Here is a 62583-nt window from a genome sequence, read left to right as displayed (position 1 = left end):
ACCCGGCCACTGTTCGCCAAGAAATAGTCACAGCACATATTCAAACAATGTGTTAATTATAGCTAGATGCTGGTAGGCATACTGTATAATTAAATTTGGGCAGAGCAAGGCTAGCCGTTTCCCCCCGCTTCCAGCCTTTAATCTAAGCACCTCCTGGCTCCAGGGCTGCACTTAATGCACACACATGACAGCGGTAACTATCTTCTCATCTCACTTTTAGTAAAAAATGGAAGAATCAGATTTTTTTTCTATATTTCCTAACATGTCAAACTATTTACTATCTTTAAAGTGCCCCCTTTTACTCATGCTTATGTCCCCTTTATTTTGCTTGGTGTGGAGATGTATTAAAAATGTTGAGCTTTAATATAAATTTGTTATCTCTTAGTTGAAATCTGAGGAGTTGTCGTCAGAATTGTGCGGCCGCAGATGTGGGCCTGCAAATAATATAAATTATAAATGACAGCTCCAAAACATTTAGATGCCCAAGTAAACCTCAACAGCAGCATGGCAATTACTTGTGACCTTACAGCCATCATTAATGATATTAGTTACACCTGTGCTTTCCTGTGATGACACGTCAAGGCCCATTATGAGCTGTTGATGTGCAGCTGACTTTATAGCCTGGGATGATTAAAAGAGCTATTCTTTCCTGTCCTTCTAACTCCCTATGTATACCTCCTCAGCCCATGTATGTAAACCAATTTGTTTGTGCTGAAGAATAAAAATAAGACATTGTAGACTGATAAGTGCAGCTGTTCCAGAGGGAAACCAATCACTGAAGCCAAATGAGAAAGCAGCTTTAGATCCATCTTCCTACGCAGAGAATTCAAGCATGACCAAACTCCTGTAACTTTGATTGGTGTGCAAAAAGGTTTGGCCTGTTGGGAAATTTGAAACAACTGTTCTCTGTCCTCTGGGAAAAGAGAAGCAAGCAAAACGCTAGCATTATACATACAATCACACCAGACCTACCAAGAGAGAAGAAGGTCAATCAGCAAACACAGTGACTCAGAAAACACTGATGAGCAACTCAATTATTGTGACCAGTGTCTGAAGAGCTTAAATGAGCCATTTATTCAAAAGTAGCACACGCAAAAAAACAAAAGTAGTTTAAGTCAAGACTGCAATTATTTCAATACTCAAACCTCAAACTACTGTTATACAATGATTTCTGGCGGAAAGCAAAGTATGTTGAGGCCCTGCATACAAAATATTTATGCTGCAGGTACTTTTTTTACTTTGCATACACAAGCCTTTGCAAATTATAGGCAGCAAAGCAGATATACTACTGTGTATTTGTTTGGAAGGAAAACTTTCAGTTTCACCCCTGAGACCAGTGATCAAAATGTATTTAACAACTGATAACCAATTGGCAAAAGGCTATACTACCAGTGCGAAGTAAATAGTTTAGAAGGATATAAAATCTGACATCACAGTAAAGTCACACTATTACAGGCCCATTACAACAGGTGGGAAAAGAATAAAGAATATTTGCCAATTCTTTAAGCCACATCAGCACAAACACTCAGGAGAGAGACGTGATAAGAAAAACAGAGAGAGAACTCTCTAAGGTAATCTCACACATGAATTGACACAAGATGAGCGTTCTAACTGTAAACTGGAACAGGTTTTACACAGTTAAACACAGAAGGGAAGTGAGCAGCGGGGAAGAGCATCCACAGACAGCATTACATCAAAATGTATCTTTCAACTGCTATTTTTACCTCCGCCAAGGAGGTTATGTTTCTGTTTGGTTTGTTTGTTTGTCTGTTTGTCAGCAGGATAACGAAAAAGCTATTGGCCTGGATTTTTGGAGTTGATCCGAATCACAGGGCAGATACACAAATTTTTCACTTTCGTTAACATTGCGAGATAGGACATTTGGCCTTGGCGGAATAAATCTTAAAATCCAGTAGATGGTAGTAAAGTTCAACAGCGACAAAACATAGCCAATTGTAGAAATAAGATGACTTTATATCACAATCCAAATTCCAAAGGCAGTAATCATGGGGCATAATTCTGGACATAATTCTAATAGTTTTGGAAATATATCCAGACATATATAGTGGTTGCGCTTGCAGATTTGCATATCATAGAAGACTGTACTGGACTGTTGGCCTATGTCTGCACTCTTAGAGTGCCCTTCTAGTATTATTTTACTACCTTTCCTGAACATGCCCACTTACTGGATGAAAAAACTTGGGAGTGCTCTCTCACATTAAAGCTGCATTGATGTTTTTATATTAACAATGATCAATTTACTCTGTGATGTGAAAGATGTTGCAAGTGTTTTAGCATCTTTTAGCTAACATGTTTGTTTTGGATCAATCTCATCAACTTAGTTTTTAGCCGCATCAGGCAACTTTTATCAGCGACAAAGCTCTGATTAACTGGCTAGCACAAAATAGCAGAAAGATAAAGTTAGGGACTAGCTGGTGAACATAGTTCAACTCCCACAGACTTGCACTCAATCATCTGTGTGAAGAGGAAAATTATATTTTGCTATGCTTGAGTCCTATAGAATGTGAATGCAGATTCAGACTGGTGATTGAAGAGGTTACATAGGCACATTTATATGAGATGCTTAGCACAAACAAGTTGTGTACTCTACGGCTCATTGCATATCACAAACAATGTAATGATACATTAAAATGCATGTTTGGGCACATGAGCATAACAAAACATGTCAGTTTGTGATGATGCAGAGCTGGAAATTGAGAAGGAAATGCTCAGCTTAAAGACAAAATTCTGCATAAGAGCAAAAAGAGACATTTGAAAAGATTGTAGAAAGATGAATGGTGTTGGTGTAAGATGTGTTGTGAAGACTTGACCGACCAGAAACGATGGCCAGTACTGTAGTCTTTCTCACAACGCTGAGCAAATGACAGAAATTGTGGGAAATAAAATCACTGCAGCTCAGCAGCCTAGCTAATCGTTTATAAGGACGGACAGACGCCCACTCAGACCTCTCGAACATTAGAGGCAGCCCCAGGCAGAGAGCAAACAGCTGAGCTTAAGTGCAACCAATAATTAATCAACACATTAAACAACAGAAAACACTGAGTCTAATTAACTCCAGACTGTTCAGCAGAGAAACCTCAACCAGAAAGAACATCTACAGTATAGTGACAAAACAAATAGGAAGAAAAGTCAAGGAAGCCCATCTGTGATCCAAATTATGGTGGTCTAAACAAAACCTCAGGCTGTAGAAAGTCAATCCTTTCACGCTGGGTTTAGCAGAAACGTCCCACACAGAGAGTAAGAAAGCCAGGAGCAAACACCATCAAACCTTTGATTGAATTGTTGTTCTGTGAGTGAAAATGTTTTATTTTGACCCAACACATTCACTGTTAGGTTGGTTCAAATGACCAAGAGGCTTTTACACTGATTATATATAACAATAGATACAAGCCAAAGGTAATAGCAGCTAACATGATATATATATATGATACAACCATAGACTGTAAAAAATGATAGACAAAGCTTCCAGGCCTGAAAAGTGAAGCTAATGCGGAAGTGCCTTGAACCTGCATTCTATTTAATTTCCAGCAGAGGGCGACTCCACTTGCTCCAAATGGAAGTCAGCTTGTATAGACGTTTATGAGAAAATTCACCTACTTCTTACTTTAATACCTCAGTAAACATTTTCATAACACGCATACATTTGCATTTTATTTAGCAGATTTTCAGAAAATTTGTGCTACCTTTGGATGGAAACCTTGCTAATGATGTTGGGGATCTTCAAATGACCTTGAGCGTTTGCACAGCATGCTTTGCCCATTTGGTAATTTATCCATGGATTAATGCACTATCCCTACTTCAAATTTTAGTTTCATTGGTCGAAATTTACTTAAAATCACATTATTTTCATTGTGACGCCCGTCTACCCTGTTTGGTTGCACCTTGTCTGCTCTACTATTGCAGGTACATGTAATTGGTAGGCAGGGCTGTCTTCTTGGGCTGACAGCACTACATAAGCTACCACCTAAATCGTGTTTGTGTTCAGCAAGGCAGATACCAAAGCCAGGTGATAGTCTATCCAAGCCTGATATATCTTGTTCTTCTGTGCCGTAGAGCTCCATTGTTGTATGATGCATGTTGGTTGATGTTTCATTATAAAGAACCTAGGCACTTTATTTTGAGTTAATCCCACACACAACATCCTGGTGCTGCAAAAAGCACCAAATGTGTACTCATCCGTGGCTGAAAATAGTCCTCAACAAATACACAATTTACTGCTTGAGTAACCATTGCTAAAAACTACAGTGCCCAGCTGTTAGGAAATTACTTTGCCAGTGTCACATACAGAGAAGGGAAGTCAGAGATTGAGAAAGGGATTAACAATTTGTTTGTTTGTTTCTTTGGTGTTTTCACAGGATTTGTTAACCGCAAGAAACCTGTGGAATAGATGTACACAAGCTTTATCCTTTAATCCTGTTTCCTCTGGTTTCATTCATGTCACAGGCACTACAGGTATAACAAGGTTGTCCACAAACAAATGTTGCTACATGAAGGGGGAGCAGGAAACCACCGTTCACTACTGTGGAGAGATCATTTTGTACTACACTGTACATCCTCTGAGCCATTGCTGTCAATGCGTGAACCACTAGACGTCAAGATTTTTTCTATTTTTCTGTAGGAGGGAAACATCTGGTAGTGTAGCTTTCCCCTTTGGAAGATATGATTGCTTTCATGTCAGTTTTCTTTTTCTGGTGTGGAAAAATAGTCTCAGTAGGACATTTACAGGCACTAACAGGAAGGAAAAAAGGATTCCTTCCTCCTGATTTAAATCCTGCTGCCATTAAAGACAGGTGTACCCCTCCGGAGTCAAACAAACAGATGCAACCAACTAGATTAAACCTGTAAACGCTGCACTATGTTCCACATAGTTTCCCTCTCTAATAATATCTTTATAAGCACTGTATTTCCCCTTTTGTATTGTTCACTCATCCATTGCTTATGCAATTTTCCCAAAACAGCAAAATAAATGTGCAACGTTTCACACTTGGGATTTTATTGTAATACAATGATGGGGAAATATATGAAACAAACACTGCTAACTCAAATAAGAGCACTTGTATTTAGTAAACTTGAGTAACGTAGAAATGCTTCTATGATCTTTTGAAGATCCAATCAAGGTGCATGAAAATAATCCACAAAATAATCCACAAAAAGGGTCAGATTATCCAAAAACATAGGAGAAACTCCTCAAGAAAGTGACAGTTAACAATAAAAAATTAACAACTTTAACAATAGTAAAGCATTTACAAGCTTTGCTAAAAGCCGTTAAGCATGTGTCATCACTAAAACTAACACAGATCCAAAAGAACAATAAACTATGGAGTACAATACAGATATGACATCAGTATCAATTTTATTGTTGGCTTGGTAAAAGCTGGCTGATTGTACAGATTGTACAAAAGCACTCAAAGCGATTTCTTTTTTTCTCAGCTAGCAAGCACATGGACAGGTGTTTTATTCTAATCAGTGAAGAGTGTCATATGCATGATGTTATTCACACTACTTCATCAGGCACCAAATCTCCCTGCACAGAATTTGGAAACAGAATGTCCTGTGCTGTCTCAACACCTCCTCATACGTCTGACTCTTTGCCACCTAGATGGTTTTCTCTCTATGGCAACCGAGAAGCTTCAATAAATACTTTGGAAGAGGTGATTCCCTGCTGTTCCACACTAATTTAATAATCCAATTAGTAGGAAATGGGTTATGTTTATTTCAATATGAAGCTCATACTACCATCATGTTTTATTTTAAACTGAGGTTATCCTGAACACACTGAACATATCAGAAGTCACGGTCCCAACCAGAGAACTCCTCCTCTGCTTTAGTCTGATCCAGAGGGAAACGATCAAAGTTGATGTAGCAGGGGCCCTGAAAGAGGAAAAGATTCTAGTTCATTGAAAATTGAGGATGTTTTAGATGCACACAGTCCTGTTTAACCGTGACTTATTAGTCTGTCCCTGACAGCCTGTTTCTTCTGATGTAAATTAAAGTCAAAGGCCCTGAAAATATCAGCACACAATTTATTTGAAATTTCTGCCAAAGTCTTAACATTTGTCTTATTTGACATGAGACATTTCTGTTAACAGTATTGCTCCTGATAAATAATATCTAAAGATTTTTTTTTCAAAATGTAACTTTGATTGTTGCACATTTAGTAATGCATAGCCAATGTTATAAATAAATAGGGAATGATTTGAAACCACGTTTTAAAGGGCTTTAAAAATCCTAAAAGTGACTGTACAAAATCATCTCTGGAAGTAAACCAGCTGTTCTTTGGCTATGTTTTCCTTAACCAAAACAAATGGTCTAAGTCACTTTTGACACAATAGTAAAAGAAACTCCGCTAGGTTTGACTTGCCTTGCGTATGAGCCGGACTGTGGGGGCGTCGAGCTGACCTACTCGCAGCTTGTGCCAGTTCATACTACTGAACCACCTGAAGGGAAAGATGAGGGGCATTACAGGTCAAATATACTGAGAGTGAGAAATAACTCAAATCAAAAAGCTCAGTCAACAATGGAGCAAAAACAAACATAGTGTAAAGGTCCCATGACATGGTGCTCTATGGATGCTTTTATATAGACCTTAGTGGTCCGCTAATACTGTATTTGAAGTCTCTTCCCCAAAATTCAGCCTTGGTGCAGAATTACAGCCACTAGAGCCAGTCCCACAATGATCTTTCCTTAGTATGTGCCATTTCTGTGTCTGTAGCTCATGGGCAGGCCAAATTCTCTGGGCGGGCAAAGCAGAGAAAGGGGAGGTAACCTTACTCCTTATGACCTCATAAGGAGAAGATTCCAGATCGGCCCATCTGAGCTTTCATTTTCTCAAAGGCAGAGCAGGATACCCAGGGCTCGGTTTACACCTATCGCCATTTCTAGCCACTGGGGGACCATAGGCAGGCTGGGGGAACGCATATTAATGTTAAAAAACCTCATAAAGTGAAATTGTCATGCCATGGAACCTTTAATTAAAAAAATAAAAAAGGCCAACTGGTCAATGCTTTATGTGCCTTTTCACCCCAAGGGTTATGAGGAATCACTAACATGTGACATGTTGCCATGGTTACCTGTGATGCCGGACATCTTTGATTCCATTCTTGGTGTTTCCTAACCTCTGACCTGGCCGAGGTCTGCATACAAAAACACAATACATTTATTTAATTATTTCCACTTTTCAAGGGATTTGCATCTAAAAACCATTAAAATACAAGTGCATATTGTGATACAGTGAAAGATATGTTCCATAATTCATAATTCACACTGGGTGTAACTATGATATACTCAAACATCCATAATCTTCACATACATATTATATGATCGCTCTATTTTATTAGAAAGTTATCAGGCAACACATTGAGTTCATATTCATTCATAAGGGATTACAAGTAAATTACATCTCAATCAACATGCAGTCAATATAATCTTCTCACCTGCATAATTTGCTGATAATGGACTTGGCTGCCTCGCTCATGTAAGGTGGATACTTAAGCACCCCGTCCAAAATCTTGGCATAAATCTTCTGAGGCTCTGAACTTGAAAATGGAGGGCTGTTAAGTTAAAAATAGAGAAGAGTGATGTTTTATTGTTTTGACAGTCTGAACCTGTGACTGCAGATACTGGATTGTGCATATTTCCCTGCTGCCATCTACTGGTTAACATTTGTGTTGTGACCCTCTTGTGACATAAAATCATTCTTTTACTTAAAAATGAAAAATCTTAGGTCATGTAATAAAACAAGCTTGTCAGATATGAACCATAGGAGACGAAATGCTTGCTTCCAAATAAGGGCAGGTGAATAAGTAATACCTTCCCACCAATAGCTCATAGATCAGGATGCCAAGGGACCAAAAGTCAACTGCAAAGTCATGTCCCTGGTTCTTGATGATCTCTGGGGGCATGTACTCAGGAGTACCCACAAATGAGTAGGTTTTCTCACCACGCACCAACTCCTTTGCAAAACCAAAGTCCACCTGCAGAAACACACACATGCACACAGGCACATTATCATACCAGCAGCTAGGTAAGCACCTGCATGTGAAAACACTAGCGAGCTTGAAGGAACGGACACACATACTGTACACAGATTGGTACTCACCAGTTTAACGTAGCCCTTTATGTTCAGCATCAGGTTCTCAGGCTTCAGGTCTCTGTACATGATGTTCTTCTTATGGAGGTAGGCGTAGGCCTCCACCACACAGGCAGTGCAGAACACAGCCATGGGCTCGTCAAAACGCCCTCTGAAATCACAGAGACATGGAAAGTTCAAACACCCTTCTCCAAGAACTTCCTCCTCTGCTCGCTTAATTTGTTTTCAAACTAATTTATTACCTTCCATCACTTTTCTATCTATCTATCTATCTATCTATCTATCTATCTATCTATCTATCTTCATTGTCTGGGCACGAACAGCTCTGAAAAACTCAAGTTCATTTCATTGTTAGCACTGCAGATTGCTCTTTGGGTAACAGCTTCAACTGTATTTCTCTGTACTGGCAGCTACTGTAGGTGCAAATTCACTGTACTTTGAACGTTGATCTCCCTGAGTAACAGCGCACCCAATATTCTGCTTGAACAAACATCTAAATGAGGAAATTAGTCGTTGTCTGTGTTTTCTCACACTTCTTTGAGTTTGGTCCAGATCTCTCCTCCAGCACAGAACTCCATGACCATGTAGATGTATTGTTTGTCCTTAAAAGCTGCATGAAGCCTGCAGGGAGAGAATGGAAAAGCAGGATTAAAGTGTGTGTGTGTGTGTGTGTGTGTGTGTGTGTGTGTGTGTGTGTGTGTGTGTGTGTGTGTGTGTGCGTGCGCGTGCGTGTGTGCGTGCGTGCGTGCATGCGTGCGTGATCGTAGATACCTGACGATGAAGTCACACTGGGTGGCTTTGAGGATCTTTTTCTCAAACAACATGTGCTCCTCCTGTCTCTTGGCAACAATGAGCTTCTTGCTGACTCGTTTCATGGCGTAATATGTCCCATGATTCACTGTGGTCATCTTAGAATGACATCAAAACGATGATCATCACTTAGCTATTTGTGCTAAATATCCTGGGTTTATATAAAATGTAAATTTACAAAAATACAAGGTTTTGTTATATAAGCACAACACGACAAGCAAAACTTAGATGAACTCAACTGGTACGGAGAAAATGTTAGTAAAACTTTAAAAGTAAAATAGAAATGTCAATGTTCTTTTCTGAATGTGGTATTAATATCTTGAAAGGTCGACAGGCTACCTGATATTTTCCTATTCATACTGTAGACTATAGTTTGAACTTTCTTTCTGTGACTTTCTGCATACTTTGGATTTGTTAGGGACTGTATGAAAATTATTATGGAGAGAGGGCTCAGAATAGGGGGAGGGTTATCTGTTTTGTTAAAGTGGAGGGGGAGTTGTACACCATGGTAGCTCGCCTAGTTGAACGTGCGCCTCATGTACTAAGACTCAGCCCTTACCGCAGCGGCCCGGGCTCAATTCCGACCTGCAGCCCATTGCTGCATGTCTTCCCCCTCTCTCTCCCCCCTTTCCTGTCTTCAGCTGTCCTATCAAATAAAGGCCAAAAATGCCTTTTTTTTTAAAAAGGGGCAGGGGTAGTTGAAAACTTTGGGGGAAACAGGAGTGGGTCTCTTTCTCATCTCTGATTTAATTGTTTTATTTCATTCTTCCCTTGTAAAAAGCTATTTCCTTAAAAGTAAGACACTATTTTCTTCACTTGTTAAGGGGAGGGTCCAAGGTAAATATAATTGTCACATGGAAGGGCCTTGCTTTTCAATAAAATAAAATATTAGATCCAGCCCCTCTCCACATCCCAATAATTTTCGTACAGTCCCTTAGGATTCTAGCTCCAGTCCTTCTATTTGTTACTGGGCTTCAGTCTAATGTGTTTTAACCAGAAAAAAATGATGAAAAGATTTTGTACTCACTCAATGAAATGACTAATACTAATATGATTTGTATAAGAGAAGTGATGCATTTTACATTCCAGCGAATATTGGAACTCACCAGCGCAACACGACCAAACCCTCCAACTCCAAGCGTGACGGGATCTCCTTGATAGCGACCCTCCTGGTATGGCACAGGGACCAGGTCCTTAAACCTCAGAGTGGAGCTGGGACTGACCGAGACACACAGAGAACTTTTCACTAATGCTATTTCATTTCAAGGAACCCATTTCTGTGATTTACATGTTTGTGTTACAGCTTTCAGCCTGCAAGTCTTATCAGCTTCCACAACTACTCACCTCGGCCTTTCTGGAACTTGTACCTCCTGCAGCACTTTGGAGCTGGGAGTAATAAACAAATGAATCAGGACAGTATTAGTCATTTACACATCCCACTATTCTCCCCAAGATGGGGAAATAGATTCATGGTCATAAAACAAAAAACGTTCTGCAGTACGTACTCGTCAAACACCTCCAGGTGTTCTATAGGAATTGTCTCTTCAAATACCCTAAAAGAAAGGCATCGTTAGACAAACTGCATTCTATTAGAAAAGCACACAGTGCAAACAAGGCGACAGCGACAGAGAACTAATGCACTGGTGGAATTCGCTGAAGGATCTCTCTTTCTCTCAGGCAGCATCAGCCTGACTGAACAGGAACATCACATCCATTTACACTCAGAGTTTCGTGGTGAGCCAGACTCACTCCTTGTCAATGGAGAAGCAGGTAACAGGCCCGTCAGCACTGCAGGTGGCAGTTCTCAACACTTCCCTGCAGGAGGAAAAAAAAAGTCAACTCAGAAAAATGTCATTACCATAAATATACATTTGTCAACACCTCAAACTGATTTTTGTGTCAAAAATTTGATAAAACTGAAAGGGTGAGGCAAAGGACACAAACTAATTTTATTGTGAGGAATGGTTGCCATACTCAATCTTAGTGAGTGATCATATTTTTACTATATTTTAGTCTCATGTTCCTTTCTTTATGTCTAATTGCTTTTTTTAGTCATTAAAGATGCAGTAGGTAAGACTTGAAGTACATAAAGCAGGTAATTTAAAAAAGAATCTGGCTCCTCTGACACCACCTACAGCCTGTAGTGTGATTTGCAAAAACCCACCGCTCCCTGTTCAGATGCTCCAATCATGGCCAGGGGGGGTGTCTAACTGCATGTCAATCACTGCTCATGCACACGCATTCATTCTCCCTTGTGGGGGGAGGGGCTTAGGAGACCGTTTTGGGCTTTAGCAGAAAGGGGGGAGGGACTGAGAAGTTGTTGATGTTCAAATTCAATTCTTTTCTTTTCTTTTCTCCTACCTACAGCACCTTTAATACCACATTCAGAAATAACATTGACATTTCTATATTACTTTTAAAGTTTTACCAAAATGTACAAAAAATGTACCAGTTGAGTTCATCTACGTTTTGCTTGTTGCGTTGTGCTTGTATCACAAAACCTTGTATTTTTGATTTTTGTGTGATATTGTAAATTTACATTGTATATAAACCCAGGACATTTAGCACAAAAAGCTAAGTGATGATCATCGTTTTGATGTCATTCTAAGATGACCACAGTGAATCATGGGACATGGGACGCCATGAAACAAGTTTTTATCTATGTGGATTTTGTTTTTAGTACTAGCATTATTATTATCATTATTATTATCATTATTATATATAACTTGTTAAATATATAAAATCAATAAACATATGTTTACAAAAAGCTCTCATATTATCAAATCAATGAGTATGTGACTGTACCGTAGATTATACACAACATGTTTGTATATGAATATGATTTTATGCAGTTATATAGACACTCACAACATCCAGCTACAGGTTTGCTACAGAATAAATTGAAAAACTAAGAAACTAAATTAATGTTATACTCTTTACTACTGGCTGATTTACACATCACCAGCACTGATTAATGTAGGTAAAGGTTCTTCTAAATTTGGTGAAGCAGTTTTTACATCACTCAACGATTTTCACATTTAGAAGATAATCGTCAGGTGCTACAACCATAATGTCAGAGATCAGCCAAACCAGACAAAATTAGGTGTACAGAGCAGTGGATAGTGCACAAGGCTCCAACAAATGCCCTTAGGCATGTGCTGTGTTGCCATGGTTACCGTATGAGGGCCTGTTCCCCGAAATGCTCTCCTTTTCCCATTCTACGGATCTGCTTCTGATGCCCATTCACGTTCTTAGTCACCAGGACCTGAGGGAGGGGAACACACATGAGAGGGAGGAAGAGACAAACAACATTTAAATATGAGTTTGTGCACACCATATGACACCACGGGAGGCCTACCTCTCCTTTGAGGATGATGTAGAACGTGTTTGCTTCCGTTCCTTCTCGAACTATAACATCTTTATCCTGGTACTTCACCTGGGGAAAACAAAACAAGCATGATCAGAACAATATGGGTCATATCCATATACCGACAAAACTGTATCAAATATGTTTGTTTTAAAAATACCTTAAAATGGGATTTACAGAAGCCACACATATTACACAGAGTGCCTTGAAAATTCCTTCTTTCCAGGCTACTGAGATTTCAAATATGTCAGCATTTCAGGAACTAAAAAAACATCTTTGATTTTAGCTTAATATTATTTTTGAGTTTATCTTAAAAAAAACAGATGCTTAAAAATGTGTTTAATTAGCACACCAAAACTGGATTTCTACTGTGTTTTCACACGAGTAAAAGCCACTTGTAAAACTCAAAGTTTACAGTGGGACATCTAAGTACACACCTCCTCCATAGAGTCGAGGATTTTGGACAACTGGACATCATTCAGGTCCTTTAGAGTATGAGACCTGTGACAGCATATAGAAAATATAGCAGCAGAGTTAGAAATAGTTGTATGGTTCATTAAGCCGTGAAAAAGCACTGTTATGGCAGTGTGATGCAAGAGGAAACCAAATCAAACAGGATATTAAATTCCTACTCGCTGCTGAGTTTATAAACTCACGTCTTCAAGAAGCCCATGAGCTGCTCCCGTTTCTTCTTGGACTTGTTGGTTATGATCGTCCTGTAGGTCTGTCGCTCCATGCTCCACAGACGCACTGCTGTCTTTGCTGCAACAAGTGACAGTGATGAAAAGTTAAGACTGTATAGTCTGGCTTTCCTGTCATTAGAAAAGAGTAAAAGGAGCCGTTATAGACTTAAATTAAAGAAAACTGAAACACACAGGTGCAGATCCTTAAACAGCTGCTAGAAACACAACTAACCCCAAGGTACCACACAAAACACATACGCTATTTATACATATAGTAAGCTAAACAATCCCACGGTAATATTTACTTCCAAGACTCATGATTACATGGGCTGACCTTTGACTGTTGCTGTCCGTTTGCAGTTGTACAAGATAGCCAGCTCCCCAAACACATCACCAGTGGTTAGGCTGCGGAGGTTCCGGCCCGCCTGGGTGACGAGGAGCTCACCAGCTGAAAAGGTGGAAGAAAAACAAAGTTGCTCTATAGAGAAATATGTTTTCTAAATATATGTTCAACTTATAGTATTGTATTGATGATTTTTTTTTTTTTTTAAATAAGGGGTTTTCAAATCAAAACAGAGTCTTAGAACATCATTTACATGCAGCCACAGGGGCGTGTCCCCACCTGCTACTATGTACATGCTGTCTCCTTCAGAGCCCTCTTTAATGATGTCATCTCCCGGTTTGAAGTTAAATACCGCTAAGAGGTCCACCATCATGGCTGTTTGCTCATCGTCGAGGCGGCTCAGGAAGTCATTCTTCTGGATGGCTTTGATGATCAGGTTTGTCTCGCTGATGATGGGAGGTGAGAGAAGTCATCTTGATCTAAGGTCATTCAAATCTCGGGGGAGCTCCTACTCAGCATGTAAGCCCATCATACATTACTTGGGTGTTTGATGTGTGCAGCAATTAGGCCTACATCAGATTTGTCACAATGGCAAATAAAAAAAAACCCAAGGCAGTCATTCTGTCGTAATCAGTACTGATTACCAACCTGACAGTCTTCTTGACCCTCATGCGTGTAATCTCCAGGTTCTCAGGGAGCGGTTCTGAGGCAATGACAGCCGCACGGCTCATCCTGACCTCCGGTTCAATCTCATTACCGCTCTGAGAGGGAAACTCTGAGACAGACAAACAGAGGAACGCAAAGAGAGGGTTAACTACTGTAAAACGGCTGCAGCTGAAAGTTGAATCAAAGTTCACCTAGTTTGTGTGTGTGTGTGTGTGAGTGTGTGTGTGTGTGTGTGTGTGTGTGTGTGTGTGTGTGTGTGTGTGTGTGTGTGTGTGTGTGTGTGTGTGTGTGTGTGTGTGTGTGTGTGTGTGTGTGTGTGTGTGTGTGTGTGTGTGTGTGTGTGTGTGTGTCCGCCCCTGGTGCCCATGTTGTCCTCTTACCCAGATTATGATATTGACTGTCCAGATTCTGCAAAAGTTTTTCTTTCTCCTGCAGTCTTTGTTCTATAAGAATAAAAGCAGAGAAGCATATTCAATGTACAAAACATCACAAGGAACAGGTTTCTACAGCGCATGTGCATTCATTTTCTTAACATAAAAAGTTTTTATGACGAACCCTAAAAGTTATTTATTAAAGTGACTAAGATATGTACTGGACAGGGCATGGTAAAAAAAATAAATGTGTCAGTGCTCTCTGGTGCCAATGTACATAGATACAATATATGTAGGATGAGCTAACCCATATGTGTGTGTTTGGCAAGATGTTTTTTTTAAAAGTCTGTTACTGCGATCAATTCCTTATTGGGTGTGGTTCAATGTGAAGTTCCTCTTTGATGTGATATAGTTATGAGTGTACTCACCCAGGTCTTTGTTTTGCCTCTGCAGCTCCTGGTTAATCATACATTGTTTTTCTAGCTGCTGCTTCAGCTCTTCTAGTTGCTTCTCCATGACTACAGGGGGAGGATATACAAAGAAATAAAGATATATGGGAGGCAAGATGAACTGCAGCACAATCAGAGGTAAATTCCAATTATGCATCTGAACACAGACAGAAAATCAGAACCAAACATGCTGATATGTGTGGGGAGACTGTGTGTTTGTATACTGATGGCTTTTTCACAAGGCACTGAACTCTACTGCGCTGCCTGCACACAGCGAGAGCTCCGCTGAATAATGCAGACTAATGATGGACAGTCAACAGGGTGCTTTCTGAATGCTGTCACACCCTGACAGCTTGTGCTACTGATCTGATACTGCACCTGATCGAGGTGCAGAAGCTGTCAAAATAGTACAAAAACCTTCCTTATTAGCTCACTTATTACAGGTTGTATGTGAATGTATTTATTTATTCTCTCTGCTTGTGTGACATTAACAAGCTCTGCGATATAATTTAGTGTTTAAGTTTGAGAGTGCAACAAAGCCTAGCAACAAATATATGCGCATGATTGCAAACAAATTAATTGACACAGCATGAGATAGGTTAACCACATACCAGATCCACTATCTTTTTGTCATGCAGATGATCTGTACACAAAAGCCTTGATAAGAGGCTCCACCAACATTTTCATTTAGCTTTTAATAGAAAAATGTTTACACTTCTATTGACAGGCCAAACACCGCAATCATTACAAGCACAAGGTTACCGGGCCAATATCCTAAACACACTTGCCTTAAAGCCAGAGGTGGGTGAGCTGTTTGCCTCACTGTGCTCACATGACCCCCGCCCCAGTTACAACTGCCGCACCCTGAACATTGGACAGCTATGAGATTAGACATGATGTTCAAGGGAATCATAAAGTCCCAACAAACTGTGACGAAAAAATATGAAATGGCTCCTGTTCCACCATTAAAGATGATTGTTTATTTGATGCCAGTCTGGACAGAAGGTGATACTGACAAAGAGTTAAATGAGAACATTAGACCCTTGAAATACATCTTGACAGCAGTCACCTAAATTGGATGTGATATTTTTCCATTAAACCAATGATTCACGATCAACAACAATGTGACCATCTAGTCCAATGCATAACACAATGCAGCTGTAGTGGCAGGAGTTAACAGGCCTGTGCTGCAGGAATGACAAGGCCTAATGGCCATTAAAATGGTACAGGGAACAGAAACGGCAATAAAAAACACGTCGCTACATACCACAAAGTCAAATTTGCCTCAGGGATTTTCATTAACTTTTCACACATCAAACATGCACAGACAGAGCTGTGGACAAACAACATTTGTAAGCTTTCTAGCAACTTGCAGCTATAAAGAAAGACAACTGGGGCAGATTGGGATGATAACCTTTATTTACCTGCTGGTCAACATTTATTGAAGAAAAAAACACTCACAGTTAACTTGCCTAGCCCTGGGCGACAATAAGTAGCTGCACGCTGCTGGTTGTGTATTGGCTGTTTTATTCTTTTATTTAGATGATGCAATGGCTACAAAATACTGAGATATTTTAGGTATTTTTTCTCTTAAAGACGATAAAGTTTGATACATATTTTTTAACAATGATCAATGAAACAACATTCATGTAAGTAGTGATTAAATGATTCCGGGGGAAATGAGCTAAAAAACAATTCTGTCTGCTTTTCAGCTGCACAGGAGGAACATGATACTGGACTGATCACCATTATACTAATACAAACTGTACACTCCATACTGTCTCATTACTTATTCATGCAAAGTGTAACTACAGCTGAATTCTCATAAGGTGCTCTGTAATAGAAACCTGGAGACAGCATTTGTCTAGTCTGCCGGTGTGTTTAAGATGGACTCTTTTTTTTTTTTTTTTACATGCAGATCATTATATTTTTATTTAATGAAATTGCGATGGCAACAACTTTAGTGCCTCAGTGAGGGAAGGCACAAAAAAATGTGTATTTTGTTGTTTACAAGCCTGAATAAGTCTGAATTTGACACATCGTGACATCCAAGTCTCAAAGTCACAATGACGTGATATGTAGACAGAGTCACACTCACCTGCAGGCTGTGTGTGGATCAGGAGAGTAGATGAATGTCTGTCCAGCCTATAGAGGCTTCATGGATCATAGGAGCTAAATAATCACCCTGAAGTGCTCACAAGATCCACTTTCAGCTGTAGAGACCCTGTGTGTTCAATATCTGAGACCTGCCTGACCCCCAGACACACCTGAGCAGATACAAGCATGCAGTCTGCAACCCTTACTAGCATTACTTCTTCTACCGCTGCACACTTTCTCAGCTTACATTGCCATTTCTGCTCTTCAGCTTTCACTATTTTTACTTCTCTCTGGCTCTCTCTCTCTCTCTCTTTCTCACTCTAAATCTTTCCTCCTCTTTTTCTCTATCTGTCAATCTCAGCCGCTCTGGTGTTGAATTATTAACGATAACCTGAGGCTCCTCCCAGGAGGAGTAGGATGGAATGGGGAGATAGCTGAAGTTGGGGTGTAAAAATCATGCAAAATGCACATTTAAACAAGATTTTCTTTTGTTATTTCAATGCATTTTTATCTCAAAATGAATCTGTGTACCACGTTGTTTTTTTTTTTACTTTAAAACATTAAGTAGTGATATGTTATTTCATGCTGACGTAAAAGACAAACAATCAGAAAGTCATTGTAAAATATGGCGGAAAGTGAATTGAAACCCTTTCTTCCACCTTCTTCTACCTTGATGTTTTTGTAAACCAATGAAAAAGGTCCACAGTTGTTCAAAGACTCTCTTTACCATCACTCTTACCATATGTCTTTACAATATGATCACATGTAGTACTTTTTCTCTAAGAGACACATTCACATAACTGGGGCAGCTGTGGTGTATCGAAGTGTTGAATGATGAGATTATTAGATCTTGATGAGCAGATTGGACCTTGCATCAGTGTATGACTGTGTGCGAATGGGGTGAATGTGGCATTTTAAATCACTTTGAGTGGTTTGAAGACTAGAAAGGTGCTTTATAAATCCAATTCCATTCACCAACTGACAGCTGGAGTTCTCAAAAGTTGAGGGCAACCAGGACAACGCTGATTACATCTGCCAGAGTTAGAAAAGTGCCTACTTCATTAGGTTCCTATTTTTCCACAGAGTAGATGCCACTGGATGTTTTTCCAGGCTGCAGCGTCATTAAATGATTCTAAATGACGCTGAAGGGTTAGCGTTGTGACAGAGGGTGTGGGCCTTTATTGGTCGCAGTTAATTATTTATACTCTGTCTGGTTAATCAACGACATAAACGACCCCACCGATCAGAGATAAAAAAGGATCTTGGATTTCTGTGGAACCGGAGCGAACTCGTTGGCAGGCAGTGCATGTGTTATAACATTTTTCCATTAAGACCAACATGGTGATACGTGTCGATCAAAACAAACCCAGGCTGGAGTCCTGTTGATACCACAGCCACTGATGAGAATGAGTTCACTTTACAGACATCTTCTGCTTACAATCATTTCCAGATGTAAAATCACAAACTGAGATTACAATTTGTAATATTGTCACTCTTTAATTCAAGTGTAATTCAATACACAAGAAAACAAATAGTTCATAATGCACAAAGTTCTTTCAGGTGAAGGGTAAGAATCTTATTTGACAGTGCAAACACACCGTGATTGTGGTTATAGCTCATGTAGTACAGAAGTGAAACTTAAACAGAAAATAAACATTTGTCCATTAAAAAAAAAAAATCACAGCAGTCAAAGGCAAGTGAAAGTGGTGAACATCTGCAAGCAGCTGAGCAGCAAATAAAATGCAATAAGCCAACAATTAGCAACATATGCAACAGCTTCTGGGGGAAAATATCTTAGTATTGGCATCATAAAATGGTGTTTGTATCATCAGTGCACTACTGGTGATACACTACCTACAGATTCTTGACTAATTCACACAACCTTCTATAAATACACAATTACCTTCTATAAGTACATATCAAAAATAATCATGTGGACTGAAGGTGGCCACAATACATATGTGACAGACATTCTTTTATCTATCGCTCATTACCTTAACAAAAAAGTGCGTCAGTGACAAACAAAAGGCAGATTACAATACATAGAAATTCAGAATCACTCAGAATCAGTCAATAATTAAATTATTGACTGTAGGTGTAAATACCCCAAGTACTTTTTACATTGTTTTTTGCTCAGTCGCATTTGATGTACTGCATAATTTACATTTGACCTGTACACTTCAAAAGCATATACAAGCATACAATACTTTTACATTTGAGATTTTGTTTTAAAATCAAAAACTCAGATGAGAATTCTATATTACAATTCCATAAGTCTTTTCTTCATAGCAGATATGTTCATTCCTGGTGTGTGGCTGTTTTCAGGTTGAGACCGACAGTTCTGACAACTGAACTGTTGGCAGGATTACCTCACTGTATGGTACAAACTGAGAAATTGTATGCAAAGTATGCATGCAAGGCTAAAACATGGGGAAGTATAGTCCTTAAAGGAATGTTACACCAAACCAAAGTAGCTTATGAGGCAAAACAAACAGTATATCTGTATAACTGTTCTAATTTAAATAAAAATTTCAAATACTTCCTAAAATCCAAGCACTCATTTTCTAACAGGGAGTAATTGTGCTCCAAGTACAATTGGGACGGCGTGTGGGAAAAACATGATTAAAAGCTATTTAGTCTATTGACTTTTTTATTTTAAATTAACATTCATTAATTCATACACTAATATTAGTACTACTAGTATATATTGTTTTTTGTGTTGATACAATATTATTAGACATTCACTTATTAGTTGGCTGCAAGATTTCTTGACTACTTAAAAAATGAGTTCTAGACTTCTTTAAACCTTTGTTGATTGCCCAATAAAAGGAGAACCTGAGACGATGAGGAGGTAGATAAGCATATTTGCAGTGAGGTAATATGATGGTAAAATACAGTCGTGCAAACATGGAGGGGACCAATTTTCTGTGGTAAGATCACAGCATGCAAAGCGGGACAATCATTTTTGTAAATTGCTGTTCTACTGCTATGACGCCAGTGACTTTTATATTCTTCATTATTGTATTCAGTCAGGTTCAGAGTACAAAGTGACGGGGTGAAAGATGATCAGCTCTTATGCTCCTCCCTAATGCCGCAGGCTTTCTTGATGTCCTTAGGGTGTTCAAAGGCAGCTTGGACAAACTGACCAAAAAGGCGCTCCATGTAGCTCTCACCCCGGGGGAAAAACCCCTCCATGAAGGCGATGTGTCCACCGTGGGCCGTCAACAACAGAGCAACGTTAGGCAGGCTCTGGATTGTGGTCAACGGGAAGGCTGTGCGGACAGAAATACATTGAAAAAGATTAATGAGTTAGCCATGCTAAAACATAAGATATAAATCATCTTTTTAGTAGCATGGAGACAGAAATATTAACCACAGCACAAAAGAAAACCTTAAAGAGCAACTTCACACTCTGTTTTAGGTGGAAACCCCTTCACACATTTCTAAAATGCATTCAAATACATTCACACACCACTGCACCCACCTTTTCAGCCATTTTATTGCCTAAATATAACTAACTATAATTCATAGAACTGTAGTTACATTGTAACTCTTGTTTTGATGTCAATACTGGCTGGCAACAGCTCAACAAGTGACCACACACACACACACACACACACACACACACACACACACACACACACACACACACACACACACACACACACACACACACACACACACACACACACACACACACACACACACACACACACACACACACACACACACACACACACACACACACACACACACACACACACACACACAATAAGGAATAAAACAATATCCAAAGACTAAGGTTGTGGTTTATTTGCCATCGCAACACTGGTGCGATGGAAAATAAGATGGCAGTGGCAGATTACTATGCGTTGTTTTGTTGCAGTCAAACTCAACAACAATATGCTGCTACAGCAGCTCCTGACTCAGAAGAAGCCACTGACTGGACACAACACTGGCATGACGTAAGACGTCAAAGATGCGCATGTGTGGTTTGCTTAAAGTAAAAGAAAATGTCAGCCATGAGGGAGTATCACAGAGAAAGATCAGTGACATAAACCGCCACCAGCAATACTCAGTCCTTGATGACCACAGCTTTTGAGAAAGTGAAAATATTCCCCACGGACCGCGCCAAAGCTAAAGGGATTACTAACAAAGTGATGAAGTTCATTGTATGAAGTGACCAGCTGTTTAATGCCTACACACAGCCCCATTGTCATTTTGCTGACGTCCGTCTCCCCAAAATCTACAACATTGTGGCCACACACATTCTTGAGCTACTGGCTTTATGGGAGTATGCTTAGCTTCACAGCAAAGTGGATTGACAAAGATGTTTACTTGATAAAAGCTGTGTTACAGTGTTACAAAATGCACAAAAACAGTTCAATTATTTTTTATAATGAAGATCATTGTTTCCCTGTCACAAAAGGGTAAACAACTACAACAAAATATTGGTATTGGCTAAAGGCCAAATTTTTATTATAAACATTGGTATCAGCCCAGAATTTAACAATCGGTGCATCCCTAATACACGTATAGAAATATCTGGTGGATCTGGTGCATCTGATTATTACTGAAACGTCACCACAAGCGAAAAAAATAAATAAATACTGTAAGCCGAACACAAAATCTTCTCCTGTTGTCTACTCACCATGTTGGGGGGAGAAGGGGTCATCAGCAGCATTGAGACACAAGATGGGTACTGCTGTATTGGGGAGTTTATTGTCTGGGCTGGCATCAAGGTAATAGTCTGTACAAGTTTTATAACCAAACAGCAAAGAGGTGAAGCGTTCGTCAAACTCACGGATAGTCTGGGCCTAGAAGAGAGGGATGAAATAAAATGAAAATGAACAGGAAAAGTCATCACACGTAAATGGGTATGAGAAACTACAAAAAAGTCAATGTAAAAAAACAAGCCATACCTTCAAGACATAGTCAATGTCCGCTACTTCCTCCAGAACCTTCCTGTGCCTGCAAGAAACAGATGTTTAAAGTGCCCATATTATGAAAAAAATAAAAATAAAAATCACTTTTTCTGGGATTTGGGGTGTTATTTTGAGTCTCTGGTGCCTCCACACGCGTACAAACTTTAAAAAAAAAAATCCATCCATGCTGTTTTGAGTGAGATACGGGTTTCTGAACGTGTCCTGCCTTCAGTCTCCGGGTGAGCTGGTCAAAATCTGCACAGCTTTCTACGTCACTAGCGGAAACGAGCTGGTTAACCGCAACCGTTAGCATGCTACCTCGTTCTCAACAGCAAAGCACTGCTACAACACACACAAGTTCACCATAATCTACAAAAGAACTACTTACATGTGCGCCCTCGTTTAGAAGTCTCCCAGCTAATCCTGACTTGTAACTGACCGAAGTTGGAGAAACAGCCTTTTTACTGTCTATGGAGCTAGCTGACATGAGCCACGATCTGAGCTACTGTGCATGTGCGAGTGCAATCAAAGATAGTACAGAAGAAAAGAGGTCTCACTCTGTAGCTATTACAGAGACCTGAACACAAGGTGAAAAGAGGAGCTGGAGCGGTCAGAGAGAGCTGTGCAGTACAACAAAAATATGGTGTTTTTTGAAAATTAAACCATGTAAACCTATTCTGGTACAACCTTAAAATACAATTATGAACCTGAAAATGAACATAATATGGGTGCTTTAAAAAATAAATTAAAAAAAATGACAAAAGGGTCAACAACCCGGAATAGTTAAACTAAACTCAGGAAGTTATGAAACGGCAACTTATCTGACCTAGTAACAGCATGACACAGGCCGCTCGTGAGGTATTTGTTGAAGAGCAGCCAGTTGAGTGGTTCTTCCATTGAGGCAGCGGACTCCAGTGCATTCCAGGGGACAGAGATGGTGAAACCTGCCACCATCCCTGACTCTGTACGCTTACGGGCCAGGTAGTTCAATAATAACATGCTGTAAAAGGGAGAAAGAAGACAAAAAATACAGGGAAGGACAACAGCAATTTCCCAAAAAAAAGGTAACTAAAGGGAAGGTAGAGAAAGAAAACAAAGATAGGATACAATTCACCATAAAAGAACTTTTTGATAACAGAGAAATGCAAGCAGTTGAAAACCATTACACCATGCACCAACTCACCCTCCCATAGACACACCAGCACCAAGCACAGGGGCATGTGGGTAAAGTCCTTTGACATGGTGCACCACACACTCTAGATCTGAGGTATTGGCTGCACAGTAGGTGACAGGCGTCTGAAGCGAGCATAGGGACAATGGAGGAGTGTTACATGCTGTGTTCAAGTGATTTTCTTGAAGAGCTAGGCACTGTAGTTTTTAGAAAAGGTTACTAAAACAGGAGTAAAAATTGCCTTTGTTGGGGGACTATTTTCAGTTACGGAATAATACACATTTGGTGCGCCAATGAGTATTTGACTAAAATAAACTACAGTGCCCAGGTTCATCCTTATGAAGGAACATGTCACCACCCAGTACAACAGTGCGGCGCATTTATGTGTTTTTCATAGTTTATGGACAACAATGGATCTATGGCACAGATGTAAAATATAAGCTATATCAGGCTTTGGATACACTTTTTCAATTAATTATTGTTTTTGGTCTTTTCAGTCTTATTCTTAAATATGTTTTGGAAATAGCAGCAGAATTAAATGTTAATATAAAATAAAATATATATAAATAAAATAATATATGACCATAGTTCATTAGCGATTCATTGTACTTACCAACAACTCTTCCCCTCCAAGCCCTCTGTTGTTGAAGACCACACATCTAAGAAAGAAAATGAAATGTTCATGTAAACAACTGCAGCTGCTACTGGACACTAAAATTCAGTGCAAATAAAACACATTCCACTAAGTCATGTCACATAAGGTCCCTGCTTGCTTTAATTCAAACTTCACTGTTACTCCTTCGGAGATAAATTCAGTTCTGATTAAATGACTGAATAGAAATGATAAGGGTGTTAATATTTCACTTGTGATTTTGGCACTCATTTAAGAAAGATGGCAAACAGATGAGGAGCACAACTGACCTGTAGCCGCGGCGGGTGGCCTGGCTAATGGTATGGAGCACATATGACTGCTTGCTGTTGCCTGTCAGGCCTGGGAGGATCAGTACTGTGGGGCGGGTAGAGGATTCTGGGTAGCTTGCACTCTCCCAATTGTCCACCCAGTCCAGAGAAATCTGACCCCCATCAACCGTACGGATCAGCTCACTGAGGGATTAAGGGAGGATTACTAGTACATTAACAACACAAAAATTACTTTTCACCATTCTATAGGTTAAGATCCGCTAGTTTGGAAACAAATAAACTTAATACTATACAAATATATAGATACTGTAGAAAGATAACAGGATGACTGTGTTGGTCAGCAAACGGAGCATAACAGAACAAAGGTAACTTGTGCAGGTGGTTCATCCTACTTGCGATAAGTGACGGGGGGTCTGGACTTGAGGAGGGCACAGACCAGGGTTTGAAGCCGGCCTCCCCAGCACCACGGAGTGGGACTGAAGCGCTCAGCCACAACAGGACAGTGCTTGTGGAGGAATGCACTAAAAGCCTTGCTAGAAACCAGGGCTGGTGCCTGGGAGGAGAAGAGACAAAATTAAAATGAAAAACACAGGTTAGAAACTGTATTTAATTTATTCGTCACATATAATTATACAGTACATTGTAGTGAAATTGAATCTCTGCATTTAACCCATCCTAATTAGGAGCAGTGGACAGCCACATAGCAGCGTCTGGGAAGACAGTTCAGTGTCTTCAGTGTCTTTCTCAAGGACACTTTGACATGCCACCGGGTTGAACTGCCACAGCCACCACGAGAGATATGGAACTGTAAAAGCAGGTTGTGTTTAAGTGGTGTGGTAAAAGGTTTTGCCACCACGAGAGATATGAAGCTTTAAAAGCAGGGTGTGTTTAAGTGGTGTGGTAAAAAGTTTTGCCACCACGAGAGATATGGAGCTTTAAAAGCAGGGTGTGTTTAAGTGGTGTGGTAAAAAGTACATGACAAACACCCCCGATATCAAATATAAAAGTGCCCTCAATTTTGTAATACAAAGTACAGTAACATTTGATGGCCTGAAGATTGATATACAAACCATACAAGTTATTTAACATTATTATTTTCATAAGAGCTCATAGTAGGATTTTGCTGGTGTGTAAAATAACAGTAACTTGTGCAAACTTAAGTCACCTTAAAGACACTCACCTTTGTGCTGCCTGATCACCAAAAACGTTTAAAAAAGACGGGAAAAAAATAGAAAAGTTTGAAAGTAACATACAACAAATATATTTAAGTAACGTTAGCCGAATTACGACAAAGACATAAAAAACAAGAAACATAATATATAAAAAAATAAATCAAGTAAAAGAAAAAATTCTCGAATAGAGTAAAAGCTACAAAAAAGTAGAAACCTACAATAAAATAAAATCGAGTAGAATACGATGAAATAAATAAATGAGAACAATACAATAAAATAAGAAAAATATAACATAAAATACAAAAGAAAGCGTGACGTAACTGCGGTCATTATTTAGCTAGCTAACGTTATGTTAACCCAGTAACTGACCTGAGACTTGCGGCCCCACAGATAGTACAGTGCGGCCGTGACGGAGCAGATGTACACCGTGTAAGGTCTGGAACACTCCCAATATGTTCTCCACAGTTCCAAATGTGATACAAACATGGCTTTTTGCCACACAAGTAAACGTTAGCTACAGAATAGAGCTAACCTGCTAGCTCAAGGTATGTAACGGTAAATGACTCCTTAACCGACACAACGGAACAGACAACTGACAGCAAGACATGTAACGTTAGGTACAGTAATGCCCGACAACCTTTATCATCATCATCTAACGTTAAAGATGTGTTACAGTCACACCGTCTCTGGCTGTAATGGGAGCCGGCCCGGTATCGGTAACGTTATCCACCACCTGCAGGCTTTTATTCAGCGGTGTTTTTCCATTAGCTGCTGCTTCCTGGTTCTCCGATATGTTTAAAGCGACAGCACCAATGTCAATGTCCGCCCTATTGCATATTATGGTCCGTTAGCTTCAACATGGAGAAAGCATAGGGCAAGTTAGGGGGCATAGACTGACTACAAATATGGAAGTGGAACTGAAACGCATGCGCCGTTCTTCTTTTCTATTTAATATAACCGTATCAGGTGCATTACCGCCACCTTCTGCAGCATGAACCACTTGACAAGGAAATTACGTGCTATTAACACATTCAGGGTATAACTGCCTCTGGGCCCCTGACCCGAATATTTAAGGTGATGTGTGTCCATAAGTTTGTAGTAATTTGATTAATATCAAAATCATTTGGTAATATAGGCCTACATTAGTAGCTTACAACATTATTTGAAAATAATATGGTAAATGCCCTGTGCTCTTGCACGTCACACATATTAATAATCAAATGTGTGTTTAATTAAATTATTGCAAATTAAAGCACACCTGACCTGCAGGGTAGTATTCCAGTTCAAGAATAGGCCTACTGTTTGGTTGCTGAGGCTCAGGGGAATGTTGGGACTCCAATTGGATGTAATTTATTACTATAACAAATAAATTAAATTGGTGGTATAAAGTAATTCTAAATTCCAATTGCAGGAGTTTAAGAAAAAACTGAATTTGTGCAAAATTGTGCTGAATTTGCACCTAACAATCTTCAATGGATATTTTTATGGAAAATATTGTCACCATTGTGTTTCCTAGAGATGGAAGCAGAGCGAGAGCCCTTATATGAGCACCATGCAGTACCTTGCAAGAGGTGCCGCCTCAGGCTCTGTACTGTACATCCGTGCTATGTAAGAATAAAAAATCCTTTATGATGAAGTTCACATCTGCCATGTTGAAACCATATAACACACAGGCAACAATAACACCTTCATATGATATGCAAAAGTATCTAAATTGAAGTTTTAGATGCAGTCTCCATTAAAAAAAATCCCACTAGTTCCTTTTTTTTGATAACTTGCTTTTATTACTGGGGGGGGGGACTAGAGATACACATAATGATTTATTTAGAACAATAACAACGCAAGCACAAAAGTTCTTGTTTCACCATGTTGTGCAATTTATTCCTTGATGATGAACTGAAATCTCTCTATATTTGAATGCCTTTAAATGCAATACTCAAGTCTTTTACAAAATGAGGTCTTTATTTTTATCTTTCCTTATCGCCTTGATTTGACGATTGTTTGCAGCCAGGACTCATTTAATCTAGTTGAGTGGAATTCCTGCAACCACCTCCGACTCAATACCACACTCATCATTTCCACGTTTGATCTTGAAGAAACCTGAAAGGAGAAGACACAAAAACATGACTTACACTTCTTCACCATATAACTCACCATATTACCAAATTATGTGACAGTGAAAAAATAGATGACCAAGAAACATGACCCTGGTTTTGTCATACCTTTATCTCCCCAATCACTGTTCCAGGAGTTTGCAGCATGCCAGTAGGGCGTCCCATTCTCCTCTCCCCAGCCGAGGATCTTGATAGCATGACCTCCCAGCATCTCCCCTGTCATGTGCTGGTACACACCTACAATATAGAGTAACAATGAGTTCAATAACACAGGGCTTAAAGGACAGCAACTGGTAATATTTCTGTAGAATAAACTACGCTTTTAGATTGGTGATGTGTTTAAGTAACTCCAGCATCTAAAATGTGAGAGTCAACCCACCAAAATCACTACATTTATATGTTTTATTAAAGTTACATACATATATGTTTACCCTTTCTTACTTTTTGGGCTTGTAAAATACTGAATACGTTTATCTCATCAGACGTGTGCAAATCCCTCAAATGAAACAATGTGAGAAGGAAAAATCTCTCTTTGGTTGAACTGCTCACCACTCATGTCCACACTAATGCCTTAATATGTGACAAGGGGTCACATATTGCTTACGAGACAAAAAGGTTGGGAACCACTATAGTAGGATTAACATTTGGAAGATGAATAAGCAAACATGGCATGATGATATTGTGTCTTTGATCAAATTTAAAATAGACAAAATAAAGAAGGTTAAAGCAGGTTAAAGCCATTGACATATATAAAAGGGTTAAAGCAGGTTTCAAGTTGATTTTTATTCTGAGGTGAAGTGAAACTGCTTCAAATGTAGTAAATGACTTTGGTTACTTTTCCTGTGTGTGCGCATGCTGCTGTGTGTAGAGGAGAGGTTTGTGTGCACACAGTATACAGTTTCAGAGTTATAGCTAATGTGGCAACAAAGTAAAACCAGCCTTACCAGCCTTGTACAGCAGAAAATCTGCATATACAGAGAAAGCTGCCTCCACAGGCCCGTTCTTGTACAGCTCGGTCATGATCTGCTCCTGTTTGGACGGGACACTGTATGTGCGTCTACCTGAAGAGGGAGACAAAGGAAACAAAACGATGTACAACAGAGAAGCTACTGCCGGGGAAGAAAATACATTATTTTAGACTCTGTACCAAAGTGTTTGTCCTTCTGATAGGACGGTGAGTATCCATCAATGCACTGCTCCACACACTTAGGAGTCTCTCCTTCACCCTGACACGGAGGACGAGTCCCATTCACGTGATGCTCACAGGGAGCGATGCTGTAGGGTCGGCAGCCTGTCAAACACACCATTCATTTCAGCTCAGACTTTTAATGCTTCCTGAAAAGCTGTCAAAAATCCATCTCAGTTCACACTTAGGATATGCTTACCAACTTTGGAGCCATACAGGCCTCCTGTCACAAGTCCTTTCTTTGCCCAGAACTCCCAAGCAGCAGAGGGAAAACCACCAAAGCAGCTGCATCCACAGGAAAATAAAACCACAAACGTTGTTGTTCAATGTCCTCTTGAAAGACCTAGAATACATTCATTTTGTTACATAAATACTCACCCCATGCCACATTCATCACAGCAGGACAGTAGGTCTTCAGCAGAGATCTCCAAAGAGATCTGACCGCTGCTGTGGATACATAACCTGTCGGATATCGCCTCAGCTGCCCCAAAGGCCTGTGGGGAAAAAAAAGAAAAGCAACACTGGTTTAAGATAAGCTCTAAAATGCCCTTAAGTAATGTTTCAGTTGAACCACAGCTTGTCCTTTTGTTGGTATATCTTACCCAGCAGGACCCACAGGATCCCTGGTCCCTGATCTGTTGGATTGTGGGACATTTGGGCCACTGCTGGCGTGCGTCAAAGCTGTCCGGAAGCTTTATGCCTTCAGTACTGTGAACCCTTTAACGAGAGAGGATGGTCACTGAGCACTGCAGATAAGATGAACCTGCTGACTGTCACCTGTTTGGACATGTGAGAGACTGCAACTGCACGCACACACACACACACACACACACACACAAATACACAAATCCATGCCCACACACCCTCATTAAACTTACACCTCTGGCAGCTTGGGTCCATTCAGTATAGTCCCACACAGTCCCTTCACATAGCTGATATCAATGTTATGGAAGTTCTGCCCGGCCTGGAGAAAATATAGTGGAGTTAAAATGAGAGATTACAGAAACAATCTGTGACAGCAGGTTTCCTCAGGTGGCCAGAAATGCAGGAAATACCCTGAGTTTACTCACCGTCCAGGTGGCGTTGGCCTTGTTAATACGGTCGACCATCTCTGAGGATGAGGCATGAGGGAGGTGAGGCCACGCCCAGGTGACAGAGACAGTCACAAGTACACAAAAGAGAGCCAGTGGATGCATCCTGCAAAACAGATGACAGTCAGACTACAACCAAATCACCTCAGCTGCAGTATGTCCATCACTACTCAGAAGGGGAATGTTGCTGTTTTATTAAACATTACAGCACAAGCATCACAAGGCAAAGACTGTATAATTTAGGTCACATCTGGTTGTTTCTTCTCAAAATATGAAAATTATCTTACATTTCTGATACAGTGAATATAAATAAGAGTAAGAGAATTTGAAGTTGGACAGAGCTGGACCTGCATAAGCACAACACAACTAGAGAATGCAAAGTAGTTGCAGGTAATGGTTTTATTTATTTATTAGAATCTACCTCTGTTCTTATAAAAAAATGTAACAAAACTAATTTTGAAGAATTTATATTGAGTTTTATTGAAACCATATTTTCCCAGGCAGTAAGTGATTATTAGTGGTAAAATCTGTTCGAGATCGAGTCAGAGAATCAAGTGACTAATAACTTTTATTCATAAAAATATCTGAAAAAAGATCAGAATTTCAGCTGAATTCGAAGTATATTTGTTGCTAACCTGAATCAAGGCATGTATACACATTAAACGCTTTTTAACAATCAACTATGAACCTCAAGTATCATTAAAGATATTTATGCAAGTCATAATGACACAATAAAAGAAAAACAATCACCCAAATCTTAAGTCTTAACTTTTACCTGCAGTTGTGACAAACGACGTTCTGGACAATTCCTTTCTCTCACTGAACTAAACACCAGTCCTCTCACTTCTTACTGCGTTTTTTACAAGCAGCAATTCATGAAATCACGTCTATGTAATGAATGCATCGTCAGTAAACATCTCATGTGACGAACAAAGGTTGACAGGTGATCTTAAAATGATGACCTGGCAACATATTCAAACTTACCATTATTTTTAACTTCATGAAAATCATTATTTTTGCTTCATGATGATTTGAATGTGAACTATGATTTTTTTGAATGTACACATATATACAGTCTAACAAATATAACAAACACAAAGTGCAGCACAATATATGAACCTTGAAACTGTGCTGTAATATAAAAATAGAATTTTACTGGAATCTATAAAATCTTTCACTGACTTTAACCCCGCTGATCAACAGGCTGTAAACCAAAGCATGACTTGTGTTGCACACACAATCATTCAGACAGTCTAGATTTTTACTCCTCTTTATTTGTTCATATGTACAAATCAAAATGTCACATTACATAGCAATGTTTGTAGCTCTCCTTTGGTTCTGTACAAGGTTACTCTGTGCTATAGCCTCTACTCACCAAAGCTGTGTTAAGGGCACTTAAGCTAGCATATGCATTTCATTTTCAGATATCAAATGTACCGGAAATTACATTTGTTCTCCCTTATTCATTCAAACAGTCCATGTCCAAACTACCTTGGAAATGCTGTTCTTTTCATTTTCTCCTATAGCGTTGAAACAGAAAGAACATAGACATAAAAGTGTTGAAATAAAGCTCTATGGTGAGTGGATGCTGTCCACATCACCTATGCTAACATACAGCACATTTACTATAAAGTGCACTGTAACAGTGCTTTCATTTGTGTGAAAAGGAGTGTTTCCAGTGTAGAAACAAACCAAGTGGAATATGAAGATAGCTTTAAATTTGACATGGAAAATATGAAGACTAAGATTTGACTCTGCATTTCATCACTTTTGGGGAATACATTTTCTATCTTGAAATGTTCAAAATACGCTGAATAAGTTCACGCAATTCAAAAGGGCCAACATGTTACAAAAAAAAAAAAAAAAAAAAAAAGAACACACAACCAAAATTAACATCAGACAAAACGCCCTTAATGGTTTTAATGTGCCATTTATGCTGGTGAGTATAACCACACAACACTTTGTGTAAATTATTTATCCAGATGCAGGATGGACTACTAGAAATCACAATCAAACACAGACCAGCCTGCTATACCCCTCCATGGTCTAAATATATCCATGGTCCTGTGACGGCCATAATAAACAAGGCAAAGTGGGAGGAAGTGTTTTAGATTCCAGCAGACCTCCAGAGTGGGCATAGGGGCTTTCTGAGTCTGTGGGACCCGGGTAAGATGGAGGTGATATGGGTTCACTGTCTCTGCATGTCACCGGTGCCCTGTGCCTGTGCTGCAGTGGTGCTGAGGTACTGCCAGCTGAGAGCGGCGAGCAGCATGGCAGCAGACAGGTACATGGGCGACAGGTGGTGGGTCCTGGAGGCGAGGCTAGACTGTGACAGGGTGGACTTCTCTCGGATTAAAGCCAGGATGTGCAGGGTCTTGTCCCGCGACGGGTCCGTGTGGGAGACCTTCTGTAAAATCTGCAGAGAGGGAGAGCAATAATGTTTGTGTTAAAGTGCAGCAATACGGTGGAAGTAGGAGAGCAAAACACGACAACACACCCACCTCCTGGCTGTACTGGGCGATGATGGTCTGCACAGCACTCATGTTGGTGGCGTCCATCATGAGTGTGACTGCCTGTCCCTTTCTGATCTTCACCACTCTCTGGAACACCATGGGGTTGTTGTAGCATGTCGACAGTGTAGCTATTGCCATCACCTGGACGGGGAAGAATTTAGCACATAGTCAAGTGGAAGAACTGAAAGAAATGAATGAAAATAAATGTCTTGACAAAAATTGTATGAAAAGTCTCTGTCAGGCCTTTCTGAACATTTAACTGAAAATCTGTGCTGTTCAAATATCATGTCACACAGCAGACTGATCTCATGAAATGGCGTATGTATGAGACGCCAATTCGTATGCCATTATTGGCGTGTTATAAAGACGCATACTCGCTTTTTGGCGTAGGAAGGTTGGTCGGGGTGGAGGATGGGTAAAACACAGGACTTTCACCCAGGAGAGCAAGGATTGTGTCCTGCGTGTCACGTTTCCTAAACTCAACCGTTGCAATAACACGCCAAGTGGCGATAACACGCCAAATGGCGTGTATGTTTACGTCCGCTGCATGCGGCGTAGACATACACGCGGAAAGCTCAAAATGCGTACAGATAACACGCTACTTGGCTTAAGAAAGTGGGCGTATGTTTACGCAAAGTCATGATGTCATGTTGCACACTAATCCAATTAAATCACTACTGGAAGGCAGATAAGTAATGAATCTGTGTGTACCTGTGGAATGGCACAGAAATTGAAGACGCTCTGGTTGCGCAGGCGGGACAGGTAGGCAATAACATCCGGGACGTGTCGCAGAGCATCAGTGACCAGCAGGTTGAGACAGTAGAGAGCCGACTCCAGCTTCTCCGGCTGGGCCAAGTCCTCCAGACGACCTGCAAACTGACTCCAAGCCTGCACAGGGACACAAAATATTAACACATTCCATATGGTACGGTTTATTTTTTATTCAATAGTCAGCAGGAGTCCTGTTGGTTTTTCTTTTACTCTCCCTCTGCTTTTTCGTTTTCTTAAGAGACACAATCAACGCATGACATATGTGGCACAACTCTCCATGCTGCAATCTTTTAATATCAGTCTCAAAAAGGGTGTGACAAAATCTATACATTTCAATTTGAGTGAGTTTACCCCTACTGCATCTCACACACACACACACACACACACACACACACACACACACACACACACACACACACACACACACACACACACACACACACACACACACACACACACACACACACACACACACACACACACACACACACACACACACACACACACACACACACACACACACACACACACACACACACACACAGCAAATAAAAACACAGAAAAGTATTCTAGAGCATACTTGTTTCCTACCATACTGCACACAGTGGGGCTCAGGTCGACACACAAGTAAGACAAACACACTCATACCACGGCAAACGGACGCGTTCTTACCTCTTGTGGCCAGAAGGCACGTCCCTCTTGTGTGTCCTCTAGATAGTCTCGGATGATGTTAGTCTTCTGGAGGAACAGGCCCATGGAGTTGGCCAGCTCAGTGTCGCGCCCCACCTCGGGGTCCTCCAGCTGGGACGCAGAGAACAGCTGAGACAGACCGATACCGACCAGACCGGCCACGTAGTGACAATACTGCGGGATAAAACAAGACAACATGGCATCAACTGTTAGTGTCACAGCATGACATGTTCTGTATGGCAAAAATACTGGCTTATGATTGAACACACACACAGTGACTGTACTATCCAATTAAACATGTATACAATGTTGAAAGAGTCATAAATAGGCTTTGTAGGAAGTTATACGTAGTGTGTGGTAAAGTAAGACTGGATCAAAATGAAGCTACCAGCGTGACTAAATATACATTAAGACAGAATGAGGCTGCAGAGATACACTTCAATAATAACATATTCCTCCAAGCCAAAAACATCTAAGACAAAACAAAAAGTGTCTGCTCTAATCTGCCAGTTTACTCATCTCTAATGTTATGGCCAGTTCAGGGTGCCTGAAACTGTGTTGTTAAGTCATGTTTTTCTCATTGCGATTTAAACGCATGCTCCTGTTACACTCCTGTTATATGTCTAACATTTTCACTGTTATCTTGACATAATAGTAACACAAAGTTGACATTTACCAGGTCCCACTCCTTCATGGATCCCACTTTCTTTTCCAAGAAGTCAGCCATTCCTGCTCCCATACGGTGGCAGATGTCTGAGATGACATCTCTGTATTGCTGAGCAAGGTTTCTGAATTCCAGTGATATCTGGATTGCAAGTACACATGAAGATTATAGTTAATGATTGTATTTATAACAGTCTTTAATCTGACTGACAAAGACTTTTATATCACATACCATCATAGATATTAGACAACCAATTTACAAACTAAACCCTGTCATCACCTGTTATTGTGTAAAAACTAGAAAAAGAATCGGACTGCTGCCATTCTGTCTGTAATTGCATCTTTAAAAAGAACCTACATCAGTGAAGCCTGGAGAGCCCTTCTATGTACCACCATGCAGTGCTACTGACCGTGGGGAAATCCGACAGAACCTGTCGGTCTTTCTCCTGGCTCTCTGTGAAGCACCACCCATCCTGGTACAGGTAGGTGTGGAAATCATTCAGCATGGGAACCTTCTTGTCCAGAGGGATAGTCATGTCGTCCTCGACGGTGTCCAGCGCTCGCAGCACCAGGTAGAAAATACAAACTGCATGCCTGGATCAGAAAGACATGCAAAATCTTTTTTTTAAAAAGCTGGAAAATCTTCCATTGGAGTGCGTTTTATACACGCTGACTGAAAAACTGCCTTGTCATTGATTCAAAAATATATGTAGAGGATTCCCTTTGACCAAGGATATATAAAGTGCACACACACACACACACTCTAAAGATGTGAATATACAAACTGCCATCTCTTTACTGACTATTATGAACTGAGGTGATTGTAACTTAGACACCCAGCAGCAGCAGACACCCCTGTCTGTAATATTAGCAGTTTCCTTCTGAATTCCTGCTGCAGGTCATCGCAGGTTACCAGGAGAATGGGGCCACATACACTCACCTGTTACTGGTGGTTTAATGTTACTTTTACTTATAGACACAAACACTTGTTGGTTTCAGTATCTCCAGTGCGAGGATTGGGTGCTTTAGTCTGTTTCACATCAGTATAAAATTAATTTGGGGGCTTTTAACCATTGGTTGGATAAAAAATGCTATTTCAGAACCAGAATCAGCTTTATTGGCCAGGTTTGCATAGACAAACAGGGAATTTGACTCTGGCTAATCTTTGCTCTCAAGTACAACGCTCACTTAACCTATAAAGAATAAACAACAGAAATGACAGTAAGAACTATAAAAATAAAAAAAAATACTGTTAAGTATACGGTGTAACGCACTAGAATTTACAAATTTACAAAAAATATACAGTAGCAATTGATGAGAGCGAAGGAATGGGAAGGAATGGTGCAATATCAAGAAGATATCACCTTCAGGTTATAGGAAATAATGGACATTTAACACTATTTTCAGACATTTGATAGACAAAACAATTAACCAAGTGATCATAAAAAAAAAAAAAAAAGTCTATAGATTAAACGTTAATGAGTTAGTTGCAGCCCTAAGTGACATGTTTGACTGTATAATGTGCTTGATCATACTGTATCTTAATAATCTTCAGATATGTACTTTCCTTGGTACAGTAATCAACAAACACCTGATATGCATAAAAGCTGTGTCTTCTGTCAGACATAATTGCAACTCCACAGGTCATACTAGCATTTGTGGACCGTTTTCTGGAGTAATAAGACAAATGCACCAGAGAACATACTGGATCCAAATCCAAGTAGGCCTCAACTGCTAGTTTCAACGTTGTACATATTTTTCGATATATCTTTTGTTTTGCACATTATGCACATGTTTCACAGAGAAGTAGCCTAGTACTGGTGATGCAGAAAAGGGAAGTACCCAGCCAACGCCCCTGGTTCTGCACTTTAGGAAAGAAAACGCAGACACGCCTCCTCACCTGGAGCCTGCTTTTATTTACTCACCTTAACTCCCCGTCCAGCGCTTGTATCACAGCCGCAAAACTCCGGCTGGTTTGGTTCAGGTACAGATAGCAGGTCCGCAGACTCAAACTCATGGACTCCTGGCAAAAGAGACAGAAGAACGTCGTGTGTCGGTAAAAGCCTGAGGGTCTAAGGACGCTGGAGGGACGGGCAGCCTCCTGCAGGCCCCGCTCCCCAAGCCTCCAGCTCGGTAGGAGGGACCGAGGAGCGGTCCCGCAGCCTCGCGGCGTTACCGAGAGAGAGCGCTTGAACACGGACAGAGAGACTGGACACTTGCAGCATACTCCGGCCATACAAATAACCGCACAGTACGACCGAGATTCTACAAAACGACTCTGTCCATGTCGACGCCACGGCTGGTGGGGACAATTTGAAACATGTAGAGGACAGGCGAGTTGAGGGGTCGAATAAGGTGAAAAACGTTTAGGTGGACGCCTGGAAGAGCTAAATCAAGCCCTCCACTGGACTGGATTTAGAACAGTCTAACCCTTCACTGTGTATGGGAGCGGGGTCTGTGCACAGCGTTTGTAGATCTGTTATTATGATTACTCCGCTCCTCCCACTCTAAAAGCTGTAGGCCACGTTTTATAATCTGAAAATAAATGTGTCTAGTGCTAAACCCAATATACATTTCTGTATCAGAACAGAAACAGAACTGTATAGGCTATAATGTTTTGAATGTAAAACACATAGGCCTAAAATAGTAGCCTTATAGCCTAGTGGTTGTATCTGCGTAGGCTATGTAATGACCTAATGTTGCCTCTTGGTGATCATCATCATGAGCAGGCATAACAATGTTTTGATTTCAGTCACCTGCGACTGCGTGCAAAAAAACTTTTTTTACGACTGATATAGAACAACAAAATCACATCAACACTGTCAAAAGCAGTACCATGCTTGGATAACTGAGGTATCTTCTTTTTTAATACATGTATATTTAATGAGCACTGTTGGAGGGAGCCGGTGAGTCAAGATTTTTATTGCCAACAGCTGCTTCTTGTAATTGCTGTGGACATGACAATAGCCTACATATCTTGAAACTCCTAGTTAGCTAGATCATGGCCAAAATGTTTTACAGTGAACCCCATAGGCCTACATAATTTAAGATGAGAGCATGCAGGTTATTGTAAAATCACTATGATCTATTTTAGCTGGATAAGAATTAACATGATTATTTTAGCCTGATAACAGTATTTAACCCCAAATTAGTTAGTTAGTCAGTTAGTCAGTTAGTTAGTTAGTTAGTTAGTTATTTGAAGAACAGGGCCCAGATGTGAATCAATGGTATGGACCAAAGTACAGAGTGTGGATTGGTAGCTGGAGAGAGCCAGTTTACCTCCTTGAGCAAGGCACCGTACCCCTCCAACTGCTCAGGGTGCTGGTTGAACATTGGCAGCCCACTTGCTCTAACATTTCTCCATTTGTGCATGAATAGGTAATGAGCATGTGTGTATATTTCAGGCCTGTGTATAGTGATTTAAAAAAAAAAAACAGTGTAAATTGTATTTTCCCAACTGGGGATCAATAAACAGTATAAATTATTTGTTGTGGGAAGGACAGTAGAATGTATGTGTAGATAGTAAAATCTGTGACCTGTCAGATTCTGTGATGTGATGCTAGAGGGTAGAGACACATATTGATGCTTTGACCAAATATTAACAGGTTTAGTGTTCTATCACTATAATCAAAATGTGTCACTCACTATATTCAAATAGGCTATTATGCAATAGCTGAGAGTCCAACTGAATTACTAGTGGTCAGAGGAGAGCTCCCATACTCTCAAAGAAAAATGAGGAAGATCTGGTATCCTTCACTATCCTGCAAAACTATTGATTAACTACGTATGATTAGATTCACTTCACAATGCATGGATGCATGTGTTAACATTTTGTTTGGGTCATTTCATAATGCTGCCAACCAAAATTAAGGCATTATAAAGACTCACTGGTCAAAGCACCCCTCTCTCTTTCTCTCCGGTTCCCAATGGTGTTAAAACATTGGGATTAACCGTCAAATCATGCGCACAGCATCTCTCCCTGCTGTTTAACTCTCCAAGCTTATTATGTAACGTAAATCCCAAGTCAATGGGCATATCTCCCTGCCTGCCCAACATAGGAGTGAGAGATCTCATTAGTCCAACTAACTGACTGTGTTTCCATCGGCTCATGAAGGAGTAGCTAAACCACAGCACCCTAGGCTGTAGCCAGGTCAATCCATTACAATGCAGATGGCTACTTGTTGGCCTATGGGTTGCCGTACAGAATAGCCGGTTCGTGCTAATGCTATTAAAAGAGGAACATTATGTGCTGCTTGATCCGAAAGGCAAATGTGTAAAGGCAACCATGCATCCAACTCGCATGTTTCTGCTGTCTTTATATTCAAATCACAAGTTTATTCTTAGTGTATTTTCAAAAAGAGAGTTTACTCACATAATCCAATTTTGGCATGACGGTTTTGCATCCCCCCATTTTAAACTTAAATAGGTTGAATATCTCTTCTGGGTGGCCCAGTGACTTAAGAATGTCCATGTTGCTTTAGATGTTCAGCTGTAACTCGACGAATTGATGTGTAAACCTGGAGAGATGTTCCCCATCAAAGCGAGATACAGCTGCAGCAGCACCGGGAAGAGAATGCGGCTTTCAGTCACAAGTGTCGTCAGATCAACTGACACCTCCGATTGGTTGGCGAGTCATGGGCATAGGGTTCAGTGTCCAATGAGCGACCAGAGTGTCTGGTGTGATGCCCCGCCTCAGCGAACTGTCAGTGGAGCGCGGCTTCTGATTGGTCCTTTATTTATCCTGAAGGGAAACATTGAAATCGTATAATCCTGGGACTGATACCAGTTGGTTGTGCTCGTAGTGTGTTCACACACTGCGTGTTATTTATCATCTCGAAAAATAGGGAATTTAATTCATCTTTCTAGGCTTTATCTGTTTTTAAATAATTTGTCCATTAATACTATGAATAGAAAACCTTTTTATATGTAGGATGTTTAGCTTTTTATACATTTTTGTTTGACTGTGAGGCAATGTGTACTTTTGTTTTTTAAAAGCTATACACAAACAAAAAAAGGTAGCTACTAAATACAATATACTATGTAAAAATGGCAAATATGTATTTTTAAACAAAATAGTCACAAATAAAGTGAGGGGCCTAGGAAGTTGTACTAAAAAGTTAAATTCAACATGATGTATGAATTGCCTGTAAAAAATATTTTATTAAAAATGAGTTAAAATAAGGCCTCACTAAGTGTCTTAGCTCCTGCTATAAAGTAAAGCCTGGTGAGTCAAGCTTAGCAGCCTCATTGCCAAGTAGCATCAACAAGTCAGTAGAGGACATCCAAGCATGGCAAGCATTTACCAAGACCTAATATCTCTTTATCTCTCACTCTTACTTGCAGTTTCACACACAAATGCACACATTTGCAGACGTCAATAAAACTTTTTATTTAAAATATTGACAAATGGAATTTTACAGTAATACAGTTTGTAGCAATGGGTGCACATTTAACACCCGCATAGAAAGAAAGAAGAAGAGTGATTGAGTGTATATTATACCATCAAAAACATAATAAAACTCAATGATTAAAGCCTGGCTGAAAATAGCCTGTGTATGGGCTCAGGTTAACAAACAATTTGATGACACACACATCCTGGTGAGAACCTGGATGCTTTTCTAGACCCACAAAGACTTTCACAAGTAAGACGACACATATGAAACAGTTCAGGGAAAAGAGCCCTGAGAAACAGGCCTCTTCACAGCAGACTTTTAACTTGCCATGGTAGGAAAAGCACAAGTTGAACTAATTACATTAACGATGGCTCTTTTCTATTTAAGCGTCCCAGTGTGACAGTGAGCCAGCATGCACAATACTACAACCCTGCCCTACTGCTAATTGGCATACACTAGTTAGATGCACCTGTGCTCTACCTGCTATGACACGTCAAAAGTTTGCAGTGAAAAAGACCTATTACCAAACTGTGTCCACAACAATCAACAGAGAGCATGAAATGTAATCAGTGTAAAATAAATGTGCCTGGGACACAACTGTGTTTTATTACTAATTGTGAGGAATATACTTTAAAGTGAGAAAATAACATTTTTTGTAAGCATCCTGAATTGGACCTTAAAGAGATACACCTTTTATGAGAGGGCAGAGAAAGCTGCAGTCAGCTCTGTCTGTGTGCAGACAGCAACAATCCTATTAGTAGGTTTATTGGCCAAGACCGGATCAGGAAAGACGCTTTCACCCTTAGTCAATCTCTCCCCCCCTCTCTCTTAATTTAAAGAGCTTTATTGGCATGACAAGACATTGCTTATTGCCAAAGCAGATAACATATAAATAAAAGGAAATTGACAATAACTGCTACACGGGTGGCAGTGAAGGTCAGGGGCCTCGACGGACCAGACCCGGGCAGCAGACGCTGGCTCTGGGGAAGAGAGGGGCGGAGCTGTCAACTGATCACCATCTGGTGGTGAGTTGGGTCAGGGGGTGGGGGAAGACTCTGGACAGACCTGGTAAGCCCAAACGGGTAGTGCGGGTAAATTGGGAACGTCTGGAGGATGCCCCTGTCCGACAGACTTTCAACTCACACCTCCGGCGGAGCTTTTTGTGCATCCCTGTGGAGGCTGGGGGCATTGAACCCGAGTGGACAATGTTCAAAGTTTCCATTGCTGAAGCTGTGGCGAGGAGCTGTTGTCTTAGGGTCTTATGTGCCTCAAGGGGTGGTAACCCACGAACACCATGGTGGACACCGGTGGTCAGGGAAGCCGTCCGACTGAAGAAGGAGTCTTTCCGGGATATGTTATCCCAGAGGACTCCGGAGGCAGTTGCAAGGTACCGAGGGGCCCGAAGGGCTGCAGCCTCTGCCGTGAAAGAGGCAAAGCAGCGGGTGTGGGAGAAGTTTGGAGAAGACATGGAGAAGGACTTTCGGTCAGCACCAAGGTGCTTCTGGAAAACTGTTCGCCACCTCAGGAGGGGGAAGCGGGGAACCATCCAAGCTGTGTACAGTAAGGATGGAACACTGTTGACCTCAACTGAGGAAGTAATAGGGCGGTGGAAGGAACACTTTGAGGAACTCCTGAATCCGACTAATGTTAGAGGCAGAGCTGGAGGATGATGGGGGATCATTGTCAATTTCCCAGGTGGAAGTCACTGATGTAGTCAAACAACTCCACAGTGGCAAAGCCCCTGGGATTGATGAGATCCGTCCAGAAATGCTCAAGGCTCTGGGTGTGGAGGGGCTGTCCTGTTTGACACGCCTCTTCAATATTGCGTGGAAGTCTGGGACAGTGCCAAAGGAGTGGCAAACCGGGGTGGTGGTTCCCCTTTTTAAAAAGGGGGACCAGAGGGTGTGTGCCAATTACACGGGTATCACACTTCTCTGGTAAAGTCTACTCCAAGGTGCTGGAAAGGAGGGTTCGGCCGATAGTTGAACCTCAGATTGAAGAGGAACAATGTGGATTCCGTCCTGGTTGTGGAACAACGGACCAGCTCTTCACTCTCGCAAGGATCCTGGAGGGAGCCTGGGAGTATGCCCAACCGGTCTACATGTGTTTTGTGGATCTGGAAAAGGCGTATGACCGGGTCCCCCGGGAGATACTGTGGGAGGTGCTGCGGGAGTATGGGGTGAGGGGGTCTCTTCTCAGGGCCATCCAATCTCTGTACGACCAAAGCGAGAGCCGTGTCCGGGTTCTCGGCAGTAAGTCGGACTCGTTTCAGGTGAGGGTTGGCCTCCGCCAGGGCTGCGCTTTGTCACCAATCCTGTTTGTAACATTTATGGACAGGATATCGAGGCGTAGTCGGGGTGGGGAGGGTTTGCGGTTTGGTGGGCTGGGGATCTCATCGCTGCTCGTTGCAGATGATGTGGTCCTGATGGCATCATCAGGACCTGCGACCTTCAGCACTCACTGGATCGGTTCGCAGCCGAGAGTGAAGCGGTTGGGATGAGGATCAGCACCTCTAAATCTGAGGCCATGGTTCTCAGCAGGAAACCGATGCAGTGCCTTCTCCAGGTAGGGAATGAGTCCTTACCCCAAGTGAAGGAGTTCAAGTACCTTGGGGTTTTGTTCGTGAGTGAGGGGACAATGGAGCGGGAGATTGGTCGGAGAATCGGCGCAGCGGGTGCGGTATTACATTCAATCTATCGCACCGTTGTGACGAAAAGAGAGCTGAGCCAGAAGGCAAAGCTCTCGATCTACCGGTCAGTTTTCGTTCCTACCCTCACCTATGGTCATGAAGGCTGGGTCATGACCGAAAGAGCGAGATCCAGGGTACAAGCGGCCGAAATGGGTTTCCTCAGGAAAAATTAAATCAAATTAATAGACAAAAAATTATATCCTGAGAAAAGTGGATTTTGAGGGGTATATTTCCATAGAGTCCCATTCATTCTGCACTCGCCTGCGATCACCCCCAGTGGAACTCTGGTGGAACTGCAACCAGTTCGGAAGCCGGAAGTATCAGGAGAGTGGAACTTCTCTTATTAGAAATTCTCTGGTGGTGTTTCTGTGGTCATCTCTTAATCTGTGGCAGGAGGCAACATAAGTAGCTTCTAGATGCAGCAGTTTGAATTTCTCTCTCTCTCTCTCTCTCTCTCTCTCTCTCTCTCTATCTTTTTGTGTTGTCTTACATTTGTATTTAAATTGCATTTTTATTTCTGACTGCTTTTTTGGCGTTAACAAGACTACAGCTCTGTGAGACTGAACGCACAGCGGCACTTTAAGCTAAATACTAATGGCAGCATTCTATCATATGCTACTTAACAAAGTGCAGCTGACGCTGATAGCAATGTTGTTAGTTTTGTAGGTATTTGCTCATAAACTAGAGTTTTCAAGAAATTATAATGTTGATGATGAGCTTAAAATGACAAGTCATTCATTCACCCTGAAGGGGACTGAATGGCAATCCCTCAAATAGTTGTTGAGAAATTTTACTTGAAACCACAAATGTAAACTAATGGTGTTGCAAGAGAAAAACAAATCAGGGGATCACCAAAATCAGTAGGGTTCATCCTCAGGGCACCATGAATGCCATTAAACAAAAACTTCATGGCGAACCATCCAATAGTTATTCAGACATTTTATTTCAAAACCTTGAATAAAAGTTAATATCCTGTGTTGGACACACTCTGACCTGAATGCGCAGAAATGCTCTGTCAGAATCCAGACAGATCCTGTCTAACCTGTCACTCTGCATGGCGCAACAGTCTCCTCCTAATATGTGCTGACATGCCTTTGTTTTAACACTGACACTGTCTCAAAACTTTTAAACACAAAGAATGTAGGGTCCTTGCCAAAAAGTTAACACCATTTTCTAAATAATGTTTCAAATTCCTATACTTAATAACACACTAATGAATGAGATCTAATAATGATGCCATACAACAACAAAATTGCTTTACGATAAATTCTCCTTCACAGTGTCTGTTTCGCCATAATATTCGGAAACATACACATACTTGGAATCATGGGCTGACTTTTGGTGAACCAAGGACTAATTGTGCAATTATATTTCAATAGGTATCGCTCTTGTTTACATAGGGTTAGGGTAGGGTTATGGACTGCAGCCAACCTCCAGCACAGTATGTGTGTCACTGAACCAGAAACATCTCATACATTGTCATTAGTCTTCTACTCTTATCACTCAATGAGGCAAAACTAACATGTCTTGCACTTCCAAAGAAAAGTGGGCCTTGATCTTTTTCCTTTTAAACTTCTTTGAACTTGCCAAACTGGAAAAAGGGTTGCTGACGATATAACACAAGTTGATGACACACACTTGGCTTGGCTGAAAGAGGCAAAACGTCAACAGTGTTTAGGGAAGGTAATATCATATATGGCCGTGGCCCGTGAGCATTACCAAGAGGAGGAGCTCACTGTTGAGAGTCACAAACTCTCAAGCTGTCTCAATAAGTAAACTTGTTAGGAGTACATCCATTGCAGCCGTTGCTTGTGTAGCTTTGTTTGTCAGAGCTGTTTCTCTTGTCATCAGGAGACTCCTTTTCAGGAGAAAAGAGGAGCCACATTTTAACTGAATGATTCCTGAACTACCAGGGCTGAGGAGTCTGGATGGAACTTACCACGTGAGTGAACTCAGTTGTTACTTTGACAAAAACTATGAAGGACAGGTGAAGGGACGTTTCCTTTCATCCTGATAGTGTCTGACTTTTCTTTCACTTTTCTTTGCTGAAATAGCTGAAACATTGCTCAGGCTCTTAAATTAATATATTCTTTCAGCAAAACCATCAACTACGGTTGTCCACAGATGTCCCACGAAGCTAAACAGTATTTGGTTAATTTCTAACAGCCACTGTACATACACTTTTCTCTGATCTTAAATGATAATCAGTCTGTTTTTATTCAGGTTAAGTCGTAAACGATCTCTGTTAAGTGGATATGAAAAAGAGCCTCCGCTGTACACAAAGAAATGTCTGAAAACTCTGCTGGACAGATATGAGACTGACAGAGCCACAGAGCATGCCAAACTGAAGTAAGTACTGACTGAAGAAGAGTTACACTGTACAATTCACATGGGGTGGAACTGTTGTCTTAAGCAATGTGTTGCAATAGGAAAGTCGCAGGTTTATTCTGGGTTGTATAAGGACAGAGGGTATTTCAGGTGTCACGCATTTTCACTTCCTCTTGGTATTACTAATGTCATATTATATGCTTTATATGATATATATTGTTATGTTTCACAAGCCCTATATGTCACAGCCGGCTCCTAGGCTGCAACAGACAAGTTTACAAGTACAAAATAGGCATGTTTAAGCACAAAAATATATAAAAGAATGTGGAATCAGTCATGTAAGCGTGTATGAGTGTGTGGAAATGTGCAGCAAAAAGAGAGGGACTGGTACTAGGAACTAGGTGCTAGGAAGGTGGTGAGCTTAACGTGTGGCTTCATGTGTGGCTCAGGAAGCTAATGACGACCCTCTTCCCCAAGCTCTGCTCTCACCCAGATCCTGTAATAAAGAAGAAGAGCCAGCAAAACAGGCACATCTAGCATTTCAACCCTAGAAATATGCTCATAGAACGGACACTTAACATGCCTAATTTGCATTTACTGTTTATTATTGACTTTGGAAAGATTATTTTAACAAAAAAGTAAATTATCTGATCTTAAAGGAAAAGTTCAACATTTTGTGAAATACCCTTATTTGCTCTCTTGCAGAGAGTTAGATGAAAATACCACTGTCATGTCTGTCCATTGAAAATTAATCTGCAGTTGCTTAACTTAGCTCAGCACAAAGACTAGAAACGGGGAAACTGTTAGCGTGGGCTTGTCGAAATGTAATGCAATCGGCCTATTATGTTGCTATTATTTCTTGGCTACCTTGGCTTGACTATTTCTTCCAGTCACTTGCTGGAGTCAAAACCAAAATGTGTCACTTTTTGCCTTCAATATTTTGTACGGATTGAACAAACAAAATATAACGTGTTAATTATTGAGCTTTAGAGGTGCTGGTAGGTGGATTTTGTTACCGTTGGACAGAGCCAGTCTAGTTTTCCTCAGTTGAGTCTTTATGCTAAGCTAAGCTAAACTAACCAGCTACTTGCTAGTTGATGCATATTTAATAGACAAACATGAGTTGGTATCTACTTTCTTGTCTACCTCTCTGCAAGAACGCAAATAAGTGTATTTCCCAAAATGTCAAACTATTTGTTTAAAAATGTAATAAAATAAAAGTTTGACACCAAAATTCTTATCATATGTCAAATTGAACTTTGTGCTTAGAAGTGTCAAAAAGTATTCCTGAATCTCACTATGTTTATATACCCCGTTTCACAGTGTTTTTGTGTTATTCAGCCAAACTTTGTGTTCCAGGACGAGCTGGGGTCGGCCCTGCACACCTGAAGCCTGTGTGAATGGACGGTCACAACTCCTGACGGACACTGAGAGCTTCTTCCAACAGGTATCATCCTGGGCTGACACACAGTACTCTGTGAAGAAGGTATTGGAGCATCTCAAGTTCAGACAATCCTCCGATGACATCTTACTCAGTGAGTCAGTTAACAAGAAATTTTTGGAATTTCGCTGTGACATCACTGAGGAATGTGGTGCAGAAGATAAGCAGCATTCATGGGCCGTTATTGAAAAACAGGAGGAGGTCGTCATGTATGGACCTTATTATCCTAATTACAACAACGGGGAACACAGCGAGGACATCCTTATAAAACAAACCCAGGAACTTCTGGAGTCAGAGACTGTCTCGGAGGAGTGGAAGGTGTATGTTTTCACCATGAACAGCCCGTGTTTGGCTAGAAACACAGATCCATGCATGCTAAACCTGGTTCAGAAAGCTAAGGAGTGGTGGAGCGTGTATGGAGTAAAGACTCATATTGGTTTTGTGAAAAGCTGGGGCTTCAAAGGAGCCAAAGAAAATCTGTTCAGGGATATTAACTACAGCCAAGTGGACTGTATCAATCAGGCTGAGGACCATGAGAACTACGTCAAAGCAGCTGAAAAGGCAGATCTTAATCCTTTATGTGAAAATCTGTTTTCTGATGTGAAATACCTTCAGAGCCCCACAAGGTTCTCTTTGATAAACAGGGTGCAGGGGTCAGACTGGAAGAGTTACTTCAGAAGTATGCATAGCATTTTTGAAAGCAAACCAGAAGAGGAGAAGAAAATCTGCACACAGGAGGCGAACACTGTGATCGAAGCTGCACAAGTTCTGCTTTCAGAAAAAAGTGGAAGCTTTGAGGAATATTTAGACAAGGGAGGTGCATTTGCTTTTGATTACACTTTTAGCTCACAAGTATCTGACGTCATCCAGGATCAAATGAGACTCACATTTCAACAGTGTTGGAAGGAGATGGTGCAGGACAAATATGCTGAGATCATCAGGGAGAAGCTGACTGAAGACTTCAATCAATGTGCCGTCCATGTTTTTATCAAAGATATTGTAAAGTTCACAAAAGAATACTTAGAAATTGGAAGGATGCAGTTTTCAGAAGAAGCCCCACAAGTTGTCTGATAACTAAACTCTTTGCCAAGATGATGAGAAAGCTACTGTAAGACTAAATATTTCACACATTTGGTATGCATTTGAAGTGAAATGAATGACGCCAAACTTTTACATCATACATACTATTTGCATTATGTCAAAATGCTTTGTCTTTATTAGTTTCCTCAGTAGAGCTACAGTTGCACACAGAGGAAGGGCATCAGGTAGCGTTAGTCCACATGTCCACATCTTTCACTGTATCTTTACTTACAAAATATCACAAATGGTGTATTACAATTATACTGGAGTGGAGTTTTTACATATATGCTCATATATTTGTTGATAATTACATGTGGCGACGATGTCCCACATTAACACATGTTGCCCCAGCCCCCCATGCTTGTTATAAGCATATTAAAGCATATTTGGTAACAATCTGTACAGTCTTGATACAATACACCGTCATAAAAACAACCTTGAGCTACGATTATGGTTAGATGACTGTGTGGTTTGGGGCTGTGCCTTTTAATAATAAATACTAGCAGGATTAAAGATGATTATGCTTTTTTTATGGATGCACATCTGCACTTGTGTCAGCAGAGGGAGCTATGTGCCATTACTTCCATCTGCATTCATAATGTGCAACTTAACATGCTGCATAGGTAGTTTATTATGTATTTTTTCATAGAGATGTCAATACTGACACGTTAAATCGAAAGCCACGCCGCTACAAAGAGGGAGATCATGTATACTGAAGGTCTTGAGGAGTGATTCTGTCTTGAGCGATTCTCTCTTACAATAAGTTTAGAAGAAATGCTCATGATTATCTTCTCTTTGTAAAATTAGATGTACTGTGAAATACACCTGTGCATTACAATCAATGGTATCACATATAAGGGACTGTAATCATTGAATGTTGGAGTTTGGGAAATGTTTAAAGGGTCAGTTCATCCGAATCACAATTCACATACATATCCGTTTCATTTTGAGATATTGCTGCTCAGACTGAGCCGCCCTATTACAGCTAAGATGACTGCATGTTTGAGTGTTGTGCTAAATTAATTGACATCCTTTGATAACCTATAAAAAATAGCAAAGTGCTTTACTGGATACAGTTTGAATCATCTACCAAACATACAAAATACTGATCACATTGAGGTCTGTGGATTATTAAGTAACCGGCACATTGTTTGTTCTGTAAAGAGACTAGAGTAAAAATAAATTTTCATTCACCTCCACTGCATGCAATGCAAGTAAATAGGCCTACCCCTTGTGAGTGTGAAAATATATAGTTGTTGTTTTTCTTATTAATGTGAACTGACCCTTTAAGTACACTTGCTACTCCATGGTGTTACGTTTGACTTTGAAGGGTGCTGTTGTGATTCTTGTGTGTGTCCATCATTCTTTGGCAACTTGTCCATATTAATATGAAAATGACAAATATTGAAATAAAAATAACTCAGGGAAATAAAGTCTGACCATTACTGTTATTTGTTACTGGTTTATGTTACAGTATCAGTCACTTAATGCCCCTGCACTGGCATGGTAGACAGACAAAAAATAAGTTTTTTCAGTTGTTGCAGTTTTTCATACCAAGAGTTCTGTGTGTCTAATCACAGTACTACTCTTTAACAAACTGCATTCAGTCCATCGATTGCTGTGAGTGAACGCACAGTATCTGTGCAGTTCTGGTTAAGATCTCCATTTCTTTTGTGGCGCCCACATATTTGTCCCAGAGCATTGCACTGAAGGCACTGCACTGTGTGTGTAGGCTGCAGCAACATCTGCATCCAGAGCATCAATTGGCTTTCTGCAGACACTAGTCTCTTAGGAGAGTTTAATCGGTATGATTTGAGATGCTGGTTAGGTCTTCTAGGCCAGGATTAGGTTGTTCCAGGCCTCAGCTTTGGAGCCAGAAGACCCACCGTGGCCCCCAGGGGACATCTTGAGAGGAATGGTCCCACTTTGAGTTGTCATGTAGGCTGGCAAGGCTGAAATCTAGAAGGACAGAGAAGAAAAGGGTGAGAAGGCCCATATGGGAAGATGCTATGTAATCAGTCCTATGTGGGTGTTCCTTCCACTTTACATTGAGATCAAAAATAAAAAAATAGGGACATTTATCTTTTCCTTTTCTGGTCCCATTATTTGGCATGTGGGAGTGCAAAACAGGACTCCATATTGTAGAATTTGGGTAATAATAATCATGTCTAAGCAGTAGTTTAACTCATGTCTGTTCCAGGTGATACACTTTTCTGGGCTTATTAGACTGTTCTAGCTAAATTTAATTAGCCCTTTTTGTCATCACAACCAAAAACTAATTTTGGAAGTAAAAATTCTCTAAAATTCAACTAAAAAGGTGTTCAACCTGTGCATGTGCACTGTGTTGTGTGTACAAGCTGTGAGTGTCCGGCTCCGTCTTTATCTGGCGAGGCTCCTCTGTGGTGTTGGAGGCCCGGGGAGTGCTGCTTGGCGTGACCGTAGTCCCCTCACTGCCTGGGGTCCCTGTGGAGCACCAGAGCTGAGGTCATTACACATTTACAGAAGGCATGCACATGTTACTGGCCCTAATTAGTAAGTCTTAGCTATGCCCTAGTCTCGCATTGCCAGACCTTCCGCCACAGAGCTGCGGAGGAGCGGAGGAGGGTCTTGCGAAACGTGCTCTGGTTTATTGCCATTTCTTTAAACCAATCACAATCATCTCGGGCAGTGCTAAGTGCCGCAACGGCACCTCTGCAAAATAGCCTCGAGAAGGAACTTATTTGGGTTGAACATGTGTACGTTCAAATGTTGTTTTAGTCGTGCAACAGAAAACTCAGATTGGACAGCTAGTCTAGCTAGCTGTCTGGATTTACCCTGCAGGGATCTGAGGAGCAAGTTAACCATAGTCCTCATAAATCCAGTTTAAAGTTTAAAATGCCAACACAAAGAAAACGGAAGGTAACGGACATCTGACCGAAATGAAAGAAATCCGACAGAATTTCCGGCGGTACCTGAACAATCCCAGAAGTGGAACATCATGGATATGGACTAGCTATGCCCCCTGCTTATCTAATAACTATACCTACATACATAAATACACAAACGTAAGTGATGTGGTTTTGAAGCTAACCAGTTTGGGACTTGTTGAGGTTCTTGGGTTTGCGTTTACGGGTCTGGATCCCCTCTTTCTTCATAGCCAGGGGTCGTGGTACCTGTCAGGACACAAAGACAAAGGAATCAGTCAACAACAGCAGACTGAAGTAAGATAAGTGTAGCATCCGTGGAGGAATGGTGGAAATGTTCTTTTAGAAAGGTGAGGTCAACATTCAGAGATGCAAAGGAAAAAGGAGATGGCAGAAAAGTTTCTCTTGTCCTCAAAACTTGCCAATTTTTTTCTACTAATTTCTGAAGATACATTTTTAAAGTCTCTGGGAATGATCAGTTCAAGTAAAAAAATATGTTTTCAACTGGCTATATACAAGATTTCAGCATTATCTGAGATCCCCTTCTCCGTTCTTTCCCTCTCTCTCACCCCATGGAGTTTCATGTAGAGGCCACAGGCATTGCAGACCGGCTCTCCCTCTGCGTTTCGTCGCCACAGGGTGGTAGTGGTGGTGTGACAGTTGGTGCAGGACAGGCCCACCCTCCTCGAGGCAGACTGTAGCATATAACATGTCAGAGCCATCATTTTAAAAAGGAGAAAAAGAAAATACGTTCATTTTACACGGCAATAGTTAACATCCATGTAACACACCGTATTACTTCACTGTATGGTACAGAGTACAAAAGTGCTCTGCTGTCACCCACCAGTCGTCTTTGAGGTTTGATGAGAGGTCTGTTGATGCCGTTCATCTTGTGGTACAGTCCGCAGGCATTGCACAGGTAGTGGCCGGTACCATCCCGCCTCCAGAGGGGGGTCGACATCGCCCCGCAGTTCACACACTCTCGCCCCTCAGCAAAGTCATCAAACAGGTCTGTAGGAGGATGACAAGAAATAAATATGATACGCTAAAACATCAGTTTTTCTTTTCCCTTAAGCCTGATCTGGATCAAACAGTAATTTGCTTCTGTCATGTAAAAACGGTGGGTTATTTTTTAACATCAGCTCAAAGATCATATAATACTATTGTATATGAGCTAGAATACCTTCTCTAACTCTCAAAACTGCACAGGATGAACTAAAAAAAATCCATCCTGGTCAAGTTGAAGCCACAGCTATTTTTCTGAGAAGTTATTATTTTACTATTTAATAGTGTTTTGGCAATAACTTGGTAAATCTGATGATGACAATTCAGTATCCATTGTCAGCCATGGCAAAGAAAATTAAATAGACCTTAGATAATTTCCACGTGTTACACATATTCAGCTCGTATTACAGACCAAACCGAGCTAATTTCTATGATTCCTAGATAAATTAACATCCAGTTGAGTTTATGCCACTAACAATCCTTCCACTCTGCACTTCCCTGCACTGTCAAACACTGATTATCAAATGCAGTGACATCTCTACACCAGCAGGAGGAGCGGGCTACAGTTTCACAGGCCCACACCAGCAGCATGGAATCCCTCCTTATCTTGCAGCTCCCCGTGAGATAAAGAGCCAGCTGGAAATAGAGACGGAATAGAGCTTCATCATATTCAAATAGAGACTCCATGTCTATCACATCCCTTTCTCCCTCTCTCTCAGCTAGCATGACATCTCATAAATATAATCCTCACTCATCTCACCTCTCTCATGTTGCACAGAACAGAGAACCACTTTAAGCCATTCAGGCTAAAGAGGCATCAATCTGTGGTATGATGATGTGACAGCACAGGCTACAGTATTTATCAGCTGCTATGAGCTTATGCTGAGAATAGATTGAGGCAATGTGAAAACATCAACATATTAACAACAAAAAGCCACATTTAAATCAGATCATATTGTTGTTTTTAACTGTACGTTTCACTGTGCATAATTACTTTTCTTAAGATAGCGTTAATCTGGCCTCCATCTGACTCTCCTCGCTGGAGAGTCTAACCGATACATGTGCAGGCCTCCTCCAAGGCTGAGAGCAAAACAGAGACAGCAGGGCAAGCTAACCTTGAGCCAGGCAGTTGTAGCCAACACAACACAGCAACACAAGACAATACACAAAAGAAACCCTGCAACGAGTCCATGTCTATCTAAACGGAGGTTCATTTTTTTCCAGCACTTTAAGAGGACATAGTTGAAAACAGCTGTGACTCATGTGAAGAAGAACTGTCTGCACAAGTTTTGAATTGTGTTTTTTTTGTTGTCACAGTGTTGGCAGTTTATGAGGGAATACAGTGGCAACATTTCAAAGTAGCAAAGTTTATATACTCAGCTTTATCTACAATTGTTTTTTTATTCTACATGAATATTTCTTTTGATGTTGGACCTTTTTACTCAATCTGACAGCTGTGGTCACTAATGCAAAACATATGATCAAAAGGTTAAGAAAATGTACTTAGCTAATAATAACAGAGGGGCCTTTCTCAATGGTGCAAAGTAATTAAGTACATTTACGCTAATCACTTAAATATTGTACTTAAGTACAAATTTAAGGGTACTTGTTCTTAACTTGAGGGTTAGGGTTAGGGGTTAACTTTATACTTAATATTGCACTTTTTACCCCACTACATTTATTTGACAGATGTAGTTACACATTATGTTTTACAGAAAAAAACACAAGATGAATCTATAAAACATGATGTATTTTTGTAAATGAAACAGTTTATGAAACAGTTTAAATTAGCTCCACCCAAGATTAAATTCTGTGTACACATTAAAGTATCTGTAATAATATTCTAATGATTACAGTTTTAGTACAGGAGTTTTACTTGTAATGGAGTATTTTTACATCTTGGTAATGTTACTTGTATTTAATTGTATCTTACTATTCTCTTGATATTTTATGCATTTTACATGCATTTCTTTTTTAAATATAATTTAGTAGATTTTTTTGATATTTTTCCACCGATGTTTACCCGAATGCTACGCAAACTGTAAAACTATGTGTGTGTATTATTTGCCAACATGATGCCATGCAAAGGAAGAGAAACTGTTAAAGTCATCAGTTGGCTTTTTGTTTAATAATACAGGCAGGGTCACAGGCTCCTTGTGTGAGGGAGACATGTTTAACTTTCATCACTGCTGGGGTCCTATCAGAATGATAATACAGATATAATGTAATGATGTTTATCGAAAAAATATATAATAAAAAAATAAAAATGTTGGCGCCCAGATAGCTCAGTTGGGGTGCCCATATATAGATGTTTACTCCTCGATGCAGCAGGCGCTGGTTTGACTCCAACCTGCGGCCCTTTGCTGCATGTCATTCCCCCTCTCTCTCCCCTTTCATTTCTTCAGCTGTCCTGTCAAAAATAAAGGCCGAAAATGCCCAAAGAATTATCTTAAAAAAAAAAAATTGTAGTCAGAGCAATGGTATAGCTGGTTACATTTAATACTTTTCCAATTGAATTAGATTACATGTATGAAAGAATGATAATATCAAGGCAGAACGTGACAAACATCTGATCTTAAAACCGTTTTATACGCCATTTATAATGTCACAGTAATTGGGCTGCTTCTCTGGAAAAATAAGACATAAATAAAAGTTGCATAAATAAAAGTTGCTAACTTAATTTAAGCAACTTTTAAATATAAAATATTTTTCTGTTATTATGTTCTAAAGTTCCTTAGTTAAGCTACATATTATGCTAATTATCACTGACAATGATCATTAAAGGAATTCTCATGTGATTGATTTCGTCTTTCATTGACTGAGAAGAAAAAGCCAATCACTTCACAGCTGAGGGAGTTTCCCCTTTCTCCTGCTCACAGAACAATAGAGAGACTTTCACTGCACGGCTGAATCCCACTTCACCAAACACTTGGATTTGATTTGATTTGATGTGATTGTAAAACAATGAGCTGAAGTTGTTACTGAAACGCCTATGAAGAAAAGCGGTGAGTAAACAGGTTCTATGTACTGTGAGTTGAGTGTGATTGTAATCAGATGAAGAGGTCAGTGGGGATCAATGCTGTTATCTGTCATACTGTTGTATAGCCGATCCTTTTCTTTCTTCATCACACAGTTAGAAGAGGTGGCCTTGTAGAGAACGTTTATAGGCCTGATAAATAATCAGAATCAGTCAATCAGCTCTACATCGCCTGCCTGCAGCTTGTTCCAAATGTAGCAGCATCACTCCTCGCTGGTATTAGGAAGAGAGGCCATATCTGCCATGTGCTGGCTACTAGTGAACTACAAAATTGATTTTAAGATTATTTTATTTGTTTTTAAAGAACTGCATGGACCGGTACAGGTTACGTTTTTTGAACTGATCATCCCCTATTTCACCTCCCGACCCCTCACATCTGGAGATCAATCACTGCTCGCCATTCCACGCGCACGCGTGTCTAATGAGGATCAGGCCCATCAGATTACAGTGTAAATTACATGCTAATGAAATGGGGATGTATTCATGAATGAATGAAAAGGTTTAGATGCCCATCACCCTCAAATGTAGATAATGGAAGAAACACAGGTCAAATAGACTCAACACTGATAATGTAGTGCACACAAGGTGCAAGTCATCAAAAAAATGACAACCTAAGCAAAATCAATCTGGAGCCTACACTGCAACCTCCTGTAGGCCAAATTAACATTCAGCACTGCAGGGACATAACGCTAGCAGGTTACAGTTATTCCTGACATAAAAGCTGTTTCAATGAAAAAAGGATCCACTATATCCTCACTAAAAGATTTGAGTCTTCAGCTGAGTCCTGTACTGCTGATCAGATCACACACACACACACACACACATACACACACACACACACACACACACACACACACACACACACACACACTTAAATTAAATAAAAATCTGACCTAAGTCAAACACAAATAATAAACTATAATCCCTATAAACTGTTTTATCAATGCCTGTATCCATTCAGGTTCAGTTATATCACTCCAATAATAGATTTCTTTGATTTATGAAAATAAACAAAACATGTTTGTTATATTGTGTGGCTATTAACTGCAGTCTTTAGGCTAACTGTCATTATACTCAATCTGGCTTGTTGGTTTGTTTTATTCATAAAGGAAATCATTATAAAATGAGGTTTAAATGGCCTCCTGAAATAAAAATGTAGCCTTTTATGTGGAATCCTTGTCTTTATTTTTCAATTCAAAATACATTGAATGAATTTCCCTCAATGACTTTGATTTTTTTTTTAAACGTTTTTCTTACTTTTAAAGGTGTAAAATGTCACTTCGAGGAACATTGACTAAGTAGCCTAAAGTGTAGGTCTAGTTAAAAAAAAAGTAATAAGACTCTAGGTCTAGGTCTATCTAACTAAAACGTGATAATGCAGCGATACAGAGAAGCAGCGATCAGTCTCACCTACCAACCTACAGGACTCGCAACAAACCACATAGGCCTAATCTCACACTTTAAGCAGGTTCAATTTACCGCTATTTTAGCGTGAAAGTAGCCAGACATAACATTATTGTGCCTAAATTTAAAGAAAAAAGTGCTTTCCATTTTATACTACCTGTCGTGCTGAGATTAGAAATTGTGTTACTTAATTTAAAGAAACCTTCTGCAGAGACTCGCCGCGTCTGCGTTGAATTTATCACAGTGACGATTGATCTCACGTGGCAGCCTAGCTTTCTAAAATCCGTTATTGTTTTTAGTTGCTGTGTTGTTTTAATAAAATACTTGTAAATAAAAACAAAAGCATGCACGCGCCCTGCTTCACTTAGCCTAAATTAAACGTTTTAGAAATGTTCGTTCTGCAGACATTTAATGAATAATTATATATATATATATATATATATATATATATATATATATATATATATATTTATATATATATTATATATATTCGTTTATATATGATTATATATATTCGTTTATATATATATATATATATATATATATATATATATATATATATATATATATATGATTCGTTTACCAGACTTTGGGTTAAATCTAGTCTTGTTATGTTGTATTACTGTTTTATAATATTGATTTATTTGTAATTTTAAATCATAATTTAAATTAGTGCAATCTGGTGTGTTTAGTGTGTTTTTTCAACTAATAGGCCTACTGCTTTAATGTTAATGGGTTTTAATTAAGAGATTATTTCTAATAGGCTATACATGCAAACGAAACAGTTTTTTGTAAGATTTGCGTATAAATATAGGCCCTAGCCTACATTTTTCTTTTTTAAGAGAATCCTGTTCTGTAAAAAAAAAAAAAACACATTGATTTTCCATAGCTCTTACAACCTTTCACCTCGTTCATGTTTTGTATGGCCATTAAGCTACTCTTCATTAATCGTTGACAGATAAATAAATAAAAGAGACATGCTTCTCTTGTTTTTCTCCCTGACAAGGAAGCTAATAGTTTGACATTATTTACATATCTCTCTGGATGACAGAATTTCATAAAACACATTGTATTGGGGAAAAAAATGTTCAGCATGACATTTGCACATAATATGTCAATGTTACCTTATTTTCCTCCTCACCTATGTTTGGATGCCGTGTTGGGCCGTGAGGAGCGCCGGTTTGGAGACCGTGGAGGACCGGGCTATCAAAGGGGGACGCCGGCCAAGTTCCACCCACGTTCGGGCTTATGTAGGTCGGGTAGGGGCTGTGATACGGCCCGCTGAGGCTCCGCGCGCCGTAGTGCTCCCTCCCGTTGGCAGAGATGTTTAACGGGCTGCTGTAAGAAGCCGTCTCCCGGACAGTGGCCACCCCGGAGGACAGAGGCGGGCTGGTGGAGAAGGCGAAGCGCGGAGACGCCGGGGAGTGGTTGTACGAGGGCACCGAGTCGGAGCACGGCTGAGCCCAGGCAGAGTGGCTCGACACGGGACTGCTCTGCTGCGACGCACCGGGCGTCTGGAGGTAGGGCAGCGCCGGGATCATGGGGGTGACGACCCGGGTGGTGGGCACATAAACCGGAGGGGTGCCCGCCGAGGCGTTGTGCAGAAATCCGGCCTCATAGGAAGAGGGTCCGTGGTTGGTTGTCATTATGCCCTGATACATGTCCTCTCCTTGAAGCTGTACATCCGTGTTGATAGAAGGAATAATGTTAGTGTGGATGCAGTCAGGCACAGGACTAGGAGTATTAACGCAAAATATAGGCTAGCCTATATAGTTTAATACAATCCGCAAAGCTCTCTCGTCCTTAATAAAATTAGATCTGCTAAGAAGTGAAGCAAGATTCAGAAAAATAAGAATAAAACTGAGAGAGGGGACATGAGAGAGGAGGAGGAGGAGGAGGAGTGAGAGACTTTTGTGATCAAGATCCAGCTGTTATCATCTCTCTCTCTCTCTCTCTCTCTCTCTCTCTCTCTCTCTCTCTCTCTCTCTCTCTCTCTCTCTCTTCAAGCCAAAAAAAAAATGTCAAAATGACTTCATAATGAAACCTAATAACTTTACAAAAATCCGACCAACCAAATTTTAGGATATTTTATTCTGGATCTGAAGTGACTTTGCTTTATAAATGGTAACCAGACTTAAAAAAAAGCAAAGCCTTTACAATGAATTGATCTCACTAGTAAATGTCCTCCCTGCTAAGTTCGATAAAACAGCGTTTTTGTTTGTGTTTTCTTTTTTGTAGATTGTGGTGATAATTTTAACACACAAAATGTGTGATTTAAATGAATAACGTTTTCAGTAGAGTTGTTGGTCTCTTCCCTGTTACAGACATACAGTATATAATAGCAGATCATAAACCATTTCAAAATATCTGTAAATAAAATCATTTTTAACATTAAAGCAACTTTTATTAAAGTCCCTGAGTTGCTTCCAAATCCCAAGGTAAATCCTCCATTTGCTCAATACCAGCGCTCTTTAACATTTGTCAACATTTCTTTCGTAACTTAATATAAAAAAAACGCAGTAGGCTAAGCCTAGGTCTAAATAGTTTGTTTAATTTGCCCATTAAAACGACCTCAGTCTTTCATTAAATGGTGATTGGTGGATGGTTAATATCCGAGTAGGCTCATCTTTTCGAGGAAATCACCACAATATTCTGTCTGTGGTGCTTATATACAGTAACTGTGATCTCTTTTTTTCCCAGCGGTATCTAAAGTAATAATAGGCTATATACACATCATAATCATATGCGTATTCTTTTTCTGCAAATGTGTACATGTATAAATATTTCTCCTATGTTGTCTATGTGAATTCAAATAAATCCTGTTAAAAACGTATATTAGCCTGGTGATATGTGGTAGGCTATATATTTCGCAGCAATGTGCTGCTTTACAACCTCAAAAAAAAAGTTGGATTATTCTGGTAAGCGATCAAGATATTTTAAAGTTGATTAACACGTATAGTGGCCGTTATTAACGACATATCAAGTGCACAGTTTAATCAATCCATTTCCCCAAACGTATCCGTTATATAGACAGATTTTTTTTTTTTTTTTACTCTTTTTTGTCTTTATGACAAAAATGAAAAATTGTGCTGGATGCTTGACGCGCCTTCAGTCGGAAGTCCCGGGCTGTTGTTGTCCTCATGGGGACAGATTTATACCTGTCATCAACACCAGTCAACGTAAACACACGAGGCCATTTCATTGTGTAGCCACTTCCCACAAGACAGCCTCATTGAGTTATGTTGCTCTATGAGGCTGCCAATACAGTCCAGTGTGTGTGTGTGTGTGTGTGTGTGTGTGTGTGTGTGTGTGTGTGTGTGTGTGTGTGTGTGTGTGAGGGTGGTAAGAGGGTGCAGTTTCATTATTTATGTTGCCCTCTAGTAAAAGGAACATGTTTAACTTTCTTATCCATAAGAGGAAATTCACTATGTTGTACATTATCTGATTAGAAGGTAATCATGTGGTGAATATATATCAGCGTAGTTATCTACACTATAAAATTGAAACCTAACATTCATAATGACTCTTCATATATATTTAAGTGCCTCAGTGAGCATGGGCATTAGCAGGTCCCTGGAACTGGCAAACCTAAATGGAATGTTAATTGTAATTAATTACACATGTGGTTTTCCTGCTATTACAAGTTAAACATGTCTACTGTAAAATCAATTAAAAAAAATTCATTATAAACGTGATATGTTCCTTTGTTGAGTTCAGCATATCAATAAAAAGCTCAACGTTTCTTGAAAAGAGGCACAAGGCACAAACTTCTGAAACTAATCATCATCACAACAGTGCTTTCATCCCAGGTGTTCATACAGGTGTTCTCCTGTAGCCCCTTGGCTCATTGACTTACCAAGGGACAACATGTAAATTGACTTTTGTGAAATGCATAAAATTGCATAATTCATGTCCAATATATTTACATGGTCCCTTACAAATAAATCATTTAGAATGAAAACAAAATGAAAGACCCACATTAATGTAACAGGTGCAGCTAAACATGTTAATCAAGCAGCTGTGCTCTAATCAGGTAATATTATTGAAAACACCTGTGTGGGTGTAGCATTGATTTAGCATCACACTTCTGTAACATTGTTAGACTCACGATGGACAGATTAAAAAAAATCCAAATGAATACACAGAACTTTTTCATTCCACGCATTCTTCTTTGTTGTCATACCTGCTACCTACATTACCCACCACAGTGGAACTCAAACACCGACAGTTGGGTCACAGATTCGGGTGTGTCATGCTAGGAGTAGAGACACACTCTGAGCCGCTAGCCTGCATGAGGAGCGAGCTACAGAGGTCTGGTGTGCTCAGTTCTTTCTATCTCTACACCTTCAACGTTTTTTTTCATCATTTGAGGACATCTATCAGATTTCCAAAAGCTCAAAAGAAAACCACAACAAGCTTTATACAACTTTTCACATATGCTCCCCAAGCCCTGTTACTGTAACGGACTTTGATGTGTAAAATTGGCGATGTTTCCCTTTAAATGGCTAAAACAAAACACAATCTATCTATCTGTACATGAGCCTTATACAGTAACCTATAACCATATACAGCAGTATTGATTCACTGCCACTCACCCTCGCTTGTAGAAGTCAAGGCAAATAGAGCAAAATTGTCTGAATGGAAATGGGGAACTGTCATCAATGTGTAACTGCAGGCTGATAACAGAACCACCAATTGGTGGCTAATAATATCAAGGCGTGGGCCCTTGTTGGCCTGCGAGTGCTTAAAGTAGCACCAAAGTCAGAAATGATTCATGCATCTATGGTTCCAGTTAATGTATAGAGGTTCAGTCTGTGTTTCTGTTAGTTTTGCATGTTGTACAAGAAGTTTGTTGGGCAAGATAAGTCCCCCTTTTTAGCAGCAAGGCTACCACTATAGGCTACTACAGTAAAGTGTAATCACAATATATATATATATATATATATATATATATATATATATATATATATATATATTGTGAAAATTTTTCAAAAATACCAAAAAATCAAACAGAGTTCATCCTCTTTTCTGTTATTGTACAGTACAGTGTGTGTTTTGATTTGTGTGTTTGCACATGTCAGGCTATATCACTGACAGTGACAGAGGCCAGAGCCCAGAGCCCACAGTGTGTGGTGTGTGTGTGTGTGTGTGTGTGTGTGTGTGTGTGTGTGTGTGTGTGTGTGTGTGTTTCAGTGTGTGTGTATGAATGAGGAGGTGTTGGGTGAGGCACTAGATAGAGATGCTGGTATGTGGCAGACAGCAGTACACTGTTGCTGAGGAAGGGTGTGTGTGTGTGTGTGTGTGTGTGTGTGTGTGTGTGTGTGTGTGTGTGTGTGTGTGTGCGTGCACTTGTGTGTTCAAATTAGGCACCAGGAAAACTGTCCCCGTCTTGGCTGGGGCAGAGATTCAATCATTTGGGGTCGGTGACTTACTTTGGCCCTTCGGCCCTTCTTCCTTGCACACACAAACGCGTGCACACAGATACGCACACACATTGAGGCTAGTAGACTCCTGGCTCCAGGAAGAAGACTTCAAATGGAGACGCAGGAAAAGCCAGGAGGCAGAATACCCTGTCAACATGGGCCAACAGAGGCCAGGGAAACACACATTATCTTCTTCATTAGCATGCTGTTTTGCAAAGTAAGCGGAAAGTATTAATTCTTGTCTGCATCTGTTCCTGCTGATGTCACCATGTTTTATCTGATCACAATCCACAACAGTGCTAATCAATGTTAACTCTTTGTCTGTCAAATGGGCTCATAAACACCTCTGATTATGTCTGATGACTGTAAATCCTTTTGGTGTTGTTTACTCATTCAATTTTCTTGTTTGACATTTATTTGATAGCCACTCAATTGACTTTTCTAAATAATTCACTTTATTGAGCCACACTTGCAAATTTGACATTTTGCAAAAGTGCCCACACACAGATGTGTACATAAGATGTGATTTCATTTGGAGAACTAAAAAAAAATTCTTATTCCATCAAGTAATTTGGCCTATTAGTTGCGAATGGGACTGTCCCCTGGTGTCAGGCTTCTCGCTGCTTCTCAAAATGGTTTTGTTTCCATTGCTATTTTTATTCATCGCTGTACTTCTTTTGTATATACAGGATTAATCGTTTGACTGCTGTGTGTAAACCTAATTGCCCCATGGGGACATTAAAGCTCTGCTCTCAACTCTTGCCACAAAGCAGGTCTCTGTCTGACTACCACTGCACTTATCAAAACTTTAAATGTATTCTCTGTGTGTCTGTGGTCATTTCCATGGCCACTAACTTCAGTTTATATCATATATATCCCACAAAAGCAACACATTTATTTATCATATTGTGTCCTGTTTGCAATCACTGTGTTAAGTATTTGTTCACTTTGGGGGGTTTAAGCTTTAGTAATGTTTTGGTTAAGCTTGGGTAAGTCATTTAGTTAAATTAAGGTTTTTATCAGGGGATTTCTGATTGTGTCTATACAGTCCACATTTTGTTGTGAGTGTGTGGATTTGTGTGTTATTCTAAGGTATCTTTATGTTGATTAAGTGTTTGACCAGGTAAGGTCAGGGAGTCACACTGGGGGAGACACATGTCTGCCGAGCAAGACACCTGGGCTTCAGCAACACAAATCATCTCACACACACACACACACACACACACACACACACACACACACACACACACACACACACACACACACACACACAAACACCTTTAACCAGGACTGTTTTTTAGTTTTTCAATAAATTATTAACTCCTCAGTTGCAGGTTCTCGTAAGTGACAGGCTCAAGTGCTGAAATGGTCTCTTGGTTCACGCTGTTTGAAGAGCAGCGCAAACACATCACACGACACTCAATTACAGATGATAAGAATTCAATTATCAAAATCTCTTTTGTTCTGATAGTCTCCACTGTTTGTAAAGTTACTTAACCAACTCACTCGCACAAACGTTTGAATATTTCTTTGACGCTTGTAATGCTAATATTTAAAATTCCACTCCAGGGTGTTGCTTGCCCAAATGCCAGCTATTAATATGAGCAAAATCCAAAGGGAGTTCTGTGAGTGACTCGTTAATAATCAGGTTAGTGTTGCGCAGAAGGCCCATTGTGCAAAATCCAAAATTGACCAATCATATTGGCCAGATATCTGACTGACAGCCTCATAGAGGATGCCCCATGATACCCACAGTGTATGTGCAAT

The 62583-nt window shown here is 40.2% G+C and overlaps 4 protein-coding genes and 3 long non-coding RNA genes across 11 annotated transcripts; 1 reads left to right on the top strand and 6 right to left on the bottom strand.

Annotated features, from left to right (window-relative positions):
- Positions 1-6381: 6381 nt before the first annotated feature.
- LOC114572772 (uncharacterized) lies at positions 6382-7911 on the bottom strand. The gene is made up of 4 exons (XR_003694825.1): positions 7831-7911; positions 7455-7571; positions 7092-7154; positions 6382-6458 (listed from the first exon to the last, which is right to left on the bottom strand). It is a non-coding gene; the product is annotated as an uncharacterized LOC114572772 (long non-coding RNA).
- A 4822-nt stretch (positions 7912-12733) lies between these two features.
- On the bottom strand, positions 12734-13390 carry LOC114572962 (uncharacterized). Its single transcript, XR_003694844.1, has 3 exons — positions 13305-13390; positions 12944-13049; positions 12734-12788 (listed from the first exon to the last, which is right to left on the bottom strand). It is a non-coding gene; the product is annotated as an uncharacterized LOC114572962 (long non-coding RNA).
- A 4989-nt stretch (positions 13391-18379) lies between these two features.
- On the bottom strand, positions 18380-25804 carry LOC114572842 (phospholipase ABHD3; the record flags this gene model as incomplete). Its single annotated transcript, XM_028604625.1, has 10 exons — positions 18380-20168; positions 21548-21713; positions 21819-21867; positions 22648-22821; positions 23005-23117; positions 23606-23651; positions 23914-24096; positions 24306-24466; positions 25094-25104; positions 25723-25804. Coding segments are annotated over 10 exons (1191 nt in total), but the record flags the coding sequence as incomplete, so codon positions are not given.
- A 1165-nt stretch (positions 25805-26969) lies between these two features.
- ctsbb (cathepsin Bb) lies at positions 26970-30311 on the bottom strand. The gene is made up of 10 exons (XM_028605364.1): positions 30252-30311; positions 29456-29582; positions 29264-29349; positions 28988-29102; positions 28764-28879; positions 28585-28670; positions 28347-28490; positions 28144-28260; positions 27308-27436; positions 26970-27185 (listed from the first exon to the last, which is right to left on the bottom strand). The coding sequence occupies exons 2-10, from the start codon at positions 29579-29581 to the stop codon at positions 27109-27111; spliced, it is 996 nt and encodes a 331-aa protein (XP_028461165.1). The 5' UTR covers position 29582; positions 30252-30311; the 3' UTR covers positions 26970-27108.
- A 419-nt stretch (positions 30312-30730) lies between these two features.
- Positions 30731-38767, bottom strand: fdft1 (farnesyl-diphosphate farnesyltransferase 1). Of its 5 annotated transcripts, none has more exons than XM_028604921.1 (8): positions 38486-38767; positions 36039-36136; positions 34524-34707; positions 34127-34255; positions 33433-33624; positions 32701-32877; positions 31978-32130; positions 31366-31892 (listed from the first exon to the last, which is right to left on the bottom strand). In XM_028604921.1, the coding sequence occupies exons 1-8, from the start codon at positions 38582-38584 to the stop codon at positions 31665-31667; spliced, it is 1260 nt and encodes a 419-aa protein (XP_028460722.1). In that variant the 5' UTR covers positions 38585-38767; the 3' UTR covers positions 31366-31664. The 5 variants fall into 5 exon arrangements, with proteins under 5 accessions (XP_028460721.1, XP_028460722.1, XP_028460723.1 ...); XM_028604922.1 differs by lacking the exon at positions 38486-38767 and adding an exon at positions 36949-37032; XM_028604924.1 differs by lacking the exon at positions 38486-38767 and adding an exon at positions 36870-36888.
- Positions 35974-45945, top strand: LOC114573036 (uncharacterized). The gene is made up of 4 exons (XR_003694855.1): positions 35974-36966; positions 44047-44137; positions 44419-44544; positions 45883-45945. It is a non-coding gene; the product is annotated as an uncharacterized LOC114573036 (long non-coding RNA).
- A 1197-nt stretch (positions 45946-47142) lies between these two features.
- Positions 47143-57290, bottom strand: gata4 (GATA binding protein 4). Its single transcript, XM_028604925.1, has 6 exons — positions 56535-57290; positions 50792-50958; positions 50517-50642; positions 50115-50196; positions 49371-49507; positions 47143-49003 (listed from the first exon to the last, which is right to left on the bottom strand). Exons 1-6 carry the CDS (start codon positions 57052-57054, stop codon positions 48878-48880), a joined length of 1158 nt encoding a protein of 385 aa, XP_028460726.1. The 5' UTR covers positions 57055-57290; the 3' UTR covers positions 47143-48877.
- Between the last annotated feature and the right edge of the window lie 5293 nt (positions 57291-62583).

Source organism: Perca flavescens, chromosome 18 (assembly GCF_004354835.1).
Source record: "Perca flavescens isolate YP-PL-M2 chromosome 18, PFLA_1.0, whole genome shotgun sequence".
Lineage (NCBI taxonomy): Eukaryota > Metazoa > Chordata > Actinopteri > Perciformes > Percidae > Perca > Perca flavescens.
This window is presented reverse-complemented; position numbering and strand designations above follow the sequence as displayed.

Coding starts and splice junctions, on each gene's coding strand:
- ctsbb (XM_028605364.1), bottom strand. CDS start 29,581: ATGCATCCACTGGCTCTCTTTTGTGTACTTGTGACTGTCTCTGTCACC. Junction 28,261..28,346: donor TCAGAAGGACAAACACTTTG/GTACAGAGTCTA, acceptor CTCCCTCTTCAG/GTAGACGCACATACAGTGTC. Junction 27,186..27,307: donor CAGTGATTGGGGAGATAAAG/GTATGACAAAAC, acceptor TTCTCCTTTCAG/GTTTCTTCAAGATCAAACGT.
- fdft1 (XM_028604920.1), bottom strand. CDS start 36,349: ATGGCCGGAGTATGCTGCAAGTGTCCAGTCTCTCTGTCCGTGTTCAAG. Junction 33,625..34,126: donor CCATGAAGGAGTGGGACCTG/GTAAATGTCAAC, acceptor TTTATCCCGCAG/TATTGTCACTACGTGGCCGG. Junction 32,878..33,432: donor GTGCCTTCTGGCCACAAGAG/GTAAGAACGCGT, acceptor GTCCCTGTGCAG/GCTTGGAGTCAGTTTGCAGG.
- gata4 (XM_028604925.1), bottom strand. CDS start 57,054: ATGTATCAGGGCATAATGACAACCAACCACGGACCCTCTTCCTATGAG. Junction 49,508..50,114: donor CCTCAACAAGTCCCAAACTG/GTTAGCTTCAAA, acceptor GGTGCTCCACAG/GGACCCCAGGCAGTGAGGGG. Junction 49,004..49,370: donor AACACAGTGCACATGCACAG/GTTGAACACCTT, acceptor CTGTCCTTCTAG/ATTTCAGCCTTGCCAGCCTA.